Genomic DNA, 71,843 nt, shown 5'->3' with positions numbered 1-71,843 from the left:
GCCCTTCAGGGCTTCATAGGTTAGCAGCAGGACCTTGAAACCACTCGTAGACCGCACCGGGAACCCATTTAGGCTGCTAGCACAGGGGAGATATGTTCACGTGTTTTTGTTCTGTTGGAACCCTGGCCGCAGCTAAATAAACATGGATATTAACTTGTGATATGGTTGGTAGAGTAATTAACAAAAGAGTTATTTTTTTTAAAAGGTCAGGTTCTGTATTTTAAAAAGATTTAAAACCTTTTCAAACAGTTAAAACACATGGCTTACCTGGGGTATCCTTCCAAACAAAGCTGCCCCAATGCCATAGTGTTCTCAGTTTATACAAATAAAATCCAGGGTGTGTCCAGAGGGAACTCTAACTTAACCCATTTTCTGCCAAACTGGCCACATGAGTTTGAACTTTTAGTTCCCTTTTTGGATTCTTGGCTCACCTCTTATTCTCATTTGTTTCATTTCATTTTTTATAATGATCAAAAAGATGACATACCAAAATGTTAGTGTCTTATGAACACCTCCTGTGTCTGCTGGCTTTCATTCCATCTTAACTCCCAGTTAACTAGACCCTTCATTTCACGGATCATTTTTAATAGCCAGTTTAATTAACAGACCCTTTATTTCACGGATCATTTTTAATAGCCAGTTTATACTTGTTTTCATCTTTAAAGTTGGAGATTTCAAGTTAGCTATAACATTTTATCAGTCCACTAACTTCAACTCTGCAACTGTTTAGAGCTTTAAAACAATTAAAGGGTCTAATTAAGCCAATTATCAGTTCAATTGTTAATATTCAAGCTTTTCTGACCGTTGGGGATCGCTTTTGTGGCAGGATTTTAACTTTTCAACTTGTTCCCAGCAAAAATCAGAAATGTTCAGGAAGGATGAGAGCAGTTGTAAAACCCTGATTCAGACAGTATGAAGGATGTTATGCAAATTAAGCGGTACCTAATTAACATGCGCTCTCAAATGTAATTATTTACAGTTTATCTTCTCATTTGATTTTGCTGTTACTACTAACTATTGTAATTTTAACTGCTTTTATATGTAATGTGATATTTTGTAACATCTGTAAGTCGCCCTGGCTAAGGCCGTTTAAGAAATACATTAAAAAAAAAGGCTACAGTAAAATAGGAGCTCTCTAAAAAATTAACTTTTTTTCCTCTTTGTCCTGATGTACTTGATTTATTATTGTGTTCTATTAAATGTCTCCTCTCTGCATCTCCTGAAACACGCATCTGTTTTATTTTTCTCCGCCTTTATTATTATTATTATGATTTATTTCTTAGCAGACGCCCTTAAGGCACCGACGAGAGGGGAGGCATGCCTTGATTTAATCTTTTCTAATAACGAAGACAGAATAACTAAAACAGAGGTCAGAGAGCCATTGGCAAACTCAGACCACAACATGGTCTCATTTGAAATGTTTTTTAAAACCCCAAAAGTAATGACTAAAGCTAAGGTTTACAATTTTAGAAAAGCAAACTATGAAGGTATGACACAGAGACGAACAAAAGTAGATTGGAGTAAAATAGAGAAAACATCCACCGAAAAAGGATGGCTGTTTTTTAAAAATGTAGTACTAGAGGCACAAAACAATTCCATCCCAATAGTAGACAAATCTAAACCTAAAACAAAATGGTTTAATAGATCAATTAAAAAAAATATTCAGCGAAAAAAGGCACTTTTACAGAATGTTTAAAAGTGACCAAAAACAAAAGTACACAGAAAGAGTATTTGGAACTGCAAACACAAGTCAAAAAGGAAGTTATAAAGGCCAAGAGAGAGATAGAAATCAATATTGCTAAGGGGGCTAAAACCAATTCCAAAATGTTTTTCCAATATTATAACAGCATGAGAACATTCAAAGAGAAGGTTAAATGTCCAAGAGACACAAATGGCAAAATCATAGACGAAGAAAAAAAAACAAAAAAACAGCAAATATATTAAATGATTACTTTTCGCTGTTTTTTTACAAAGGAGGACACTGACAACATGCCCCACATGTCGACCTGATCCTATCCAGTTTTAAATAACTTTAGCATAACAGAGGCGGAAGTGTTAAAGGAACCAGGAGCTGGAGATGAGATCCTCCCAGTATTTCTCAAAGAAATGAAAGTAGTTATTTACAAACCGCTAACCAAGATCAAGCAACAGTCTCGTGACATGGGTTGTACCGACAGAGTGGAAAATAGCAAACGTAATACCGATCCACAACAAAGGGAGACAAAACTGAGCCAGGTAACTACAGATCAATAAGCCTGACTTCTATTATATGTAAACTTATGGAAACTATAAAATCCAAAATGGAAAATTACCTATATAGTAACAATATCCTGGGGGACAGTCAGCATGGTTTTAGGAAAAGGAGATCATGTCTAACTAACCTACCTGACTTTTTTGAGGATGCAACATACAACATGGTTTATTTAGATTTCCATAAAGCTTTTGACAAAGTCCTGCATAAAAGATTAATTCTCAAACTGAATGCAGTAGGGATTCAAAAAAATGGATACACATGGATTAGGGAGTGGCTAACATGTAGAAAACAGAAAGTACTGATTAGAGGAGAAACCTCAAAATGGAGCGAGGTAACCAGTGGTGTACCACAGGGATCAGTATTAGGTCCTCTGCTATTCCTAATCTACATCAATGATTTAGATTCTGGTATAGTAAGCAAACTTGTTAAATTTGCAGATGACACAAAATAGGAGTGGCAAGCACTGTTGCGGCAGCAAAGGTCATTCAAAATGATCTAGACAGCATTCAGAACTTGGCAGACAAATGGCAAATGAAATTTAATAGAGAAAAGTGTAAAGTATTGCATGCAGGCAATAAAAATGTGCATTATAAATATCATATGGGAGTGTCACAAAGACGGCCGGAGTGGGTGGCGTCAGACCAGATGCAGGAAATAAACAGACAGAGATGTGGTTTGGTGAAGCTGAGCGAATGCTGTCGCTCAGCATTTAATAATTAAACAGAACAGAAAATAAAAGGTTTCAACAGACAAAAACACAGGACACGGCACTTGTAGCCAAAATAAACAGACGAACAAAACGGACTAGACAGTGCACAGACAGACGAACAAAACACGGTGAGCAGATAACACTAATATTTACGTTCTTTTATATTTACTTTACTCCTCTTCTCTCTCCCGTTCTCCACTCACCAAACACCTAACCCCGACTGAGTGCTACGTGTCTCTATATATACTGTTGTGCTGGGATTCAATTACTAATTAATTATTTACTTGAATCCCAGCACGTGAATTAATTCTGTGCAACCCCGTGCTCACATATTACATTTAACCAGCACGTGAAGTGATTTGTGCCCTCCTCGTGCCTAAATACAAATCTACACTTTTTAAATCACACGTGAAACACAGACCCGTTTATATCCCGTGTACCAATCTATACACCAACATTTACACACGCAACACACAACACATAATATGCACACAGGGGCGGGGCACATTGCCACAGGGAGATAGTGAAATTGAAGAAGGGAACTATGAAAAAGACCTAGGAGTTTGTTGACTCGGAAACGTCTTCATCTTGACAATGTGGGGAAGCTATAAAAAAGGCCAACAAGATGCTTGGATATATTGTGAGAAGTGTTGAATTTAAATCAAGGGAAGTAATGTTAAAACTTTACAGTGCATTAGTAAGACCTCACATTGTGTTCAGTTCTGGAAGAGCAACCAGAATTATTCCGGATTTAAAAGGCATGTCGTATGCAGACAGGGTAAAAGAATTTAATCTATTCAGTCTTGAATAAAGAAGACTACGTAGGTGATCTGATTCAAGCATTCAAAATCCTAAAAGGTACAGACAGTGTCGACCCTGGGGACTTTTTTGACCAGAAAAAAAAACAAGGACCATGGGTCACAAATGGAGATTAGATAAAGGGGCATTCAGAACAGAAAATAGGAGGCACTTTTTTACACAGAGAATTGTGATGGTCTGTCACCAACTCCCCAGTAATGTTGTTGAAGCTGACACCCTGGGATCCTTCAAGAAGCTGCTTGATGAGATTCTGGGCTCAATAAGCTACTAACAACCAAACGAGCAAGATGGGCTGAATGGCCTCCTCTCGTTTGTAAACTTTCTTATGTTCTTATGTCAAATGCAATAGAGTATAAAACCAGTATGTTCTGATGTGCAAATATTAGAACTTTATAGGAGGTATGCTACTCAAAATTGAAAAGTATGCATTGTCACAATGCATTTCTGATAAAAATGTTGTTCTTCATTTCTGTTTAAAAACTTTCATGAACTGAATTGAAATAGAAATGTATTGCAAATGAAGTACCTGTGGCACAATAACCCTCTCTGGCCTGGGCGATTTTGAATGTATCACAGCCTGAGGCAAACAGATTATCTAGGTCCAAGGAGACGACAAAACAAAAAATAGGAGGGGAGTTCTACTCCTACCCCCACCCTCCAGGCCAGATAGGGGTTAAGATATTGCTCTGTCCCATTTTTTGGAAGAAATCTGCATAATTTGAATAGGTTTTGGAGAGGTGTTGAAGGGATTGGAGTGTGTTTGTCACTCATGTTATTGTGTGGTGTTGGTTGGCTGTGTGGGAGGGCGAAAGAGGGTGGATAAAAGTAACTGCAAAAGCTCTATTCTGTTGGATCCGGGATTTAAACTTACATTGTGAAGGAACTGAGATGGTCAAACAGAACATGCAGCAAGGCTGTTTATCTTTGTCCTTTTTGCAGATTTAAGTTAGTCATGTTGATTTTGCAGGGCTGTCCTCATCATAGGTGGAAACATGGGCAAAGCTCCTATAACTCTGGGATTTTCATGTACCTTGTGTAGAGATGAATGCAGGTTTTGATTGGAAGGGCCTGGCAAGACTCTGAAAAAAGAATAAATAATGGAGTCACAAATTTTATAAATGTATAATAACTAAAGCATTTAAAATGTGTTAGAAATGTGATTGATTACATTGTATATTGTTTCAAAGTTACCCTGAAAATATGTACCACAACAAAATGCATAGGTCACAATAAATTGTTAAAAAGGAGGAGAAAAGTCGTTGAAAACCAAAAGTCCCAATTAAAATGCATTTCCAGGGCAACGTGTGACTCGTTTGGCTTTTAACTTATTTTAATTAGCGGTTCTCAAAACAGGGGGAATGGAATGTAGGCTATGGGGGGGGGACGTGAAAAGCTTCAAAAAATAGTTACGTCAAACATATGTACTGTAACTGTATATTTGAATGGCTGTGTTTGAATGCAATCCTTACAGTTCTTATTTAAGAAGTTTAACGTAGTTTTTGGTACTTGGGGGTGGGTGTTGTGACGTAATTACCCAGACACCATAAATTGAGTCCCGCCCAAATATCCTTCCCTCTTTGCAGTCACCCTGAGGTATGACATAGGCCCGGTTTTTGGGATGGAACCGCATAACAGTCTCGCGTTTTGATTGGTCCATGTCTGTCACAGGAATATGTCGTCACATGAGCAGAAAAGCTTGCAGGCATTTTTAACATAGTAAGAGAGAGAGAGAGAGAGAGAGAGAGAGAGAGAGAGAGAGAGAGAGAGAGAGACCATTAAAATATAATGTGGTATTACGCTGTACTGATATAACAAACTATGGGCGATTACTTTATATGAATTATCATGTTAATGCACAAATGTAAGAATTGGCTTTCTGTGGTGGTGTACTTTTTTCTTTCAAGTAGCATATATCTATAATCGTTTTTGCGATATATTTTAATATAAAATGTATACACTATTGCAGTTTTGTTAGAGGATACATTAGTTTATCTCTAATGTAACCACAGTTTTACATATAGACTGCCCCTTTTTTCATTTACGTCGCAAATTCTGGGCCGCTTTGCTTTTCAGATAACATCCCAAATTTCTAGGCCGCTTTGCATTTTTGAATTCAGCCCAGTTTTGGGGACTCAGCTGACAGCCGAGTTTCGAAGTCATCCATGCAGTTTACCATAAAATGGATCGTGAATTCATTTGAGAGTAACCCTTACTACATGAATCAAAGTGAATGTATTTTTTACTCCCCAGAAATCTTTTTTTTTTCATGAAAAAACAAATAAAATGTAAATGTTAAAAAAACGTATTTCTTATTACATGAAGAAACTACATTGCACTGAAATAGATACATGATAATTAATTAAAGCAGTCGTTTTCCTTTATTAAAGACAAAGAGACCCCTGCACGCACACACCACCATGCAACCCCTACATGAATACACCCACCATGTGACCCCTGCACGCACACACCACCATGCAACCCCTGCACGCAGACACCACCATGCAACCCCTGCACGCATACACCCACCGTAGCAATTCTTTGCAAAATATATTTTCGGGTATTCAGCCCCATTCATGTCTATGGCAGTGTTAAAAAACACATTTTCAGTCATATCTCTCGAACCAGAGCACCTACAACCACCGTCCGAAGGGTTCTAGACCAGCCTGAATGTAATATGCCCAGTTTCGTAGCAATTTTTTGCAAAAAATATTTTCAGGGCGTTCAGGGTGTTCAGCCTCATTCATGTCTATGGCAGGGTTGAAAAACACATTTCAGGCATATCTCTTGAACCGAGCACGTAGAACCACCATTCAAAGTGATATAGACTCAGGGGAGCACCCCAAACCACCCCCAAAAAGGGTGTGGTGGTTCACCCAAAAACTCATGTCATGATGAAAAAATTCACTTTGCCGTCCTGGCATCTGAACCATGAAAACGGTGACTCCTTTTGCAGGGCCCCACCACAAAAAAAAAAAAAATCAAAGTTCCTAACCCCCACAGAACCCGAGATACGCCCTGTCAAAAATAACTACCGTTTTCGGGGTCATATCTCCATGACCCTGGGGCCTAGAAACAGGGTTGAACTTCCTAGGGTCATGTCTAGGGGCCCTCTTTCACAGGGAGCCATCTGTTTTCAAATGCTACATTTTCAACAAATTTACACACATTCAGCATGATGGAATGTCAAGGTTGCATTTCCAATAGCTTTTGAGCTCCAAGCTGGCAAAAAAAAGTCTAAACTGGTGTCCTTTCTAGCTGGGGACACGTTGTTTGGAGGGATCGACAGGGGACCCCCGAGGTGGACCTCCGTACCGATTTTCAAGTCTCGGGGACACCTGGAACCCGAGATATAGCACACTGAAAAATGTCTATGGGAAATCCCATTATAAAACCCCTTTGGGGCAACACCCACCATCTGGCGGTGGGGTGGCGTATGAACCCGTGGCCAATGTCTTTCTTTAGCCAAGACTCTTGTGCACACAAAGAGCGCCCTTCTGAGTTAGTTGGCCCAGGGGTCGTGGAGATACGGGTACGATAAAAGACCACCCCCTTCCCTATGGCAAATACCATTATAAAAACACCACCGGGGTAAGGCTCGGCCAATGGCGGTCATGGGTCGTACGAACTCGAAGGAACCCATTTTCTTTAGCTAAGACTGTTGTGCATCTAAAGAGGGTACTAGTGAGTTTGTTGGCCCAGTGTTTGAGGACTCATGGGGTACGACAGGAGGACCACCCCCCGACAACGATTTCCTATAGCAAAATATATACAAAAAATGTCCATTATATACAAGACCTGAAATGTGCACATTTTGTAGTGTATTTATGCAACAGAAGCACCAATTTAAGGCCATTCCAAGTGTTTTGTGATCACAGTATCAGCTTGAGTGTATCGGAGCATAGTTTTGCACCAAAAGCAAGCAGAGGCGAAAAAAAGGACTATATACCCTATTCTTTAAAATATCACTTTGCAGTGCAAATTTGAGGAATGCAACCACTTAGCAACTTGCAAATTGGTACTGCAATTTAAAGGCCTGTAGTGTCGGACTGGTAGTCCCCAACTGATTCAAGTGTTTTTGGAATGATTTCTGCAAAGACTGATTTATAAGAAAAAAAAAGAGAGATTGACAAACAGCATTTTGCTTTATATGCAGAAACGGGCAACTACAAGAGGGTGTCAAACAAGCTGTGAATATCCTAGGAGGCTACAGAGTACCTCTGGGTATGAATCCAGATGCTCGCAGTACCTGTTCTTAGATGTCCGAAACCACTGTATCGTTGTATAACTGTATACCCTATAAATATCACTTTTTATTGTGTATTTGAGGAACACAACCAATTACAAACTTCAGTTGAATTGCTGTGCTATCAGAATATCAGTGTATAACTTTGTATAATATTATTTGCATCATATTATTCTCCATTTTATTGTAACTGAGGTACCGTTCAGTTGAGCAAAAATTGTAAAGGGGCACTCGAGCTGAAACCTCCAGATAGAAGGGGTACAGTTTCAAAAAAAGGTTGAAAACCCCTGACCTACGGTAAAACTAACAGGAATAGATAAGGGAAATGTTGACTAATACAATACAATACAATAGGATTTATTTGAAGTTGTTGAAGGGCACTGGTCTCTTAAACCCAGAAGTTCTGATAAATCCCTACGCCTCACTATATATTGATGGACATTACATAAGCAAATGAGATGTCCTTTTTTTTGGTATACCATGTTCCTAAATGTTTTCTGGGGAGAGTAAAAATACATTAACTTTGATTCATGTACTAAGGGCTACTCTTAAATGAATTAACAGTCCAGTTTATGGTAAACTGTGCATGCATGACTAGAAACTTGGCTGTCAGCTAAGCAGAATATCTCAAAAACTGCCTTGAATTTGAAAATGCAGAATTCGGGACGTTATCTAAAAACCAGAGCAGCACAGAAATTGGGATGTTATCAGAGCGGCCCAGAATTTGGGACGTTACTTGCAAACCAAATCGGCCCAGAGTTTGGGGCGTTATCTAAAAACCAAAGCGGCCCAGAATTTGGGACATAAATGAAAACAGGGGCAGTCTATATGTAAAACTGTGATTACATTAGAGATAAACTAATGTATCCTCTAACAAAACTGCAATAGTGTATATCGAAAAAACGATTATATGCTACTTGAAAGAAAAAAGTACACCACCACAGAAGCCAATTCTTACATTCGTGCATTAACATGATAATTCATATAAAGTAATCGCCCACAGTTTGTTATCAGTACAGCGTAATACCACATTATATTTTAATGGTAAGGTTGTGGAAAGCGGGTCTCTCTCTCTCTTTCTGATCACAATGTTAAAAATCCCACGAAACAGGTTCGCTTTATATGGTGTCAGACACGCCTAACTTACTGTTTCATTTCATGCAGTCAGATATTATATATATATATATATATATATATATATATATATAAAAATGTATTAATATTGTTTTTGCTCACATAATCAATTACTAAATCCTGCAAACACTTGTACCTGCCTCATAGGCAGTCACCGGATGTTATCGAGTTTCGTATTAACTTGAAGGGAGGGAAGGCGGTCAGAATTCTCAGTTTGAAAATCACAACATTCTTCTCAGGCGCCGCTTGATTTTCTTGGCCCGCTAAACTCCACCTATGACGTTTTTTCGATTTTTTCATCTGCGCTTTAGGGCTTTGGCAACTTTTAGTGTCAATCTTACCTTTTCTGATTTGCGTGAACTATTCACACTTATTTAATTTAAATATATTTGATAGCAATTCTTTCGAATATACAATATTCAATTTTTGTTTTAATATAGCGGTTAAACATTAAAAGTTTCCTCAAAGCGCTGTACAGGAGAAAAATAAATACAAATAAAACAGAATCTTAATTCTAAAAGGAACACTAGAAATGAATAATACAGTGGTATAAATACATTAATAAAGAGCGGTAAAAACGTAGGCTAACAACAATAGGTAACGTTATTATTTCTACCAACAAATTAAAATATTGCTTTATATTGTAACGATCCGTGTATTGTGTTTGTGTACTGTATTCCCTCTTGTTTCTACTGTCTGTTAATGCCGCTGTATTGTGTTCCTCTCCCCCCCGTCTGTATTACCTGTAGCTGCGGGTTCGCTCTGTCTCTGGCTGTGCGAGCTGCCCCTGTCATAGGCTGTTTGTTGTGTGTGCCCATTGGTCCTGGTGTGCGGCTGGGGACCAATGGGGTAGCTGTTCGCTCTGGCACCCGATTAACATAAAGGGGCGGGGCTCAGCTATAAAACTGGTCGTTGCACGCTCATTGGGTCGGTGCTGAGCAAGTGGCTGGAGCAGTGGGCTCTTAAAGAAGTTCATAAATAAAAGCATTGAACTTGAAAACGGCGTGTTGTCTTTGTCTATCCTGCGCGCTGCGCGAAAACGCTACAATATATAAGAACATAATAAAGTTTACATATATGAAGTGTGAAGAGATTTAATTACCAACCGCTTTCCTCCAAGTCTGGAACGCCTCTGACAATTATACTGAGATTTTCTCGAGGCAGAGACGCACGAGACATGTTGAACTGCCTATTTTAAAATGGTTCTTTAAAAGAACCGTTTGACTTGAGAATGAAAACGGTTCTATATGAAACCATTGAATGCTGTAAAGAACCCTTAAAGGGTGCAAAGAACTGGACTGATGGTATTCTACCGACACAAAAAACACACACACCTGTAATTAAGCAGACTTAATTACAGTAATACAGTATTAGGGGATGGGGTAAAAGCCGGAACGAGACGGAACGGTACGGTACTTTAATGAATTCAGTTGCTTAAAAAAAACAGCATAAAACGTTAGACATATGAGGAGAATATTTTAACAAATCAGAACCGATTAATAACGCGCTGTCATTAACCCGTTCCGGGCCAGAACCCTTGTTTATCACCAAAAAGCTCCCGTAACACTCGTTTCTGAAGGTGCAAAGACGACGAAAATTACACACACAATACAACTAAGTGGAACAACATAACACTATCGAAAAAACCCACCGAACCGACCTTTAACTGCCCATTCCGTGCAATAAACAGCTGTATAGACAAAACCGTCCGGAACACGGGATTCTGAAGGAATACAGAGCATTAAAATGATACACAATACAACTAGGACATCATAACACTATTGAAAAAAAAACATCTTTCATTTCCCATTGCGTGCAATAAACAGATTGATTAATAAAGCTGCCCAGAAGACAAAAAATAAGATACACATAATACATGATCCTTCAAGAAGCTGCTTGATGAGATTCTGGGGTCAATAAGCTACTAACAACCAAATGAGGAAGATGGGCTGAATGGCCTCCTCTCATTTGTAAACTTTATGTTCTCATGTTAGTTGATTTTTACTGTCTATACAAACTACACTTTTCAGCCTTGATAGAACACCTGCAAAGAGCTACCTAGTACTTTAATATTGTACTGGATCATAACACTACATTTGCCTACAAATTCAGTGACGACAGAGAATATCATGTTATTGACCTAATCTTGTTTTTAGTAATTTAGCACTAGAAGCAAATTTCAGCTATGTGTTATACTTTCAGGAAAACAAAATGGAGCAAAAAACGGTTCTGTGTCTTAGATGTGGAACCGTTTATCTGGTGCTGTTTGAAAACATGTGTAAGATTCTGTATTTGTACTTTATAATAATCAGTTTAATAGTCCATGCAGTATGCTGAGAACTCTGTACTCATTTCTCTGCTGAATGTGCTTAGCGTTGACAACCATTCGAGCTTGTGTTGGTAAGTTTGTGGTACACTGGATGTTGTTGTAGACTGAATGATGAGAATATAGGGGTTAGAGAACATCAACTTGCTCCTGGGTTCCCATGTGCTTCTTGGTCCATGCATCACTAATGAGAGAGAATTTGTCCATATTACTAGATGTACATATTTTAAAAGAGTCATAAGAAACGTGTGTGTACTTTTAAAGATGTTGACGATGTAACCACATATAAATTGTTGATTGTTCACTTTAACAAGCTAGTGTTGTTGATGAGACTGTTTAGAGTGAGATGCAAAAGCGGCAGTAGTAAATGTGTGCTATTAAGATTGCAATGTAAACGAGTGAGATGTCGGTCGGATTGTTAAACTGGATCTCATTTTTAACGTGGTAGGCCTATGTGTTGGGCATGATGAGACTGGGGTTTCATTAGCCTTTAATGTAAGATACAACCCCTGTGGGTACGAATGAGGCAGAGCATTTAGGATTTTTTTTTTTTTTTTTTTTTTTTTTTTTTTACAACACATCTCAAGCCAGTGTTTATTAAATTAATAAGAAAACGGTAACAGGAACTCTGAGCAAATAAAAGTCTGAAGTTATTTGTAAACCCCAGCGGACACGACAAAGCCCAATAATAAACCCCCCCAGATAACCCCACAATCACACTCCACACCCTTGCTCACAATATCCAGCCATTCAGTAATTGCTCACTCCCTCCCTGTCCGAACAACCAACAATAGCCCCAAACACAACCCTGCCCAAAACACCTCCTCCTCCTGTTACATTAGTAAATGTGCTCCCTCTGTGCACAGAATATTATAGGCTACAGTGTAATTATTAGACTAACTGTTATGCACTTGGCTAAGAATGACATAAGAAAAGAGCGAGAGTCGAGAGTTAAAAATGTGAATTAGCTAGGTATTCGATGAAGCTTGGGTAAGGTCCCAGTGGTTAAAGACAAAGGCTTCATACCCAGGACCACCGAGAGCCGTCATGGGCCACGGGGAAGGATTGGTATGACCCGCTGCCCCCCCCTCCATGGTACTACATTCATCCGACTTTGTAGTATACTGTAGTCTAAACCAAACTGATACTTGCAATCTTAGCAGTGTCTGAGGAAGATCATTTCAACCGATACATTATTTTGATAATGGGTTTGAAGGAAACTGTCAACGATGCCTAGAAGTTTCAATATCTGAATTAAAATCTGCAGCAGGGTAGTTTACTTTTTCTCAAAGTAATTGTTTCAGTTATTTACAGTATTAAAACTTTTTTTTTAGGTAAGTGAATGAATATTTTTTTTGTACAAACTCCACGTGTAATAGTCACTAATCGGAAGCTTACTTAACATCAAATAACATACGTTTTTAGCATAAACTACATTTTAATGGTGTTGCTGTACACTATTTTATTTATCCCGTTCCAAAAATAAACCACTCATCTCTGCTCTTAACCAATAGCCTGGATTGGTACATTTGTATTTTAGGCAATACCGATCATTCTCTAATTGTGTTTACCACCAGCTGAAGAAAGTATTTTAGTTTACACCATACCATTTTTCTAACAAACTGCTGCATCATGTTGTTTTGAGCAAATTATAGATCTTAATAGAATAATTCATACTGTGGTAAATATTGTGCAACTTTAGGGTTCTTTTAAAGTTTTTAAAAGTTTAAAAAAACAAAACTGCTGTGCCTTATTTTCAGCTTGTTGGTGTAGTAAAATATGAAATGCGAAAGTTCAAATCATTGTGTGAAAGGAAGTGTTTGACAGCGCCTGGATACACAATCATTACACAACAGAAGCACATTGGCTCGGTGTGCAGTACGGCAGTTTTTCTTTTTAAAGAGGTGGTGGGAACAAAGAGTCTTGTGTAGGGCTATTTTTAAAATATAAATATATATATATATATATATATATATATATATATATATATATATATATATATATATATATATATATATATAAAAATAAAATCCCCCTTCATCGGGGACCCCCTTCGAGGTGTTGAGCCCCGGGGAAATTACCCTATCCTCTCGGTGGGCCTGTTCATACCAGGTGGTTCCCGGTTCAAATCCCAACTCACACTGTGTGTGACCCAGAGCAGATCACTTTGTCTCCTTGTGCTCCGTCCTTGAGATGTAAAACCGAGGTCCTATTGGAGGTGACTGTGATGCATAGTTTACCCCTCGTCTCTCTAAGTCGCTTTGGATAGAAGCGTCTGCTAAAATGACTAATTAATAATAATAATGAATTATTAAGAGGCAAAACTGCTTGATGCAGAAACTCCAGACCGCACCCAAATTCCCATTGAGAACGGGTAATAAGCATTTGTTTTGACTGCTATGGCTTAATATTGTTTGGTACTGTACTGGAAGTTAAATAAAGGTTTTGTTGATTGATGGGCTACACTTGCATCAAGTGTCTGATTTATTACTAACACCTTCCAGGAATATTCTAAAACATTTGTGAGGTTTAAAAATCTTTCAGGGGTTCCAAATAGTATACAAAGAACCTTTTTAAACAGCAGGCTAAACAACCATAAATAAACGTTGAAATCTCAAAGGATTAACAAGAAACCCTAAAACACCCAAAGAACCCACAGGGGTTCTGATCTATAGAGCCTTCTAATACTAAAAAAGCCATGCGAATTGATTAAAAATCTCAGATTGTGTGCATGGCTCCACATTTGAAAGCCATATATTCAATTAGACTTCAGCAGTAAATACCACTTTGGTGACTAAACATTCCGGTACTTACTAGCAATAAATGTCACACTGTAGCGAGGGCTAAACTGAGTTTAAAATACAATTTATGGTAGCCGCCTATGCCACTGAAGGCACTACCTTAAAATTAAGTTAAATATTTTAGGTTGTTATCCCAGGTTATTTTATTTGGGCCAGGGGATAAGGTCTTGACCAAATACAACACAAACACAATAAAAATGGCAGGGATGTAAAATAGTCAAATCTATTTAAAACACAATTTCGTTTCAATTCTCATATTGCACAAACTAGTGCCGTCTGTTAATTACAGCCAAGTACTTTAATTTGATACATTGTTTCAGGGGTTCAGTCATTCTCTCAGGCATTACACTGATACATAGTTTACTATAGCAGCAACCTGTAGTATTTTTATTTAATCATATCCTGATGTAACTATCACTATTTAATCATATCCTGATGGTACCATCACTATTATCTGCTGTGTTATTGAATTGTGTTTTGTCACACTTGTACTTTGCTTGAACAAAAGTTATTGTATTTCTTGCTCTTATTGTATTACTTGTATTGTAACACTTGAAATGTATTTACTTACGATTGTAAGTCGCCCTGGATAAGGGCACCTGCTAAGAAATAAATAATAATAATAATAATAATAATAATAATAATAATAATAATAATAACAACAACAACAACAACTCATTTAGGAGCAAGAATACATTGTTTCGTTTATCTCTCGTATTCAGACACACACAGCACTAGACAAGACAGGAGGTTCCCAAATTAGACATAAAAACGATTTATGAAAATGTCTGTTTATTTTATTTATGCATGCATATGACACACAATGTAAAAACGAATTCATTTTTTGAAGAAAATGGGAAATGCATCAAGGTTTCTGTATTTGAAGTCACCCTGCATAACATTAAAATCTAAACTGTTTTTCTTTGTTTGCTCGTTTTTTCTTACATGTTGTAAACTACATAATTGTGTGTTTGCTTGCCTTTGCACTGAAACTGTAAACTTCCATTTTCAAACCATTTTAGGTCGTTCAAAAACTAAAAAAAATATAAAATAAAAACATGCTCTGAAGCACCTAAGGAGATTCCTCGGAAGCTCTTTCAGTGTCATCTTTCTAGAAAATTTGAATCAAAGTATTCTTTTCCTTTGTTGTGAAAATAATTCTGTAAACGTGCCTGAGAAGTAACTAGGCTATTTGTATCTAGCTGTATCAATTTACTGTAATGAATTACAATTCACCTGTAAAAGAACTGCTTCATTGACACTTCAATACAAAAAGCAGGCATTCCAGGTTTCCCAGGATGCTTGGAACACATCAATGTGATCTGGCAACAAATTCAATCGGCTAAAAAGGAGAGGAAGGAGCTCAATGTGACATTCCTGGATTTGGCTAATGCATATGGTTCAGTGCCACATGAACTTCTTTGGGCAGCATTTGGTTTTTTCAGTGTACCGATGACAATAACAAATTTAGTGAAAGCCCACTTTGGAGATTTACAATTTAATTTTTCAACTTCAGAATTCAGCACTACATGGCAATGCCTAGAAGTTGGAATAATGGCAGGATGCACCATTTCTCCACTGGCTTTTACCATGGCAATGGAAGTAATCATTAGGGCATCAAATTGGGTAAAAGTGAGGCAATACCAACAGTGTCTGAGAAGCCAGTGAAGAGTCTTGGGAGATGGTACGACGGGGATCTAAAGGACACAGTTCGTGTGGGAGAAGTTAGACAACAAGCAGTGGAAGGGTTGAAGAGCATAGACAGCAGCGCTTTACCAGGCGAACTAAAACTCTGGTGCTTTCAGTTTGGTCTACTGCCGAGGTTGCTGTGGCCACTGACTGTGTACGAGGTTTCTTTGACAACAGCAGAGAAGCTGGAAGCTTTAATCAGTTCATACATCAGGAAATGGTTGGGAGTTCCACGCTGCCTCAGCAGAGTGGGACTTTATAGTAAAAGAATACTGCAGCTACCAGTCTCCGCTCTAACCGAGGAGTTTAAGTGTGCCAAGGTCCGACTGGAAATGACATTAGTAGAGTCACGTGACAAATGCATAAGGGAGGCAGCACCTGTGTTGAAAACTGGAAGAAAGTGGGCGGCAAAGGAAGCTGTGGAGGATGTAATGGCTGCCTTTCGAATTGGTGATATCATGGGGCAAGTTCAGCATGGAAGAGGGGGTCTTGGTCTCAGTTCAGCTCCTCCTACATGGAACAAGGCAGCCCCAGCTCAACGGAGGAAGCTGGTAGTCAACGAGGTGCAAAAGCAGGTGGCAAGGATGAGGTGCATAAAGGCCATTTCCCAGGCCAAGCAGGGAGAATGGATGAGATTGGAGAGTGTGGAACAACGCAAGATTGGCTGGCAAGACCTATGGTCAATGGAAGAGAGCAGGATCAGTTTCCTTATTAGGTCAACATATGATGGTTCTCCCATCACGAAGTACCTAAACCTCTGGGTAGGAGAGGATCCCTCATGTCCTTTGTGTTCATCACCTGAAACATTAAGGCACATTTTGACAGGATGTAAAGGTGGCTCTTAGCCAAGGACGGTTTACTTGGTGCCATGACCAGGTGCTGCGATGTTTGACCTTAACATTGGAAGACAAACGTAACACGACCAATAAGTTGCCACCAGATCCATCAAAATATTACACACAAAAGACAACATTCCTCCACCCAGGAGAGCAACCACTAAGAAAATGTGTTAAAACCAATCCTCACCCAGGACAACTGGAAGCTGCTAGAGACTGGAAAATGCTGGCAGATGTTGGTCAACGGCTTATTTTTCCATTACTAACCTTCGACCAGATATTGTCTTGTGGTCTGGATCGCACGCCTTGTTCACCTGGTAGAGTTAACTGTGCCATGGGAGGATGCTGTAGATGAGGCGTATGAGAGGAAGAAACTGCAGTATGCTGAACCAGCCACTGAAGCAGAACAGCAAGGATGGAGAGTCCGGGTTTACCCAGTGGAGGTGGGTTGTCGAGGATTTGTGGCATACTCTACAACCCGGTTTCTCACAGACGTCGAATTCAGTGGCCAAGAGTTGCGTTGCACAGTGAAGAACTTATCTGAAGCAGCAGAGAGGGGCAGCAACTGGCTGTGGTTGAGACAGAAAGATTCTGGCTGGGGATCTCAAGCACAATAGAAAGAAAGAAACGCTGATGTATGGGTAAGTAAGCTGGACTGAGTTGAGTGGGGGACAGAGTGGGGTGATTATTATTATTTATTTCTTTGCAGACGCCCTTATCCAGGGCGACTTACAATTGTTACAAGATATTGCATTATTTTTTTTGTTTTACATACAATTACCCATTTATACAGTTGGGTTTTTACTGGAGCAATCTAGGTAAAGTACCTTGCTCAAGGGTACAGCAGCAGTGTCCCCTACAAGGGATTGAACCCACGACCCTCCGGTCAAGAGTCCACAGCCCTAACCACTACTCCACACTGCTGCCCGTCGACGGTGATGCTGGGACACCAGAATCACCGTCGACACCTTGAGGTATCGTGGGCTAGTTGACGAAACACAGAAGGATATCTACATCATCATATGGAAGGGAGCGCAAATGGATGGAGACACAGATGGATCACATTAGTTTACTGTAAAGCTGCGTCATAGTTGGTGCTTATCTTGGCGAGAGCCGAGTTCAAATCAGCATGCAGTTTTAACATCTACTCTCGTGTAATGGAAATCATGTGTTCAAGGAACCTTTTAAAATTGACGTGTTGCAACCATTAAAAGGTAAAGTTGCTTATCTGAAAACCTGTTTTATTTCCCCCTATGTCCTCCACTATTTCAGCTGAATGTCTTAAATGTTATGATATTTACAGAAAAAAACTTAAATATGACAGTTCTTTTCCTACCGTGGCTTTTTCTTCGCTTTGAACACACCATTTTAATAATGAAAATTTCAAATCAAAACTTATTTTTGATGGCAGAGGCGCTTAACATAAAGTTAAAAATATCAATAAAACTGGATGAGCCATAAAAACAGCAGAACAGTAAGAGTCACATAAGAATATAACCAATAGATCATAAATTCATTTTCAATCTTGACAAATTGCAACGAGTGAGGCCTCCAATAGAGCCAGGGACAGCGTTCCACAGTACAAGGGCCCTACAACTGAACGCTCTACCTGTGTTTTACTTCAAAGCCCTTGGGAACGGAAGGGCCCTTCAGGGCTTCATAGGTTAGCAGCAGGACCTTGAAACCACTCGTAGACCGCACCGGGAACCCATTTAGGCTGCTAGCACAGGGGAGATATGTTCACATATTTTTGTTCTGTTGGAACCCTGGCCGCAGCTAAATAAACATGGATATTAACTTGTGATATGGTTGGTAGAGTAATTAACAAAACAGAGTTATTTTTTTAAAAAAAGGTCAGGTTCTCTATTTTATTCAACATAGCAAAATCTGATGCATTTAAATCATTTGTTTCAGATATGGGATAGTTTACAGAGTATCTCGGATTGACGTTTTTTTTAACAAGTTGTTACTACCTAGGCAACTGCCTAAACTTGTGCAAAACTACAATTGGGGTAAAGAAATGGCAATAGTGGCCAATCCGGGGGAAACAAGCAAACACAAAATCAGTATAAATATACACTATCAAAACCAAACACAAATGAAACACAGCCACATTATCAACACCAAGCAAATCAAATTATATTGTAACAGAAACCACAAGCAGCATGCTTATTATTCCTTAATCTAATTCATAGCACACAGTTTTAAAAAGATTTAAAACCTTTTCAAACAGTTAAAGCACATGGCTTACCTGAGGTATCCTTCCAAACAAAGCTGCCCCAATGCCACAGGTGTTCTCAGTTTATACAAATAAAATCCAGGGTGCGTCCACCAGAGGGAACTCTAACTTAACCCATTTTCTGCCAAACTGGCCACATGAGTTTGAACTTTTAGTTCCCTTTTTGGATTCTTGGCTCACCTCTTATTCTCATTTGTTTTCATTTCATTTTTTATAATGATCAAAAAGATGACATACCAAAATGTTAGTGTCTTATGAACACCTCCTGTGTCTGCTGGCTTTCATTCCATCTTAACTCCCAGTTAACTAGACCCTTCATTTCACGGATCATTTTTAATAGCCATTTTAACAGACCCTTCTTTTCACTGATCTTTTTAATAGCCAGTTTAACAGGCCCTTCATTTCACGGATCATTTTTAATTGCCAGTTTATACTTGTTTTCAGCTTTAAAGTTGGAGATTTCAAGTTAGCTATAACATTTTATCAGTCCACTAACTTGAACTCTGCAACTGTTTAGAGCTGAAAAACAATTAAAGGGTCTAATTAAGCCAATTATCAGTTCAATTGTTAATATTAAAGCTTGATTCAGACAGTATGAAGGATGTTAAGCAAATTAAGCGGGTACCTAATTAACATGCGCTCTCAAATGTAATTATTTACAGTTTATCTTCTCTTATCAGACCACAACATGGTCTCATTTGAAATATTTTTTAAAACCCCAAAAGTAATGACTAAAACTTTTAAAGGTTTACAATTTTAGAAAAGCAAACTATGAAAGTATGAAACAGAGACTAACAGAAGTAGATTGGAGTAAAATAGAGAAAACATCCACAGTACAAGGATGGCTGTTTTTTTAAAAATGTAGTACTAGAGGCGCAAAACAATTACATCCCAAAAGTAGACAAATCTAAATATAAAACAAAAAGGCCAAAATGGTTTAATAGATCAATTTAAAAAAAATTCAGCGAAAAAAGGCACTTTACAGAGCATGTAAAAGGGACCAACAACAAAAGTACACAGAAAGAGTACTTGAAACTGCAAACACAAGTCAAAAAGGAAGTTAGAAAGGCCAAGAGAGAGCTAGATATCAATATTGCTAAGGGGGCTAAAACCAATTCCAAAATATTTTTCCAATATTATAACAGCAAGAGAACATTCAAAGAGGAGGTTAAATGTCTAAGAGACACAAATGGCAAAATCATAGATGAAGAAAAAATAGCAAATATATTAAATGATTACTTTTCACAGGTTTTTACAAAGGAGGACACGGACAACATGCCCCACATGTCGACCTGTTCCTATCAAGTTTTAAATAACTTTAGCATAACAGAGGCAGAAGTGTTAAAGGGACTAGGAGCTCTTAAAATAAACAAATCCCCTGGGTTGGATGAGATCCTCCCAATAGTACTCAAAGAAATGAAAGAAGTTATTTACAAACTGCTAACCAAGATCATGCAACAGTCTCTTGACACAGGGGTTGTACCGACAGACTGGAAAATAGCAAACGTAATACCGATCCACAAAAAGGGAGACAAAACCGAACCAGGTAACTACAGACCAATAAGCCTGACTTCTATTATATGTAAACTTATGGAAACTATAATAAGATCCAAAATGAAAAATTACCTATATAGTAACAATATCCTGGGGGACAGTCAGCATGGTTTTAGGAAAGAGAGATCGTGTCTAACTAACGTGCTTGACTTTTTTGAGGATGCAACATTGAAAATGGATAATTGCAAAGCATACAACATGGTTTATTTAGATTTCCAGAAAGCTTTTGACAAAGTCCCGCATAAAAGATTAAGTAGGTATTCAAGGAAATGCATGCACATGGATTAGGGAGTGGTTAACATGAAAAAAAATGAAAGTACTGATTAGAGGAGAAACCTCAAAATGGAGCGAGGTAACCAGTGGTGTACCACAGGGATCAGTATTAGGTCCTCTGCTATTCCTAATCTACATTAATGATTTAGAGTCTGGTATAGTAAGCAAACTCGTTAAATTTGCAGACGACATAAAAATAGCGGCAAACACTGTTGCAGCAGCAAAGGTCATTCAAAATGATCTAGACAGCATTCAGAACTTGGCAGACACATGGCAAATGACATTTAATAGAGAAAAGTGTTGCATGCAGGCAATTAAAATGTGCATTATAAATATCATATGGGAGATACTGAAATTGAAGAAGGAAACTATGAAAAAGACCTAGGAGTTTATGTTGACTCTGAAATGTCTTCATCTTGACTGTGGGGAAGCTATAGAAAAAGCCAACAAGATGCTCTTATATATTGTGAGAAGTGTTGAATTTAAATCAAGGGAAGTAATGTTAAAACTCTACAATGCATTAGTAAGACCTCACCTAGAATATTGTGTTCAGTTCTGGTCACTTTGTTACAAAAAGGATATTGCTGCTATAGAGAGAGTGCAAAGAAGAGCAACCAGAATTATCCCATTATCCTCTACTAAACGCACCTATTTCCAGTCTATTATCCAGTCATTACATTACATTTACATTTCTTAGCAGATGCCCTTATTCATATTCTTATTATTATACATGCCAAAGCTGCCCCAGATCATCACCGATCCTCCACCACATTTCACAGTGGGTGCGAGACACTGTGGCTTGTAGGCCTCTCCAGGTCTCCGTCTAACCATTAGACGACCAGGTGTTGGGCAAAGCTGAAAATTGGACTCATCTGGGGGTGCTTCAGCAAGGCTGGAATCTGGCATATTTGTCTTTGTGAAGGACGCATGAATCAAGCCAAGTACAAGGTTGTCCTGGAAGAAAACTTGCTTCCTTCTGCTCTGACAATGTTCCCCAACTCTGAGGATTGGTTTTTCCAGCAGGACAATGCTCCATGCCACACAGCCAGGTCAATCAAGGTGTGGGTGGAGGACCACCAGATCAAGACCCTGTCATGGCCAGCTCAATCTCCAGACCTGAACCCCATTGAAAACCTGTGGAATGTGATCAAGAGGAAGATGGATGGTCACAAGCCATCAAACAAAGCCGAGCTGCTTGAATTTTTGCGCCAGGAGTGGCATAATGTCACTCAACATCAATGTGAAAGACTGGTGGAGAGCATGCCAAGACGCATGAAAGCTGTGCTTGAAAATCAGGGTTATTCCACCAAATATTGATATCTGAACTCTTCCTAAGTTAAAACATTAATATTGTGTTGTTTAAAAATGAATATGAACTTATTTTCTTTGCATTATTCGAGGTCTGACAACACTGCATCTTTTTTGTTATTTTGACCAGTTGTCATTTTCTGCAAATAAATGCTCTAAATGACAATATTTTTATTTGGAATTTGGGAGAAATGTTGTCAGTAGTTTATAGAATAAAACAAAAATGTTCATTTTACCCAAACACATACCTATAAATAGTAAAACCAGAGAAACTGATAATTTTGCAGTGGTCTCTTAATTTTTTCCAGAGTTGTATATATACTCCCGGTGCTCCAGATGGCCAGTCCGCTACTAATCATTTAATAGATTTGGTATTTTATTTTCTTCATCTATGATTTTGCCATTTGTGTCTCATAGACATTTAACCTCCTCTTTGAATGTTCTCATGCTGTTATAATATTGGAAAAACATTTTGGAATTGGTTTTAGCTCCCTTTAGCAGTATTGATTTCTATCTCTCTTGGCCTTTCTAACTTCCTTTTTGACTTGTGTACTTTGTTTTTGGTCCCTTTTAAACGCTTTGAAAAGTGCCGTTTTTCGCTGAATATTTTTTTTAATTGATCTATTAAACCATTTTGACCATTTTGTTTTAGATTTAGATTTGTCTACTTTCGGGATGTAATTGTTTTGCGCCTCTAGTACTATATTTTTAAAAAACAGCCATCCTTTTTCTTGGGATGTTTTCTCTATTTTACTCCAATCTACTTCTGTTAGTCTCTGTTTCATACCTTCATAGTTTGCTTTTCTAAAATTGTAAACCTTAGCTTTAGTTATTACATTTGGAGTTTTAAAAAATACTTCATACCATGTTGTGGTATGAATTTGCCAATGGTTCTCTGACCTCTGTTTTAGTTATTCTGTCTTCGTTATTTGAAAAGACTAAATCAAGGCATGCCTCCCCTCTAGTCGGTGCCTTGACATTGCGTTAGGAAGCAGTCATTTGTCATTTTCAACATTTCAATTTCGTCCGTCGTGCTCCCCACCGGGTTTTCCCATTTTATATGGGAGAAGTTGCAATCCCCCATTAGTATCCCTGTGACAAGCTGGCTTTAGTGGTTATGTGAGACCAGAAAGGAGTACGCAGACAGACAGTAGTAGCAGTGAATCTGAGACGCTGCGGCACTCAGCGTTTTATTAACACACAGAAAATAAAAAGGTTTAACAAAACAGAAGAGAGGACACAGCACTTTACGCCAAAATAAAGACAAACAAAACGGACTAACACTTAAACGGTGGACGGACAGACACACAAACACGGTGAGTCTAAATAAACAAGTACCGTGCTGGTCCTACCAGCACGCAATAGCAATTGTTATTTCTTACTTTTTAGTTTTTACCTCCTCTCCACACATGTTCACCACTCACGAACATACAACCCTGAGTGAGTGAAAAGTGCATCTATATATAATGTTGTGCCGGGATTCAATTACTAATTAATTATTCACTTGAACCCCAGCACGTGAATTAATTATGTGCAACCTTGTGCTCTCATCTATACACCAACATTAACACATGTAACATAGAACAAAAAACACAAAAATACACACAGGGGCGGGGCACATTGTGGCAATCTCCTTTTCTACATGCATTTCGAATGTCATTGTATAACAGATTATTTTGCTCGGGGTCTGAATTTGGCTGTCTATAGCATGCTCCTATTATTATACCCTTTGAATTTTTGCCCATTATTCTGACCCATTTTGATTCGCCATTGTTTTCTTTGTCCTGATTTAACACCTGGGCTTCAAGGCTATTTCTTATGTATAGCGCTACCCCTCCGCCTCTTCTGTCCTGCCTGTCTTTCCTGTACAGTGTGTACCCACTAATATTATATTCGTCTCCATCACTCTCAGACAACCAAGTTTCTGTAACACCTATGACATCGTAGTTACTTGTTAGTGCAGTAGCTTCAAGTTCTAACATTTCTGAGACGTCTAGTATTAAGAAATACATTTAATAGCTGTCTTACCGGAGTGATTTGAAATGTTGAAATGTTTAAGTAAGCATTACAGTCAAACCTTATTATAACAACCTTTACATGGACTAACGAAAAGTGGTCTTTATACACAGGTGGTGCTACAGGTAAAGACAGTATCCACAGGGACTGTTCGCTATAGCCAGTAGCTTCAAATATACAGGTAGCTGCTTGTAATTCAGTCTCTTATTTAGTCTGTTTGATGTGCTACTTGATCTAAAAGCAGACCCTATCAGTTTGTTTCCATTCCCCGAGGTAGTTTCAGCTGTAGGGACCCAAGCTTCCCCTTCCTCTAAACCTGCTTGCAAGACACTCTGAGTCAAATAGAATAGGAATGCTGCTCCATGGAGCAGTCGTAGTAGTAAGCTCTTTAACGCTCAACAGACATTTAAAAGTGGATTGTCTTTGTAATACTTGAATATTATTATTTTTTACAAAATGTGCTACCGATACTTAAACATTTTAAAAATTAAACAGAGGTGATATTTTCAATTGAGACTGATAAGTTCTTCACTATGCTCATTATTTTAATATTTATTATTATTTATTATTTGTTTATTTAGCAGACGCCTTTATCCAAGGCGACTTACAGAGACTAGGGTGTGTGAACTATGCATCAGCTGCAGAGTCACTTACAATTACATCTCACCCGAAAGACGGAGCACAAGGAGGTTAAGTGACTTGCTCAGGGTCACACAATGAGTCAGTGGCTGAGGTGGGATTTGAACCAGGAACCTCCTGGTTATAAGTCCTTTTCTTTAACCACTGGACCACACAGCCTCCTATTATTATTTTTTACAAAATGTGCTACCGATACTTAAACATTTTAAAAGTTAAACAGAGGTGATATTTTCAATTGAGACTGATAAGTTCTTCACTATGCTCATTATTTTAATATTTGTATTACTGACAACTTATGGGACATAAGACCTTTAATGGGAGAGGTGTGAATAACATACCCTGCTGGGTGTGACAGGATATCACTCAATGCCCCATCAGAAATGTTACTGTGTTTCTACACAGAAGCAGCTGGGAGAGACACAGACAGAAATACAACAGAGAATCCAGGAGAGACTGAAAGACGTGGATGAGCTGAAACAGGCTGTGAAGTCACTGAAAGTGGGTTTTGACAAGAGGGTGTTTATTATTATTATTATTATTATTCTGCATTTAAAAAATAAATGTAACATGTACTCTAATGTAATATTTAGTTTTTTTTTCTTTTGTGTATTCCAAAATGAAACATTCAGTTCCATTTGCACAGCTATTAAAAATGATTTCTAAACTGATAAATGGACCTGTGCAAAACTACCTAAGTTTGTATAATATTACGTGTTCTTGATTTCAGTTTTAAAAGAGGTCTCCTCTACTGTGTTCTTTCACTCAGAGATCTGCATGCATAGAAATAAAGGAAAGTGAGAAGGTCTTTACTGAGCTGATCCGATCCATTGAGAAGATCCACACTGAGGTTATTGAGCTGACTGGAGCGAACGAGAAGGCTGCAGTGAATCAGGCTGAAGGACGCATGAAGAAAGCGTAGCAGGAGATTGCTGAGCTAAGGAGGAGAAACGCTGAGCTGAAACAGCTTTCAGAGACAGAGGATCACATCCATTTTCTACAGGTAACATCACTGCTTGTTAGAAAATCTCAAGTGCATAACTGGGATGGTTTCAGACAGACCTCTCCAATTGAATTAATCCTTGCTTTTCCCCAGGAATGTTTTGGACTCCATTCTGTTTCACTAAACTATTTTTCTCCACTTTCCTGTTGTAGAATTTACAGACTCTGTGCCCCTCCTGAAGCGGGAGACTTACCCAGCGTTACTGTCAATACAGACATCTCTTTTGGGGCTGTGAGGAAAGCTGTATCTGAACTTAAAGACCATATTGAGGACTTTTGCAAGGGGGGATTAGTCAAAATAACCACATCAGGTTGGTGTGAAATAGATTCCTTCGGTAGAGATTTCTCAAATAGGCCATGGCTTGAGGAGGGACAGGACTTGCAAGACATTAATAAAGACCTCTTGCAGATTGTTGGCTATATGAATACTGCAGATGTTTTATTTCAAATGATTTCCCCAGGTCGAAACGCCCCACCTCATTTATAGAATATCTATCTGAGTAATGATAGCAGGAAGGAAGAGAGTTTCTAAAGACATTACATGAGAAAATAATACAATAGCATTCAAACAGAGACAGAGGGATTCAAATATTAAACTCATTTTATTGTTCTCTCTTTTTTTCTACCCAATGAATGAAGTTGTAGGTTACAGTCTGCAGACTCCAGAGCCAAGGAACAAAGCTGAGTTTTTTAAATGTAAGTCTTTTTTCATGGAAACTTTTGATTGAAAGATGTGTCACTCCATTGTGAGAAGAGCTAACAATTTTATGCAGCACTAGTTTTTGTTGCTGTTTGCACAGAATTCCAAGTGTGGTCTGCTAGCCTTCAGGCTTCATTATACCAGCTGAAATGGTTCATTCCTAGGCCTTTACAAAAATAAAATTGAGGGAGGGGTGGAGCTTGAGGACAACAATTAGCTATTATTTATTAGTACTGACAACCCATTAATCTACACCTCTCCAAATAGTAGTGTAGCCTTCTGTCAAAAAACACCATTACAAGAAGAACCTGCTGTAATATGTATTTTTCCATTCAAACGTAGTCCAGATTTTCTCAGTGATTTGACTTTTCTAACAGTCTCTCCCCTACCCGTCCTCTTCTCTTCATTCAGATTCCTGTCAGCTCACACTGGACCCCAATACAGCACACAGAAACCGCTGACTGTCTGAAGGGAACAGAAGGATGACATGTAGGGAAAAGACTCAGCCATATCCTGATCACATAGAGATTTGACAGATGGGCCCAAGTGCTTTGCAGAGAGTGTTTGTCTGGGACTCGCTGTTACTGGGAGATTGAGTGGAGTGGGGAAGAGGCTGTTATAGGAGTCACACATAAAGGAATCAACAGGAAAGGAGAGGATGATTCCTGTGCCCTTGGATACAATGACAAGTCCTGGAGCTTGGAGTATGATGGTTCCAGTTACTCTGCCTGGCACAATAACAAGAGAACTGCAATCATTGCCCCCCACTCCCCCAGAATAGGAGTGTATCTGGACTTTAATGCAAGCACTCTCTCATTTTATGGAGTCTCTGACACAATGACCCTCCTGCACAGATTCCAAACCACATTCACTGAGCCGCTCTATCATAGGATTTTAGTAGATGATGATTCAACTATAACGATCTGCCAGCTGTTTTTTTTTTTAAAAGAAAACCTTTGTATAGAACTTCCTGTCTGTCCTCTCCATTCCTCAGGTGAAGGGAATGTTCAATCTGATTCAGCCCATCTTGCTCGTTTGGTTGTTAGTAGCTTATTGATCCCAGAATCTCATCAAGCAGCTTCTTGAAGGATCCCAGGGTGTCAGCTTCAAAAACATTACTGGGGAGTTGGTTCCAGACCCTCACAATTCTCTGTAAAAAAAGTGCCTCCTATTTTCTGTTCTGAATGCCCCTTTATCTAATCTCCATTTGTGACCCCTGGTCCTTGTTTCTTTTTTCAGGTCAAAAAAGTCCCCTGGGTCGAAATACCTTTTAGGATTTTGAATGTTTGAATCGGATCACCGCGTAGTCTTCTTTGTTCAAGACTGAATAGATTCAATTCTTTTAGCCTGTCTGCATACGACATGCCTTTTAAACCCGGGATAATTCTGGTTGCTCTTCTTTGCACTCTTTCTAGAGCATCAATATCCTTTTTGTAACGAGGTGACCAGAACTGAACACAATATTCTAGGTGAGGTCTTACTAATGCATTGTAGAGTTTTAAAATTACTTCCCTTGATTTTAAATTCAACACTACTCACAATATATCCAAGCATCTTGTTGGCCTTTTTTATAGCTTCCCCACATTGTCTAGATGAAGACATTTCTGAGTCAACATGAACTCCTAGGTCTTTTTCATAGTTCCCTTCTTCAATTTCACTATCTCCCATATGATATTTATAATGCAGATTTTTATTTCCTGCTTGCAATACTTTACACTTTTCTCTATTAAATTTCATTTGCCATGTGTCTGCCCAGTTCTGAATGCTGTCTAGATCATGATTGCTGCTTCAACAGTGTTTGCCACTCCTCCTATTTTTGTGTCGTCTGCAAATTTAACGAGTTTGCTTACTATACCAGAATCCAAATCATTAATGTAGATTAGGAATAGCAAAGGACCTAATACTGATCCCTGGTTACCTCGCTGCATTTTGAGGTTTCTCCTCTAATCAGTACTTTGTTTTCTACGTGTTAACCACTCCCTAATCCATGTGCATGCATTTCCTTGAATCCCTACTGCGTTCAATTTGAGAATTAATCTTTTATGCGGGACTTTGTCAAAAACTTTCTGGAAATCTAAATAAACCATGTCGTATGCTTTGCAGTTATCCATTTTCAATGTTGCATCCTCAAAAAAAGTCAAGTAGGTTAGTTAGACACGATCTCCCTTTCCTAAAACCATGCTGACTGTCTCCCAGGATATTGTTACCATATAGGTAATTTTCCATTTTGGATCTTATAGTTTCCATAAGTTTACATATAATAGAAGTCAGGCTTATTGGTCTGTAGTTACCTGGTTCAGTTTTGTCTCCCTTTTTGTGGATCGGTATTACGTTTGCTATTTTCCAGTCTGTCGGTACAACCCCTGTTTCAAGAGACTGTTGCATGATCTTGGTTAGCGGTTTGTAAATTTCTCTCATTTTCTTTGTTTTATTTTAAGAGCTCCTAGTCCCTTTAACACTTCTGCCTCTGTTATGCTAAAGTTATTTAAAATTGGATAGGAACAGGTTGACATGTGGGGCATGTTGTCCGTGTCCTCCTTTGTAAAAACCTGTGAAAAGTAATCATTTAATATATTTGCTATTTTTTTTTCTTCATCTATGATTTTGCCATTTGTGTCTCTTAGACATTTAACCTCCTCTTTGAATGTTCTCTTGCTGTTATAATATTGGAAAAATATTTTGGAATTGGTTTTAGCCCCCTTAGCAATATTGATTTCTATCTCTCTCTTGGCCTTTCGAACCTCCTTTTTGACTTGTGTTTGCAGTTTCAAGTACTCTTTCTGTGTACTTTTGTTTTTGGTCCCTTTTAAACGCTCTGTAAAGTGCCTTTTTTTGCTGAATATTTTTTTAATTGATCTATTAAACCATTTTGGCCATTTTGTTTTAGATTTAGATTTGTCTACTTTTGGGATGTAATTGTTTTGCGCCTCTAGTACTACATTTTTTAAAAAATAGCCATCCTTTTTCTGTGGATGTTTTCTCTATTTTACTCCAATCTACTTCTGTTAGTCTCTGTTTCATACCTTCATAGTTTGCTTTTCTAAAATTGTAAACCTTAGCTTTAGTCATTACTTTTGGGGTTTTAAAAAATACTTCAAATGAGACCATGTTGTGGTCTGAGTTTGCCAATGGCTCTCTGACCCCTGTTTTAGTTATTCTGTCTTCATTATTTTAAAATACTAAATCAAGGCATGCCTCTCCTCTAGTTGGTGCCTTGACAAATTGCGTTAGGAAGCAGTCATTTGTCATTTCCAACATTTCAATTTCGTCCGTCGTGCCCCCAATCGGGTTTTCCCATTTTATATGGGTGAAGTTGAAATCCCCCATTAGTATGGATTCTCCTTTTCTACACTCATTTTGAATGTCATCGTAAAACAGATTATTTTGCTCAGCATCTGAATTTGGCGGTCTATAGCATGCTCCTATTATTTTGCCCTTTGAATTTGTGTCCATTATTCTGACCCATATTGATTCTGCATTGTTTTCTTTGTCCTGATTTAACACCTGGGCTTGAAGACTATTTCTTATGTATAGCGCTACCCCTCTGCCTCTTCTGTCCTGCCTGTCTTTCCTATACAGTGTGTACCCACTAATATTATATTCGTCTCCATCACTCTCAAACAACCAAACAAAGTTTCTGTAACACTGTGGCAATGCGCCCCGCCCCTGTGTGCATTTGTGTGTTATGGGTTGCGTGCGTGTGTTAATGTTGGTGTATAGTCATTGGTACACGGGATATAAACGGGTCTGTGTTTCACGTGTGATTTAAAAAGTGTAGATTTGTATTTAGGCACGAGGAGGGCACAAATCACTTCACGTGCTGGTTAAATGTAATATGTGAGCACGGGGTTGCACAGAATTAATTCACGTGCTGGGATTGAAGTGAATAATTTAATTAGTAATTGAATCCCAGCACAACAGTATATATAGATGCACGTTTCATTCAGTCAGGGTTGGGTGTTCGGTGAGTGGAGAACGGGATTGGAGACGGAGGTAATTGTGTATCGTAAAAGTGAATAGTAGTGAAATCTGCTCACCGTGTTTGGTTGTCTGTGTAGTCCGTTTTGTTTGTCTGTTTATTTTGGCCTCAAACGCCGTGTCCTGTGTTTTGTTGTTTCAAACCTTTTATTTTCTGTTCTGTTTATTAAATGCTGAGCGAAAGCATTCGCTCAGCTTCACCAAACCACATTTCTCTGTCTGTTTATTTCCTGCTTCTGGTCTGACGCCACCCACTCCGGCCGTCTTTGTGACAAACACCTATACCTTTTGGAGATGTGCTGCGACCCCACACGGGTTCGCTTCGGCCCGTGCTAGCGCTGGGGAGGTGCCATGGACCGTTTTGCGAGCTGCTGGGACCCTTCGCAGTGTCGTTGGTTCCAGTGCGTTCGCTGGGGAGTTGCCAAGGACAGTCTGACAATCCAATTGGACCATGCGCAAAGTCTCTGGGTCCCATGCGTGCGCTGGGGAGGTGCCAGGTTCCATTATGTGAGCTGCTGGGACCCCACGCTGGGTTGCTGAGCCCTGTTCGCACGTGGGTAGGTGCCAGAGACCATTTGGCTAGTCGCTGGGACCCCGCACGGGGTCGCTGGTGCCCATACGCGCTGGGGAGGTGCTAGGGACGCTTTGGCGAGCTGCTGGGACCCTACGAGAAGTCACTGGGGATGGTGTGCATGCTGGGGAGGTGCCAGGGACCATTTGTTGAGCTGCTCGGATCCTTTTGTGGCGTCGCTGGGCATAGTGCGTCCCCTGGATAGGTACCAGGGACCATTTGGCGAGCCGCTGGGCCCTATGCACTTGTGAGGTGCCAGGGACCATTTGGCGAGCTACTGGGACCCCGCGCGGGGTCGCTGGGCCCCGTGTGTCCCCTGGATAGGTACAGGGACCATTTGGCGAGCCGCTAGGTCCCCACGTGCGGTCGCTGGGCCCTATGCACTTGTGAGGTGCCAGGGACCATTAGGCTAGCTACTGGGACCCTTCGCGGGGTCGCTGGGACCCGAGCGCGCACTGGGGAGGAGCCAGGTACCATTTGGTGAGCCGTTGGTACCCCACGAGAAATCACTAGGGTCTGTGCACACGCTGGGGATGTGCCAGGGACCATTTGGCGAGCCGCAGGGACACTGCGCGATGTCACTGTGCCCAGTGCATGCGCTTGGGAGGTACCAGGGACCATTTGGAGAACCTCTGAGACCCCGCTCGGGGTTGCTGTGGCCCCATGCGCGTGCTGGTAAGGTGCCAGGGACCATTTGGCGAGCTGCTGGGTCCCCTCGCTGGGTCGCTGGGCCCCGTGCGCGCTCTGGGGATGTGCCAGGGGCCATTCGGCTAGCCGCTGGGACCCCGCGCATAGTCGCTGGGGAGGAGCCAGGTACCATTTGGTGAGCCGTTGGTACCCCACGAGAAATAACTGGGGTTCGTGCGCACACTGGGGATGTGCCAGGGACCATTTAGCGAGCCGCTGGAACCCTACGAGAAGTCGCTGGGGATGGTGCGCATGCTGGATAGGTACCAGGGACCATTTGGTGAGCCACTGGGTCCCCACGTGCGGTCGCTGGGCCCTATGCACTGGGTAGGTGCCAGGGACAATTCGGCGAGCTTCTGGGACCCTGAGCGAAGTCGCTGGGCCCACGAGAAAACGCTGGGGTCCGTGCGCATGCTGGGGATGTGCCAAGGACCATTTGGCGAACCGGTGGGACCCCGCACGCTTGGGAGGTGCCTGGGACCATTTGGCGAGCCGCAGGGACACTGCGCGATGTCACTGGTCCCAGTGCGTGCGCTTGGGAGGTACCAGGGACCATTTGGAGAACCTCTGGGACCCCGTGTGGGGTCGCTGGGCTCCGTGCGCGTGCTGGGGATGTGCCAGTGACCATTTGGCGAGATGCTGGGACCCCGCACAGGGTCACTGGTGCCAGTGCACGTGCTGGTAAGGTGCTAGGGAACAATTGGCGAGCCGGTAGGACAGAGCGCGGAGTCGCTGGGCCCCATGCACTTGCTGGGGAGGTGCCAGGGACCATTTTGCAAGCCGCTGGGACATGCGCGGTCTAGCTGGGCCCCGTGCACTTGCTGGGGAGGGTCCATGGACCATTTAGCGAGCCGTTGGGACCCCGCGCAGGGTCGCTATGACCCGTGCGCGCGTTGGGGTGGGGCCAGGACCATTTGCGAGCCGCTGGGAACCTACACGAGGTCGCTGGTGCCTGTTCGCGTGCTGGTGTGGTGCCTGGGACCATTTGAAGAGCTGCTGGGACCCCACACGGGGTCGCTAGGCCTAATGCGCACACTGGGTAGGTGCCAGGGACAATTCGGCGAGCTTCTGGGACCCTGCGCGAAGTCGCTGTGCCCAGTGTGCGGGCAGGGGAGAAACCAGGTACCATTTGGCGAGCTGCTGGGACCCTGCACGAAGTCGCTGTGGCCCGTGCGCATGCTGGGGATGTGCCAGGGACCATTTGGCTAGCCGCTGGAACTCCGCGCGGGGTCGCTGGGCTGCGTGCGTGTGCTGGGGTTGTGCCAGGGACCTTTTGGGGAGCTCTGGGTCTCTACACCTTGTACCTGGGGCCCATGCGCGCGCTGGGGAGGTGCCAGGGACCATTTGGTGAGCCGCTGGGACCCCGCGCTGGGTCGCTGGGCCCAGTGCTTGCGCTGGTGAGGTGCCAGGGACCTTTCGGCGAGCCGCTGGGACCCCGCGTGGGGTCGCTGTGCCCTATGCGTGAAATGGGGAAGAGCCAGGTACCATTTGGCGAGCTGCTGGGCCCCGGGCGCGCGCTGGGGATGTGCCAGGGACCAATTGGCAAGCCTGTGGGACCGTGCGCTGGGCCGCTGGGCCCAGTGCATGTGCTGGGGAGGTGCCAGGGACTATTTAGCGAGCCGCTGGGACCCAGCGCGGAGTCACTGGGCCCTGTGCGTGCGCTGGGGAGGTGCCAGGGACCATTTGGCGAGCCGCTGGGACCCCGCGATTGGTCGCTGGGAACCGTGCCCACACTGGGGATGAGCCAGGGACCATTCGACTAGCTGCTGGGACACCACGCAAAGTCGCTGGGGCTTGGGCGGGTGCTGGGGATGTGCCGGTTACCAATTGGCAAGACTCTGGGACCCTGTGCTGGGTGGCAGGGCCCCGTGCGTGTGCTGGGGAGGTGCCAGGGATTATTTGGCGAGCCGCTGGGACCCAGCGCGGATTCACTGGGCCCTGTGCGTGCGCTGGGGAGGTGCCAGGGACCATTTGGCGAGCTGCTGGGGCCCGTGCGCGTGCTGGGGATGTGCCAGGGACTATTTGGTGAGCCTGTGGGACCATGCGCTGGGCCGCTGGGCCCCGTGCGTGTGCTGGGGAGGTGCCAGGGACTATTTGGTGAGCCGCTGGGACCCCGCGCTGGGTCACTGGGCTAAGTGTTTACGCTGGGGATGTGCCAGGGACCATTTGGTGAGCCGCACGGTCCCCGCGCAGGGTCTCTTGGGCCAGTGTGCACGCTGGGGAGGTGCCAGGGATCATTTGGAGATCCGCTGGGACCACGTGCAAAGTCGCTAGGTCCCGTGCGCATGCTAGGGAGGAGCCAGGGACCATTTGGTGAGTCGTTGGGACCCCACGAGAGATCACTGGGCTCCGTGCGCACGCTGGGGATGTGCCAGGGACGATTTGGAGAACCGCTGGGACCCCGTGCGGGGTCACTGGGCCCCATGCGTGCGATGGGGAGGTGCCAGGATCCATTAGGCCAGCCTCTGGGACACTGCGCGAGGTCACTGGGCCCAGTGCGTGTGCTTTGGATGTACCAGGGTCCATTTGGCGAGGCGCTGGGACCACGCGCAAAGTCGCTGGGTCCCGTGCGCATGCTAGGGAGGTGCAAGCGACCTTTTCGGGAGCCGCTGGGTTTCTGCGCTTGGTAGCTGGAGCCCGTGTGCACACTGAGGAGGTGCCAGGGACCATTTGGCTAGCCGCTGGGAGCCCGCGCGCGGTCACTGGGCTCTATGCACTTGTGAGGTTCCAGGGACCATTTTGCGAGCCACTCAGACCCCGCGCGGGGTCTCTGGGCCCCGTGCACGCTCTGGGGATGTGCCAGGGACCATTCGGCTAGCCACTGGGACCCCACGCAAAGTCGCTGTGGCTGGGGCAGGTGCTGGGGATGTGCCAGGTACCATTTGGCGAGCCTCTGGGAACCGCGCGGGGTCGCTGCACCCTGTGCGCGCACTGGGGAGGGGCCAGGGACCATTTAGCGAGCTGCTGGGACACCGCGCAGGGTCGCTGGGTCCTGTGCGCGCGCTGGTGAGGTGCCAGGGACCATTTGCAAGCCGCTGGGACCCCGCGCGTTGTTGCTGGGCCCTGTGCGTGCGCTGGATTGGAGCCAGGGACCATTTGGTGAGCCGCTAGGACCCCGTGCGAGGTCGCAGTCCTGTGCGCGCACTGGGGAGGAGCCAGGTACCATTTGGTGAGCCGTTGGGACCCTGCGAGAAATCACTGTGGTCCGTGCGCACGCTGGGGATGTGCCAGAGACCATTTGTAGAACCGCTGGGACCCCGTGCGGGGTCGCTGGGCCCCATGCGCGCGATGGGGAGGTGCCAGGATCCATTAGGCCAGCCTCTGGGACACTGCACGAGGTCACTGGGCCCAGTGCGTGTGCTTGGGAGGTACCAGGGACCATTTGGCGAGCCGCTCGGTCCCCACTCAGGGTCGCTGGGCCCCATGCACACGCTGGGGAAGTGCCAGGGACCATTTGGCGAGCCGCTGAGACCCTGCGTGGGGTCGCTGGGCCCCGTGCGTGTGCTGGGGATGTGCCAGGGACCATTTGGCGAGACGCTGGGACCCTGAGCAAAGTCTCTGGGGCCCGTGCGCGCGCTGGGGCGGAGGCAGGGACCATTTGTTGAGTCGCGGGGACACGTGCGGGGTAGCTGGGCCCTGTGCGCTGGCTGGGGATGGTCTAGGGAGCATTTAGCGAGCCGCTGGGACCCCGCTCGGTGTTGCTTTGGCCCCATGCGCGTGCTGGTAAGGTGCCAGGGACCATTTGGCGAGCTGCTGGGTCCCCGCGCGGGGTCGCTGGGACCCGTGCGCGCGGTTGAGAGGTGTCAGGTACCATTTGGCGAGCCGCTGGGAACCTGCACGAGATCGCTGGGGCCCGTACACGTGCTGGGATGGTGCCAGGGACCATTTCACGAGCTGCTGGGACCCCGCTCGAAGTCGCTGGGGCCCGTCCGCGTGCTGGGGATGTACCACAGACCATTTACACGCCTCTGGGACACTGCACGAGGTCACTGGGCCCAGTGCGTGTGCTTGGGAGGTACCAGGGTCCATTTGGCGAGGCGCTGGGACCACGCGCAAAGTTGCTGGGTCCCGTGCGCATGCTAGGGAGGTGCCAGCGACCTTTTGGGGAGCCGCTGGGTTTCTGCGCTTGGTAGCTGGAGCCCGTGTGCACGCTGAGGAGGTGCCAGGGACCATTTTGCGAGCCGTTCGGACCCTGCGCAGGGTCACTGGGCGTAGTGCGTCCCCTGGATAGGTACCAGGGACCATTTGGCGAGCCGCTGGGACCCCGCGCGCGGTCGCTGGGCTCTATGCACTTGTGAGGTGCCAGGGACCATTTGGCGAGCCACTGGGACCCCGAACGGGGTCGCTGGGCCCCGTTTGCGCTCTGGGGATGTGCCAGGGACCTTTTGGCTTGCCGCTTGGACCCCACGCAAAGTCGCTGGGGCTGGGGCGAGTGCTGGGGATGTGCCAGGTACCATTTGGCAAGCCTGTGGGACCCCGCGCTGGGTCGCTGGGGCCCGTGCGCACGCTGGTGAGGTGTCAGGGACCGTTTGCGAGCCGCTGGGAAACTGCTCGTGGTTGCTGGGCCCTGTGCGTGCGCTGGATAGGAGCCAGGGACCATTTGTTGATCCGCTAGGACCCCGTGCGAGGTCACAGAGTCCCTACCGCGCACTTGGCAGGAGCCAGGTACCATTTGGTGAGCCGTTGGGACCCCACGAGAGATCACTGGACTCCGTGCGCATGCTGGGGATGTGCCAGGGATGATTTGGAGAACCGCTGGGACCCTGTACGGGGTCACTGGGCCCCATGCGCGTGATGGGAAGGTGGCAGGATCCATTAGGCCAGCCGCTGGAGTCCGTGCGGGGTCACTGGGCCCCGTGCGCGCACTGGGGAGGTGCCAGGGACCATTTGGCAAGCTTCTGGGTCCCCGCGGGTCCCCCGTCACTGGGACCCGTGTGCGTGGTTGAGAGGTGTTAGGTACCATTTGGCGAGCCGCTGGGAACCTGCACGAGATTGCTGGGCCCGTACACGTGCTTGAATGGTGCCAGGGACCATTTCACGAGCTGCTGGGACCCCGCATGGGGTCACTGGTCCCAGTGCGTGCGTTGGGGAGGTGCCAGGGACAGTTTGGCGAGCCTCTGGGACCCTGCGCGAGGTCGCTGGGGATCGTGTGATCTGGGGACGGGGTAGGTACTATTTCACGAGCCGCTGGGGCCCGTCGCTGGGGCCCGTCCGCGCGCTGGGGATGTCCCAGGGACCTTTTTGCGAGCATCTGGGTCACTGTGCGAGGTCGCTGGACATAATACTCACGCCTGAGAGGTGTCAGGTACCATTTGTCAAGCCGCTGGGAACCCTCGCCAAGTGGCTGGGGCCCGTGCCTGCACTGGGGATGTGCCAGGGACCATTTACGAGCCTCTGGGACACTGCGCGAGGTCACTGGGCCCAGTGCGTGTGCTTGGGAGTTACCAGGGACCATTTGGCGAGGCGCTGGGATCACGCGCAAAGTCGCTGGGTCCCGTGCGCATGCTAGGGAGGTGCCAGCGACTTTTTGCGGAGCCGCTGGGTTTCTGCGCATGGTAGCTGGAGCCCGTGTGCACACTGAGGAGGTGCCAGGGACCATTTTGCGAGCCGCTCGGACCCCGCGCGGGGTCACTGGGCTCCGTGCACGCTCTGGGGATGTGCCAGGGACCATTTGGCTAGCCGCTGGGACCCCGCGCGCGGTCACTGGGCTCTATGCACTTGTGAGGTGCCAGGGACCATTTGGCGAGCCACTGGGACCCCGAACAGGTTCGCTGGGCACCGTGCGCGCGCTGGGGAGGAGCCAGGGACCATTTTGCGAGCCCCTCGGACCCCGTGCTGGGTCACTGGGCTCCGTGCGTGCTCTGGGGATGTGCCAGGGACCTTTTGGCTCGCCGCTGGGACCCCGCGATTGGTCGCTGGGAACCGTGCCCGCGCCGGGGATGAGCCATGCTGGTGAGTGCCAGGGACCATTTGTCGAGCCTCTCGGTTCCCGCGTGAGTTCGCTGGGCGTAGTGCGTCCCCTGGATAGGTACCAGGGACCATTTGGCGAGCCGCTGGGCCCCCGCGCGCGGTCGCTGGGCTCTATGCACTTGTGAGTTGCCAGGGACCATTTGGCGAGCCACTGGGACCCAGAACGGGGTCGCTGGGCCCAGTTCGCACTCTGGGGATGTGCCAGGGACCTTTTGGCTTGCCGCTGGGACCCCACGCAAAGTCGCTGGGGATGGGGCGGGTGCTGGGGATGTGCCAGGTACCATTTGGTAAGCCTCTGGGACCCCACGCTGGGTCGCTGGGGCCCGTGCGCACGCTGGTGAGGTACCAGGGACCATTTGGCTAGCCGCTGGGACCCCGCGCGCGGTCACTGGGCTCTATGCACTTGTGAGGTGCCAGGGACCATTTGGCGAGCCACTGGGACCCCGAAGAGGTTCGCTGGGCACCGTGCGCGCGCTGGGGAGGAGCCAGGGACCATTTTGCGAGCCCCTCGGACCCCGTGCTGGGTCACTGGGCTCCGTGCGTGCTCTGGGGATGTGCCAGGGACCTTTTGGCTCGCCGCTGGGACCCCGCGATTGGTCGCTGGGAACCGTGCCCGCGCCGGGGATGAGCCATGCTGGTGAGTGCCAGGGACCATTTGTCGAGCCTCTCGGTTCCCGCGTGAGTTCGCTGGGCGTAGTGCGTCCCCTGGATAGGTACCAGGGACCATTTGGCGAGCCGCTGGGCCCCCGCGCGCGGTCGCTGGGCTCTATGCACTTGTGAGTTGCCAGGGACCATTTGGCGAGCCACTGGGACCCAGAACGGGGTCGCTGGGCCCAGTTCGCACTCTGGGGATGTGCCAGGGACCTTTTGGCTTGCCGCTGGGACCCCACGCAAAGTCGCTGGGGATGGGGCGGGTGCTGGGGATGTGCCAGGTACCATTTGGTAAGCCTCTGGGACCCCACGCTGGGTCGCTGGGGCCCGTGCGCACGCTGGTGAGGTACCAGGGACCATTTGCGAGCCGTTGGGAAACCGCTCGTGGTTGCTGGGCCCTGTGCGTGCGCTGGATAGGAGCCAGGGACCATTTGTTGATCCGCTAGGACCCCGCGCGAGGTCGCAGAGTCCCTACCGCGCACTGGGGAGGAGCCAGGTACCATTTGGTGAGCCGTTGGGACCCCACGAGAGATCACTGGGCTCCGTGCGCACGCTGGGGATGTGCCAGGTACCATTTGGCGAGCCTCTGGGACCCGCGCGGGGTCGCTGCACCCTGTGTGCATGCTGGGGAGGGGCCAGGGACCATTTAGCGAGCTGCTGGGACCCTGCGCAGGGTCGCAGGGGCCCGTGCGCGCACTGGGGCGGAGGCAGGGACCATTTGTTGAGTCGCAGGGATACGTGCGGGGTAGCTGGGCCCTGTGCGCTGGCTGGGGATGGTCTAGGGAGCATATAGCGAGCTGCTGGGACCCCGCTCGGTGTTGCTTTGGCCCCATGCGCGTGCTGGTAAGGTGCCAGGGACCATTTGGCGAGCTGCTGGGTCCCCGCGCGGGGTCGCTGGGACCCGTGCGCGCGGTTGAGAGGTGTCAGGTACCATTTGGCGAGCCTCTGGGACCCCGCACTGGGTCGCTGGGGCCCGTGCACGTGCTGGGATGGTGCCAGGGACCATTTCACGAGCTGCTGGGACCCCGCATGGGGTCACTGGGCCCAGTGCGTGCGTTGGGGAGGTGCCAGGGACAGTTTGGCGAGCCTCTGGGACCCTGCGCGAGGCCGCTGGGGAACCTGTGATCTGGGGAGTGTGCAGGTACCATTTCACGAGCTGCTGGGACCCCGCTCGAAGTCGCTGGGGCCCGTGCCTGCACTGGGGATGTCCCATGGACCTTTTTGCGAGCATCTGGGTCACTGCACGAGGTCGCTGGACCTAATGCTCGCGCCTGAGAGGTGTCAGGTACCATTTGGCGAGCCGCTGGGAACCCTCGCTAAGTCGCTGGGTCCTGTGCGCATGCTAGGGAGGTGCCAGCGACCTTTTGGCGAGCCGCTGGATTTCTGCGCTTGGTAGCTGGAGCCCGTGTGCACGCTGAGGAGGTGCCAGGGACCATTTGGCGAGCCGCTGGGAACCCTCGCCAAGTCGCTGGGGCCCGTGCCTGCACTGGGGATGTGACAGAGACCATTTACGAGCCTCTGGGACACTGCGCGAGGTCACTGGGCCCAGTGCGTGTGCTTGTGAGGTGCCAGGGACCATTTGGCGAGCCGCAGGAACCCTACGAGAAGTCGTTGGGGACGGTGCGCGTGCTGGGGAGTGCCAGGGACCATTTGTCGAGCCTCTCGGATCCCGCGTGGGTTCGCTGGGAACCGTGCCCGCGCCGGGGATGTGCCAGGGACCATTCGGCTTGCCGCTGGGACCCCACGCAAAGTCGCTGGGGCTGGGTCGGGTGCTGGGGATGTGCCAGGTACCATTTGGCGAGCCTCTGGGACCCTGCGCTGGGTCGCTGGGGCCCGTGCGCATGCTGGTGAGATGCCAGGGACCATTTGCCGACCTGCTGGAACCCTGCGCAGGGTCGCTGGGGCTGGGTCGGGTGCTGGGGATGTGCCAGGTACCATTTGGTGAGCATCTGGGACCCCGCGCTGGGTCGCTGGGGCCCGTGCGCATGCTGGTGAGGTGCCAGGGACCTTTTGCCGAGCTGCTGGGACCCTGCGCAGGGTCGCTGGGCCCCGTGCACACGCTGGGGAGGGGCAAGAGAACAGTTGCGAGCCTCTGGGAAACCGCTCGTGGTTGCTGGGCCCTGTGCGTGCGCTAGATAGGAGCCAGGGACCATTTGGTGATCCGCTAGGACCCCGCACAAGGTCGCAGAGTCCCTAGCGCGCACTGGGGAGGAGCCAGGTACCATTTGGTGAGCCGTTGGGACCCCACGAGAGATCATTGGGCTCCGTGCGCACGCTGGGGATGTGCCCGGAACGATTTGGAGAACCGCTGGGACCCTGTGTGGGGTCACTGGGCCCCATGCGCGCGATGGGGCGGTGCCAGGGACCATTTGGCGAGCCACTGGGACCCCAAACTCGGTCGATGGGCACCGTGCGCGCACTGGGGAGGAGCCAGGGACCATTTTGCGAGCCGCTCGGACCCCGCGCTGGGTCACTGGGCCCCGTGCGCGCTCTGGAGATTTGCCAGGGACCTTTTGGCTAGCCCCTTGGACCCCGCGATTGGTCGCTGGGAACCGTGCACGCGCTGGGGCGGAGGCAGGGACCATTTGGTGAGTCGCTGGGCCCCCGCACAGGGTCGCTGGGGCCTGTGCACGTGCTGGTAAGTTGCCAGGGTACATTTGGCGAGCCAGTAGGACAGAGCATGGAGTCGCTGGGCCCCATGCGCGTGCTGGGAAGGTGCCAGGGACCATTTTGCAAGCCGCTGGGACACGTGCGGGGTAGCTTGGCCCTGTGCGCTGGCTAGGGATGGTCCAGGAACCATTTAGCGAGCCGCTGGGACCCCGCTCGGTGCTGCTGTGGCCCTATGCGCATGCTGGTAAGGTGCAAGGGACCATTTTTCGAGCCGCTCGGACCCCGCGCGGGGTCACTGGGCCCCGTGCGCGCTCTGGGGATGTGCCAGGGACCGTTTGGCTCGCCGCTGGGACCCCGCGATTGGTCGCTGGGAACCGTGCCCACGCCGGGGATGAGCCAGGGACCATTCGGGTAGCCACTGGGACCCCACGCAAAGTCGCTGTGGCTTGGGCAGGTGCTGGGGATGTGCCAGGTACCATTTGGTGAGCCTCTTGGACCCGCGCGGGGTCGCTGCACCCTGTGCGCATGCTGGGGAGGGGCCAGGGACCATTTAGCGAGCTGCTGGGACCCTGAGCAAAGTCTCTGGGGCCCGTGCGCGCGCTGGTGAGGTGCCAGGGACCATTTGCCAAGCTGCTGGGACCCTGCGCAGGGTCGCTGGGTCCTGTGCCCGTGCTGGAGATTGGCAAGGGACCATTTGCTAGCCGCTGGGACCCCCCGCGTTGTTGCTGGGCCCTGTGCGTGTGCTAGATTGGAGCCAGGGACCATTTGGTGAGCCGTTGGGACCCCGCGAGAAATCACTGTGGTCCGTGCGCATGCTGGGGATGTGCCAGAGACCATTTGTAGAACCGCTGGGCCCCTGTGCGGGGTCGCTGGGCCCCATGCGCGCGATGGGGAGGTGCCAGGATCCATTAGGCCAGCCTCTGGGACACTGCACGAGGTCACTGGGCCCAGTGCGTGTGCTTGGGAGGTACCAGGGACCATTTGGCGAGCCGCTCGGTCTTCACTCGGGGTCGCTGGGCCCCAAGCACATGCTGGGGAGGTACCAGAGACCATTTGGCGAGCCACTGAGACCCTGCGTGGGGTCGCTGGGCCCCGTGCGCGCGCTGGGGATGTGCCAGGGACCATTTGGCGAGACGCTGGGACCCTGAGCAAAGTCTCTGGGGCCCGTGCGCGCGCTGGGGCGGAGGCAGGGACCATTTGTTGAGTCGCGGGGACACGTGCGGGGTAGCTGGGCCTTGTGCGCTGGCTGGGGATGGTCTAGGGAGCATTTAGCGAGCCGCTGGGACCCCGCTCGGTGTTGCTTTGGCCCCATGCGCGTGCTGGTAAGGTGCCAGGGACCATTTGGCGAGCTGCTGGGTCCCCGCGCGGGGTCGCTGGGACCCGTGCGCGCGGTTGAGAGGTGTCAGGTACCATTTGGCGAGCCGCTGGGAACCTGCACGAGATCGCTGGGGCCCGTACACGTGCTGGGATGGTGCCAGGGACCATTTCACGAGCTGCTGGGACCCCGCATGGGGTCACTGGGCCCAGTGCGTGCGTTGGGGAGGTGCCAGGGACAGTTTGGCGAGCCTCTGGGACCCTGCACGAGGTCGCTGGGGAACGTGTAATCTGGGGAGGGGGCAGATACCATTTCACGAGCCGCTGGGACCCCGCTCGAAGTCGCTGGGGCCCGTCCGCGCGCTGGGGATGTACCAGAGACCATTTTGGGAGCATCTGGGTCACTGCGCGAGGTCGCTGGACCTAATGCTCGCGCCTGAGAGGTGTCAGGTACCATTTGGCGAGCCGCTGGGAACCCTCGCCAAGTCGCTGGGGCCCGTGCCTGCACTGGGGATGTGCCAGAGACCATTTACGAGCCTCTGGGACACTGCGCGAGGTCACTGGGCCCAGTGCGTGTGCTTGGGTGGTACCAGGGACCATTTGGCGAGGCGCTGGGACCACGCGCAAAGTCGTTGGGGACGGTGCGCGTGCTGGGGAGTGCCAGGGACCATTTGTCGAGCCGCTCGGATCCCGCGTGGGTTCGCTGGGAACCGTGCCCGCGCCGGGGATGTGCCAGGGACCATTCGGCTTGCCGCTGGGACCCCACGCAAAGTCGCTGGGGCTGGGTCGGGTGCTGGGGATGTGCCAGGTACCATTTGGCGAGCATCTGGGACCCCGCGCTGGGTGGCTGGGGTCCGTGCGCATGCTGGTGAGGTGCCAGGGACCATTTGCCGAGCTGCTGGGACCCTGCGCAGGGTCGCTGGGCCCCGTGCACATGCTGGGGAGGGGCAAGGAAGCAGTTGCGAGGCTCTGGGAAACCGCTCGTGGTTGCTGGGCCCTGTGCGTGCGCTAGATAGGAGCCAGGGACCATTTGGTGATCCGCTGGATTTCTGCGCTTGGTAGCTGGAGCCCGTGTGCACACTGAGGAGGTGCCAGGGACCATTTGGCGAGCCGCTGGGAACCCTCGCCAAGTCGCTGGGGCCCGTGCCTCCACTGGGGATGTGACAGAGACCATTTACGAGCCTCTGGGACACTGCGCGAGGTCACTGGGCCCAGTGCGTCTCCTTGTGAGGTGCCAGGGACCATTTGGCGAGCCGCAGGAACCCTACGAGAAGTCGTTGGGGCCCGTGCGCATGCTGGTGAGGTGCCAGGGACCATTTGCCGAGCTGCTGGGACCCTGCGCAGGGTCGCTGGGCCCCATGCACACGCTGGGGAGGGGCAAGGGAGCAGTTGCGAGCCTCTGGGAAACCGCTCGTGGTTGCTGGGCCCTGTGCGTGCGCTAGATAGGAGCCAGGGACCATTTGGTGATCCGCTAGGACCCCGCACAAGGTCGCAGAGTCCCTAGCGCGCACTGGGGAGGAGCCAGGTACCATTTGGTGAGCCGTTGGGATCCCACGAGAGATCACTGGGCTCCGTGCGCACGCTGGGGATGTGCCAGGAACGATTTGGAGAACCGCTGGGACCCTGTGCGGGGTCACTGGGCCCCATGCGCGCGATGGGGAGGTGCCAGGGACCATTTGGCGAGCCACTGGGACCCCGAACTCGGTCGATGGGCATCGTGCGCGCACTGGGGAGGAGCCAGGGACCATTTTGCGAGCCGCTCGGACCCCGCGATTGGTCGCTGGGAACCGTGCCCGCGCCGGGGATGAGCCAGGGACCATTCGGCTTGCAGCTGGGACCCCACGCAAAGTCGCTGGGGCTGGGGCGGGTGCTGGGGATGTGCCAGGTACCATTTGGCGATCCTCTAGGACCCCGCGCTGGGTCGCTGGGGCCTGTGCGCATGCTGGTGAAGTGCCAGGGACCATTTGCCGAGCTGCTGGGACCCTGCGCAGGGTCGCTGGGCCCCGTGCACACGCTGTGGAGGGGCAAGGGACCATTTGCGAGCCGCTGGGAAACCGCTCATGGTTGCTGGGCCCTGTGCGTGCGCTGGATAGGAGCCAGGGACCATTTGGTGAGTCGTCGGGACCCCACAAGAGATCATTGGGCTCCGTCCGTACGCTGGGGATGTGCCAGGGACGATTTGGAGAACCGCTGGGACCCCGTGCGGGGTCACTGGGCCCCATGCGTGCGATGGGGAGGTGCCAGGATCCATTAGGCCAGCCGCTGGAGTCCGCGCGGGGTCACTGGGCCCTGTGCGCGCGCTGGGGAGGGGCCAGGGACCATTTTGCGAGCCGCTGGGACACTGCGCGAGCACACTGGGCCCAGTGCGTGTGCTTGGGAGGTACCACACTGGGTCGCTGGGCCCCATGCACACACTGGGGCGGAGGCAGGGACCATTTGGCGAGTCGCTGGGCCCCCGCACAGGGTCGCTGGGGCCTGTGCACGTGCTGGTAAGTTGCCAGTGTACATTTGGCGAGCCGGTAGGACAGAGCATGAAGTCGCTGGGCCCCATGCGCGTGCTGGGAAGGTGCCAGGGACCATTTTGCAAGCCGCTGGGACACGTGCGGGGTAGCTTGGCCCTGTTTGCTGGCTAGGGATGGTCCAGGAACCATTTAGCGAGCCACTGGGACCCCGCTCGGTGTTACTGTGGCCCCATGCGCGTGCTGGTAAGGTGCCAGGGACCATTTGGCGAGCTGCTGGGTCCCCGCGGGTCCTGGGGAGGTGCCAGGATCCATTAGGCCAGCCTCTGGGACACTGCGCGAGGTCACTGGGCCCAGGGCGTGTGCTTGGGATGTACCAGGGTCCATTTGGCGAAGCGCTGGGACCACGCGCAAAGTCGCTGGGTCCCGTGCGCATGCTAGGGAGGTGCCAGCGACCTTTTGGGGAGCCACTAGGTTTCTACGCTTGGTAGTTGAAGCCCGTGTGCACGCTGAGGAGGTGCCAGGGACCATTTTGCGAGCCGCTCGGACCCCGCGCGGGGTCACTGGGCCCCATGCGCGCGATGGGGAGGTGCCAGGATTCATTAGGCCAGCCTCTGGGACACTGCACGAGGTCACTGGGCCCAGTGCGTGTGCTTGGGAGGTACCAGGGACCATTTGGCGAGCCGCTCGGTCCCCACTCGGGGTCGCTGGGCCCCATGCACACGCTGGGGAGGTGCCAGGGACCATTTGGCGAGCCGCTGAGACCCTGCGTGGGGTCGCTGGGCCCCGTGCGCGCGCTGGGGATGTGCCAGGGACCATTTGGCGAGACGCTGGGACCCTGAGCAAAGTCTCTGGGGCCCGTGCGCGCGCTGGGGCAGAGGCAGGGACCATTTGTTGAGTCGCGGGGACACGTGCGGGGTAGCTGGGCCCTGTGCGCTGGCTGGGGACGATCTAGGGTGCATTTAGCGAGCCGCTGGGACCCCGCTCGGTGTTGCTTTGGCCCCATGCGCGTGCTGGTAAGGTGCCAGGGACCATTTTGGGAGCATCTGGGTCACTGCGCGAGGTCGCTGGACCTAATGCTCGCGCCTGAGAGGTGTCAGGTACCATTTGGCGAGCCGCTGGGAACCCTCGCCAAGTCGCTGGGGCCCGTGCCTGCACTGGGGATGTGCCAGAGACCATTTACGAGCCTCTGGGACACTGCGCGAGGTCACTGGGCCCAGTGCGTGTGCTTGGGTGGTACCAGGGACCATTTGGCGAGGCGCTGGGACCACGCGCAAAGTCGTTGGGGACGGTGCGCGTGCTGGGGAGTGCCAGGGACCATTTGTCGAGCCGCTCGGATCCCGCGTGGGTTCGCTGGGAACCGTGCCCGCGCCGGGGATGTGCCAGGGACCATTCGGCTTGCCGCTGGGACCCCACGCAAAGTCGCTGGGGCTGGGTCGGGTGCTGGGGATGTGCCAGGTACCATTTGGCGAGCATCTGGGACCCCGCGCTGGGTGGCTGGGGTCCGTGCGCATGCTGGTGAGGTGCCAGGGACCATTTGCCGAGCTGCTGGGACCCTGCGCAGGGTCGCTGGGCCCCGTGCACATGCTGGGGAGGGGCAAGGAAGCAGTTGCGAGGCTCTGGGAAACCGCTCGTGGTTGCTGGGCCCTGTGCGTGCGCTAGATAGGAGCCAGGGACCATTTGGTGATCCGCTGGATTTCTGCGCTTGGTAGCTGGAGCCCGTGTGCACACTGAGGAGGTGCCAGGGACCATTTGGCGAGCCGCTGGGAACCCTCGCCAAGTCGCTGGGGCCCGTGCCTCCACTGGGGATGTGACAGAGACCATTTACGAGCCTCTGGGACACTGCGCGAGGTCACTGGGCCCAGTGCGTCTCCTTGTGAGGTGCCAGGGACCATTTGGCGAGCCGCAGGAACCCTACGAGAAGTCGTTGGGGCCCGTGCGCATGCTGGTGAGGTGCCAGGGACCATTTGCCGAGCTGCTGGGACCCTGCGCAGGGTCGCTGGGCCCCATGCACACGCTGGGGAGGGGCAAGGGAGCAGTTGCGAGCCTCTGGGAAACCGCTCGTGGTTGCTGGGCCCTGTGCGTGCGCTAGATAGGAGCCAGGGACCATTTGGTGATCCGCTAGGACCCCGCACAAGGTCGCAGAGTCCCTAGCGCGCACTGGGGAGGAGCCAGGTACCATTTGGTGAGCCGTTGGGATCCCACGAGAGATCACTGGGCTCCGTGCGCACGCTGGGGATGTGCCAGGAACGATTTGGAGAACCGCTGGGACCCTGTGCGGGGTCACTGGGCCCCATGCGCGCGATGGGGAGGTGCCAGGGACCATTTGGCGAGCCACTGGGACCCCGAACTCGGTCGATGGGCATCGTGCGCGCACTGGGGAGGAGCCAGGGACCATTTTGCGAGCCGCTCGGACCCCGCGATTGGTCGCTGGGAACCGTGCCCGCGCCGGGGATGAGCCAGGGACCATTCGGCTTGCAGCTGGGACCCCACGCAAAGTCGCTGGGGCTGGGGCGGGTGCTGGGGATGTGCCAGGTACCATTTGGCGATCCTCTAGGACCCCGCGCTGGGTCGCTGGGGCCTGTGCGCATGCTGGTGAAGTGCCAGGGACCATTTGCCGAGCTGCTGGGACCCTGCGCAGGGTCGCTGGGCCCCGTGCACACGCTGTGGAGGGGCAAGGGACCATTTGCGAGCCGCTGGGAAACCGCTCATGGTTGCTGGGCCCTGTGCGTGCGCTGGATAGGAGCCAGGGACCATTTGGTGAGTCGTCGGGACCCCACAAGAGATCATTGGGCTCCGTCCGTACGCTGGGGATGTGCCAGGGACGATTTGGAGAACCGCTGGGACCCCGTGCGGGGTCACTGGGCCCCATGCGTGCGATGGGGAGGTGCCAGGATCCATTAGGCCAGCCGCTGGAGTCCGCGCGGGGTCACTGGGCCCTGTGCGCGCGCTGGGGAGGGGCCAGGGACCATTTTGCGAGCCGCTGGGACACTGCGCGAGCACACTGGGCCCAGTGCGTGTGCTTGGGAGGTACCACACTGGGTCGCTGGGCCCCATGCACACACTGGGGCGGAGGCAGGGACCATTTGGCGAGTCGCTGGGCCCCCGCACAGGGTCGCTGGGGCCTGTGCACGTGCTGGTAAGTTGCCAGTGTACATTTGGCGAGCCGGTAGGACAGAGCATGAAGTCGCTGGGCCCCATGCGCGTGCTGGGAAGGTGCCAGGGACCATTTTGCAAGCCGCTGGGACACGTGCGGGGTAGCTTGGCCCTGTTTGCTGGCTAGGGATGGTCCAGGAACCATTTAGCGAGCCACTGGGACCCCGCTCGGTGTTACTGTGGCCCCATGCGCGTGCTGGTAAGGTGCCAGGGACCATTTGGCGAGCTGCTGGGTCCCCGCGGGTCCTGGGGAGGTGCCAGGATCCATTAGGCCAGCCTCTGGGACACTGCGCGAGGTCACTGGGCCCAGGGCGTGTGCTTGGGATGTACCAGGGTCCATTTGGCGAAGCGCTGGGACCACGCGCAAAGTCGCTGGGTCCCGTGCGCATGCTAGGGAGGTGCCAGCGACCTTTTGGGGAGCCACTAGGTTTCTACGCTTGGTAGTTGAAGCCCGTGTGCACGCTGAGGAGGTGCCAGGGACCATTTTGCGAGCCGCTCGGACCCCGCGCGGGGTCACTGGGCCCCATGCGCGCGATGGGGAGGTGCCAGGATTCATTAGGCCAGCCTCTGGGACACTGCACGAGGTCACTGGGCCCAGTGCGTGTGCTTGGGAGGTACCAGGGACCATTTGGCGAGCCGCTCGGTCCCCACTCGGGGTCGCTGGGCCCCATGCACACGCTGGGGAGGTGCCAGGGACCATTTGGCGAGCCGCTGAGACCCTGCGTGGGGTCGCTGGGCCCCGTGCGCGCGCTGGGGATGTGCCAGGGACCATTTGGCGAGACGCTGGGACCCTGAGCAAAGTCTCTGGGGCCCGTGCGCGCGCTGGGGCAGAGGCAGGGACCATTTGTTGAGTCGCGGGGACACGTGCGGGGTAGCTGGGCCCTGTGCGCTGGCTGGGGACGATCTAGGGTGCATTTAGCGAGCCGCTGGGACCCCGCTCGGTGTTGCTTTGGCCCCATGCGAGTCCTGGTAAGGTGCCAGGGACCATTTGGCGAGCTGCTGGGTCCCCGCGCGGGGTCGCTGGGACCCGTGCGCGCCGTTGAGAGGTGTCAGGTACCATTTGGCGAGCCGCTGGGAACCTGCACGAGATCGCTGGGGCCCGTGCGCATGCTAGGGAGGTGCCAGCGACCTTTTGGGGAGCCGCTGGGTTTCTGCGCTTGATAGCTGGAGCCCGCGTGCACGCTGAGGAGGTGCCAGGGACCATTTTGCGAGCCGCTGGGACCCCGCACGGGGTCGCTTGGTCTCATGCGCCCTTGGCAGGTGCCAGGGACCATTTGGCGAGCCGCAGGAACCCTACGAGAAGTCGTTGGGGACGGTGCGCGTGCTGGGGTGTTGCAGGGACCATTTGTCGAGCCGTTCGGATCCCGCGATTGGTCGCTGGGAATCGTGCCCGCGCCGGGGATGAGCCAGGGACCATTCGGCTTGCCTCTGGGACCCCACGCAAAGTCGCTGGGGCTGGGTCGGGTGCTGGGGATGTGCCATGTACCATTTGGCGAGCCTCTGGGACCCCGCGCTGGGTCGCTGGGGCCCGTGCGCATGCTGGTGATGTGCCAGGGACCATTTGTCGAGCTGCTGGGACCCTGCGCAGGGTCGCTGGGCCCCGTGCACACGCTGGGGAGGGGCAAGGGACCATTTGCGAGCCGCTTAGAAAACCGCTCGTTGTTGCTGGGCCCTGTGCGTGCGCTAGATAGGAGCCAGGGACCATTTGGTGATCCGCTAGCACCCCGCGCAAGGTCGCTGGGTCCCTAGCGCGCACTGGGGAGGAGCCAGGTACCATTTGGTGAGCCGTTGGGACCCCACGAGAGATCACTGGGCTCCGTGCGCTCGCTGGGGATGTGCCAGGGACGATTTGGAGAACCGCTGGGACCCCGCGCGTGGTCACTGGGCCCCGTGCGCGCGCTGGGGCGGAGGCAGGGACCATTTGGTGAGTCGCTGGGCCCCCGCACAGGGTCGCTGGGGCCTGTGCACGTGTTGGTAAGTTGACAGGGTACATTTGGCGAGCCAGTAGGACAGAGCATGGAGTAGCTGGGCCCCATGCGCGTGCTGGGAAGGTGCCAGGGACCATTTTGCAAGCCGCTGGGACACGTGCGGGGTAGCTTGGCCCTGTGCGCTGGCTAGGGATGGTCCAGGAACCATTTAGCGAGCCGCTGGGACCCCGCTCGGTGCTGCTGTGGCCCCATGCGCATGCTGGTAAGGTGCAAGGGACCATTTTTCGAGCCGCTCGGACCCCGCGCGGGGTCACTGGGCCCCGTGCGCGCTCTGGGGATGTGCCAGGGACCTTTTGGCTCGCCGCTGGGACCCCGCGATTGGTCGCTGGGAACCGTGCCCACGCCGGGGATGAGCCAGGGACCATTCGGGTAGCCACTGGGACCCCACGCAAAGTCGCTGTGGCTTGGGCAGGTGCTGGGGATGTGCCAGGTACCATTTGGTGAGCCTCTTGGACCCGCGCGGGGTCGCTGCACCCTGTGCGCATGCTGGGGAGGGGCCAGGGACCATTTAGCGAGCTGCTGGGACCCTGAGCAAAGTCTCTGGGGCCCGTGCGCGCGCTGGTGAGGTGCCAGGGACCATTTGCCAAGCTGCTGGGACCCTGCGCAGGGTCGCTGGGTCCTGTGCCCGTGCTGGAGATTGGCAAGGGACCATTTGCTAGCCGCTGGGACCCCCCGCGTTGTTGCTGGGCCCTGTGCGTGTGCTAGATTGGAGCCAGGGACCATTTGGTGAGCCGTTGGGACCCCGCGAGAAATCACTGTGGTCCGTGCGCATGCTGGGGATGTGCCAGAGACCATTTGTAGAACCGCTGGGCCCCTGTGCGGGGTCGCTGGGCCCCATGCGCGCGATGGGGAGGTGCCAGGATCCATTAGGCCAGCCTCTGGGACACTGCACGAGGTCACTGGGCCCAGTGCGTGTGCTTGGGAGGTACCAGGGACCATTTGGCGAGCCGCTCGGTCTTCACTCGGGGTCGCTGGGCCCCAAGCACACGCTGGGGAGGTACCAGAGACCATTTGGCGAGCCGCTGAGACCCTGCGTGGGGTCGCTGGGCCCCGTGCGCGCGCTGGGGATGTGCCAGGGACCATTTGGCGAGACGCTGGGACCCTGAGCAAAGTCTCTGGGGCCCGTGCGCGCGCTGGGGCGGAGGCAGGGACCATTTGTTGAGTCGCGGGGACACGTGCGGGGTAGCTGGGCCTTGTGCGCTGGCTGGGGATGGTATAGGGAGCATTTAGCGAGCCGCTGGGACCCCGCTCGGTGTTGCTTTGGCCCCATGCGCGTGCTGGTAAGGTGCCAGGGACCATTTGGCGAGCTGCTGGGTCTCCGCGCGGGGTCGCTGGGACCCGTGCGCACGGTTGAGAGGTGTCAGGTACCATTTGGCGAGCCGCTGGGAACCTGCACGAGATCGCTGGGTCCCGTACACGTGCTGGGATGGTGCCAGGGACCATTTCACGAGCTGCTGGGACTCCGCATGGGGTCACTGGGCCCAGTGCGTGCGTTGGGGAGGTGCCATGGACAGTTTGGCGAGCCTCTGGGACCCTGCACGAGGTCGCTGGGTAACGTGTGATCTGTGGAGGGGGCAGGTACCATTTCACGAGCCGCTGGGACCCCGCTCGAAGTCGCTGGGGCCCGTCTGCGCGTTGGGGATGTGCCAGGGACCATTTTGGGAGCATCTGGGTCACTGCGCGAGGTTGGTGGACCTAATGCTCGCGCCTGAGAGGTGTCAGGTACCATTTGGTGAGCCGCTTGGAACCGTCGCCAAAGTCGCTGGGGCCCGTGCCTGCACTAGGGATGTGCCAGAGACCATTTACGAGCCTCTGGGACACTCCGCGAGGTCACTGGGCCCAGTGCGTGTGCTTGGGAGGTACCAGGGACCATTTGGCGAGGCGCTGGGACCACGCGCAAAGTCGCTGGGTCCCGTGCGCATGCTAGGGAGGTGCCAGCGACCTTTTGGGGAGCCGCTGGATTTCTGCGCTTGGTAGCTGGAGCCCGTGCGCGCGCTGGTGAGGTGCCAGGGACCATTTTGTGAGCCGCTGGGACCCCGCGCGGGGTCGCTTGGTCTCATGCGCCCTTGGGATGTGCCAGGGACCATTTGGCGAGCCGCAGGAACCCTACGAGAAGTCGTTGGGGACGGTGCGTGTGCTGGAGAGTGCCAGGGACCATTCGGCTTGACGCTGGGACCCCACGCAAAGTCGCTGGGGCTTGGTCGGGTGCTGGGGATGTGCCAGGTACCATTTGGCGAGCCTCTGGGACCCCGCGCTGGGTCGCTGGGGCCCGTGCGCATGCTGGTGAGGTGCCAGGGACCATTTACCGAGCTGCTGGGACCTTGCGCAGGGTCGCTGGGCCCCGTGCACACGCTGGGGAGGTGCCAGGGACCATTTGGCGAGACGCTGTGACCCTGAGCAAAGTCTCTGGGGCACGTGCGCGCGCTGGGGCGGAGGCAGGGACCATTTGTTGAGTCGCGGGGACACGTGCGGGGTAGCTGGGCCCTGTGCGCTGGTTGGGGATGGTCTAGGGAGCATTTAGCGAGCCGCTGGGACTCCGCTCGGTGTTGCTTTGGCCCCATGCGCGTGCTGGTAAGGTGCCAGGGACCATTTGGCGAGCTGCTGGGTCCCCGCGCGGGGTCGCTGGGACCCGTGCGCGCGGTTGAGAGGTGTCAGGTACCATTTGGCGAGCCGCTGGGAACCTGCACGAGATCGCTGGGCCCCAGCCCGTACACGTGCTGGGATGGTGCCAGGGACCATTTCACAAGCTGCTGGGACCCCGCACGGGGTCGCTTGGTCTCATGCGCCCTTGGCAGGTGCCAGGGACCATTTGGCGAGCCGCAGGAACCCTACGAGAAGTCGTTGGGGACGGTGCGCGAGCTGGGGAGTGCCAGGGACCATTTGTCGAGCCGCTCGGATCCGGCGTGGGTTCGCTGGGAACCGTGCCCGCGCCGGGGATGTGCCAGGGACCATTCGGCTTGCCGCTGGGACCCCACGCAAAGTCGCTGGGGCTGGGTCGGGTGCTGGGGATGTGCCAGGTACCATTTGGCGAGCCTCTGGGACCCCGCGCTGGGGCCCGTGCGTGCGTTGGGGAGGTGCCAGGGACAGTTTGGCGAGCTGCTGGGACCCTGCACGAGGTCGCTGGGGAACGTGTAATCTGGGGAGGGGGCAGATACCATTTCACGAGCCGCTGGGACCCCGCTCGAAGTCGCCGGGGCCCGTCCGCGCGCTGGGGATGTACCAGAGACCATTTTGGGAGCATCTGGGTCACTGCGCGAGGTTGCTGGACCTAATGCTCGCGCCTGAGAGGTGTCAGGTACCATTTGGCGAGCCGCTGGGAACCCTCGCCAAGTCGCTGGGGCCCGTGCCTGCACTGGGGATGTGCCTGGGACCATTTACGAGCCTCTGGGACACTGTGCGAGGTCACTGGGCCCAGTGTGTGTGCTTGGGAGGTACCAGGGACCATTTGGCGAGGCGCTGGGACCACGCGCAAAGTCGCTGGGTCCTGTGCGCATGCTAGGGAGGTGCCAGCGACCTTTTGGCGAGCCGCTGGGTTTCTGCGCTTGGTAGCTGGAGCCCACGTGCACGCTGAGGAGGTGCCAGGGACCATTTGGCGAGCCGCAGGAACCCTACGAGAAGTCGTTGGGGACGGTGCGTGTGCTGGAGAGTGCCAGGGACCATTCGGCTTGCCGCTGGGACCCCACGCAAAGTCGCTGGGGCTGGGTCGGGTGCTGGGGATGTGCCAGGTACCATTTCGCGAGCCTCTGGGACCCCGCGCTGGGTCGCTGGGTCCTGTGCGCATGCTAGGGAGGTGCCAGCGACCTTTTGGCGAGCCGCTGGGACCCCGCGCAGGGTTGCTTGGTCTCATGCGCCCTTGGGAGGTGCCAGGGACCATTTGGCGAGCCGCAGGAACCCTACGAGAAGTCGTTGGGGACGGTGCGCGTGCTGGGGAGTGCCAGGGACCATTTGTCGAGCCGCTCGGATCCCGCGATTGGTCGCTGGGAACCGTGCCCGTGCCGGGGATGAGCCAGGGACCATTCGGCTTGCCGTTGGGACCCCACGCAAAGTCGCTGGGGCTGGGTCGGGTGCTGGGGATGTGCCAGGTACCATTTGGCGAGCATCTGGGACCCCGTGCTGGGTCGCTGGGGCCCGTGTGCATGCTGGTGAGGTGCCAAGGACCATTTGCCGAGCTGCTGGTACCCTGCGCAGGGTCGCTGTGCCCCGTGCACACGCTGGGGAGGGGCAAGGGACCATTTGCGAGCCGCTGGGAAACCGCTCGTGGTTGCTGGGCCCTGTGCGTGCGCTGGATAGGAGCCAGGGACCATTTGGTGATCCGCTAGCACCCCGCGGAAGGTCGCAGAGTCCCTAGCGCGCACTGGGGAGGAGCCAGGTACCATTTGGTGAGCCGTTGGGACCCCACGAGAGATCACTGGGCTCCGTGCGCACGCTGGGGATGTGCCAGGGACGATTTGGAGAACCGCTGGGACCCCGCGCGCTGTCACTGGGCCCCGTGCGCGCACTGCGGAGGGGCCAGGGACCATTTTGCGAGCCGCTCGGACCCCGCGTGAGCACACTGGGCCCAGTGCGTGTGTTTGGGAGGTACCAGGGACCATTTGGCGAGCCGCTGTGTCCCCAGTCGGGGTCGCTGGGCCCCATGCACGCGCTGGGGCGGAGGCAGGGACCATTTGGCTAGTCGCTGGGCCCCCACACAGGGTCGCTGGGGCCTGTGCACGTGCTGGTAAGTTGCCAGGGTACATTTGGCGAGCCAGTAGGACAGAGCATGGAGTCGCTGGGCCCCATGCGCGTGCTGGGAAGGTGCCAGGGACCATTTTGCAAGCCGTTTGGGGAGCCGCTGGGTTTCTGCGCTTGGTAGCTGGAGCCCGTGTGCACGCTGAGGAGGTGCCAGGTACCATTTGGCGAGCCTCTTGGACCCGTGCGGGGTCGCTGCGCCCTGTGCGCGCAATGTGGAGCGGCCAGGGACCATTTAGCGAGCTCCTGGGACCCCGCGCAGGGTCGCAGGGGCCCGTGCGCGCGCTGGTGAGGTGCCAGGGACCATTTGCCGAGCTGCTGGGACCCTGCGCAGGGTCGCTGGGTCCTGTGCGCGTGCTAGGGAGGTGCAAGGGACCATTTGCGAACCGCTGGGACCCCCCGCGTTGTTGCTGGGCCCTGTGCGCACGCTGGGGTTGTGCCAGACACCATTTGTAGAACCGCTGGGCCCACGTGCAGGGTCGCTGGGCCCCATGCACGCGATGGGGAGGTGCCAGGATCCATTAGGCCAGCCTCTGGGACACTGCACGAGGTCACTGGGCCCAGTGCGTGTGCTTGGGAGGTACCAGGGACCATTTGGCGAGCCGCTCGGTCCTCACTCGGGGTCGCTGGGCCCCATGCACACGCTGGGGAGGTGCCAGGTACCATTTGGCGAGCCTCTGGGACCCCGCACTGGGTCGCTGGGGCCCGTGCACGTGCTGGGATGGTGCCAGGGACCATTTCACGAGCTGCTGAGACCCCGCATGGGGTCACTGGGCCCAATGCGTGCGTTGGGGAGGTGCCAGGGACAGTTTGGCGAGCCTCTGGTACCCTGCACGAGGTCGCTGGGGAACCTGTGATCTGGGGAGGGGGCAGGTACCATTTCACGAGCTGCTGGGACCCCGCTCGAAGTCGCTGGGGCCCGTCCGCGCACTGGGGATGTCCCATGGACCTTTTTGCGAGTATCTGGGTCACTGCGCGAGGTCGCTGGACCTAATGCTCGCGCCTGAGAGGTGTCAGGTACAATTTGGCGAGCCGCTGGGAACCCTCGCCAAGTCGCTGGGGCCCGTGCCTGCACTGGGGATGTGCCAGGGACCATTTACGAGCCTCTGGGACACTGCGCGAGGTCACTGGGCCCAGTGCGCTGGGACCACGCGCAAAGTCGCTGGGTCCCGTGCGCATGCTTGGGAGGTGCCAGCGACCTTTTGGGGAGCCGCTGGGTTTCTGCGCTTGGTAGCTGGAGCCTGTGTGCACGCTGAGGAGGTGCCAGGGACCATTTTGCGAGCCGCTGTGACCCCGCGCGGGGTCACTGGGGCCTGTGCACGTGCTGGTAAGTTGCCAGGGTACATTTGGCGAGCCAGTAGGACAGAGCATGGAGTCGCTGGGCCCCATGCGCGTGCTGGGAAGGTGCCAGGGACCATTTTGCAAGCCGTTTGGGGAGCCGCTGGGTTTCTGCGCTTGGTAGCTGGAGCCCGTGTGCACGCTGAGGAGGTGCCAGGTACCATTTGGCGAGCCTCTTGGACCCGTGCGGGGTCGCTGCGCCCTGTGCGCGCAATGGGGAGCGGCCAGGGACCATTTAGCGAGCTCCTGGGACCCCGCGCAGGGTCGCAGGGGCCCGTGCGCGCGCTGGTGAGGTGCCAGGGACCATTTGCCGAGCTGCTGGGACCCTGCGCAGGGTCGCTGGGTCCTGTGCGCGTGCTAGGGAGGTGCAAGGGACCATTTGCGAACCGCTGGGACCCCCCGCGTTGTTGCTGGGCCCTGTGCGCACGCTGGGGATGTGCCAGACACCATTTGTAGAACCGCTGGGCCCACGTGCAGGGTCGCTGGGCCCCATGCACGCGATGGGGAGGTGCCAGGATCCATTAGGCCAGCCTCTGGGACACTGCACGAGGTCACTGGGCCCAGTGCGTGTGCTTGGGAGGTACCAGGGACCATTTGGCGAGCCGCTCGGTCCTCACTCGGGGTCGCTGGGCCCCATGCACACGCTGGGGAGGTGCCAGGTACCATTTGGCGAGCCTCTGGGACCCCGCACTGGGTCGCTGGGGCCCGTGCACGTGCTGGGATGGTGCCAGGGACCATTTCACGAGCTGCTGAGACCCCGCATGGGGTCACTGGGCCCAATGCGTGCGTTGGGGAGGTGCCAGGGACAGTTTGGCGAGCCTCTGGTACCCTGCACGAGGTCTCTGGGGAACCTGTGATCTGGGGAGGGGGCAGGTACCATTTCACGAGCTGCTGGGACCCCGCTCGAAGTCGCTGGGGCCCGTCCGCGCACTGGGGATGTCCCATGGACCTTTTTGCGAGTATCTGGGTCACTGCGCGAGGTCGCTGGACCTAATGCTCGCGCCTGAGAGGTGTCAGGTACCATTTGGCGAGCCGCTGGGAACCCTCGCCAAGTCGCTGGGGCCCGTGCCTGCACTGGGGATGTGCCAGGGACCATTTACGAGCCTCTGGGACACTGCGCGAGGTCACTGGGCCCAGTGCGCTGGGACCACGCGCAAAGTCGCTGGGTCCCGTGCGCATGCTTGGGAGGTGCCAGCGACCTTTTGGGGAGCCGCTGGGTTTCTGCGCTTGGTAGCTGGAGCCTGTGTGCACGCTGAGGAGGTGCCAGGGACCATTTTGCGAGCCGCTGTGACCCCGCGCGGGGTCACTGGGGCCTGTGCACGTGCTGGTAAGTTGCCAGGGTACATTTGGCGAGCCAGTAGGACAGAGCATGGAGTCGCTGGGCCCCATGCGCGTGCTGGGAAGGTGCCAGGGACCATTTTGCAAGCCGTTTGGGGAGCCGCTGGGTTTCTGCGCTTGGTAGCTGGAGCCCGTGTGCACGCTGAGGAGGTGCCAGGTACCATTTGGCGAGCCTCTTGGACCCGTGCGGGGTCGCTGCGCCCTGTGCGCGCAATGGGGAGCGGCCAGGGACCATTTAGCGAGCTCCTGGGACCCCGCGCAGGGTCGCAGGGGCCCGTGCGCGCGCTGGTGAGGTGCCAGGGACCATTTGCCGAGCTGCTGGGACCCTGCACGAGGTCTCTGGGGAACCTGTGATCTGGGGAGGGGGCAGGTACCTTTTGGCTCGTCGCTGGGACCCCGCGATTGGTCGCTGGGAACCGTGCCGACGCCGGGGATGAGCCAGGGACCATTCGGGTAGCCACTGGGACCCCACGCAAAGTCGCTGTGGCTGGGGCAGGTGCTGGGGATGTGCCAGGTACCATTTGGCGAGCCTCTTGGACCCGTGCGGGGTCGCTGCACCCTGTGCGCGCGCTGGGGAGGGGCCAGGGACCATTTAGCGAGCTGCTGAGACCCCGCGCAGGGTCGCAGGGGCCCGTGCGCGCGCTGGTGAGGTGCCAGGGACCATTTGCCGAGCTGCTGGGACCCTGCGCAGGGTCGCTGGGTCCTGTGTGCGTGCTGGGGAGGGGCAAGGGACCATTTGCGAGCCGCTGGGACCCCGCGCATTGTTGCTGGGCCCTGTGCGTGCGCTGGATTGGAGCCAGGGACCATTTGGTGATTGCTAGGACCCCGTGCGAGGTCGCAGTCCTGTGCGAGCGCTGGGGAGGAGCCAGGTACCATTTGGTGAGCCGTAGGGACCCCGCGAGAAATCACTGTGGTCCGTGCGCACGCTGGGGATGTGCCAGAGACCATTTGTAGAACAGCTGGGACCCCGTGCGGGGTCGCTAGGCCCCATGCGCGCGATGGGGAGGTGCCAGGATCCATTAGGCCAGCCGCTGGAGTCCGCGCGGGGTCACTGGGCCCCGTGCGCGTGCTGGGGAGGGGCCAGGGACCATTTGGTGAGACGCTGGGACCCTGAGCAAAGTCTCTGGGGCCCGTGCGCGCGCTGGGGCAGAGGCAGGGACCATTTGTTGAGTCGCGGGGACACGTGCGGGGTAGCTGGGCCCTGTGCGCTGGCTGGGGATGGTCTAGGGAGCATTTAGCTAGCCGCTGGGAACCTGCACGAGATCGCTTGGGCCCGTACACGTGCTGGTAAGGTGCCAGGGAAAATTTGGCGAGCTGCTGGGACTCCGCATGGGGTCACTGGGCCCAGTGCGTGCGTAGGAGAGGTGCCAGGGACAGTTTGGCGAGCCTCTGGGACCCTGCACGAGGTCGCTGGGGAACGTGTGATCTGTGGATGGGGAAGGTACCATTTCACGAGCCGCTGGGACCCCGCTCGAAGTCGCTGGGGCCCGTCCGCCCGCTGAGGATGTACCAGAGACCATTTTGGGAGCATCTGGGTCACTGCGCGAGGTCGCTGGACCTAATGCTCGCGCCTGAGAGGTGTCAGGTACCATTTGGCGAGCCGCTGGGAACCCTTGCCAAGTCGCTGGGGCCCGAGCCTGCACTGGGGATGTGCCAGAGACCACTTACGAGCCTCTGGGACACTGCACGAGGTCACTGGGCCCAGTGCGTGTGCTTGGGAGGTACCAGGGACAATTTGGCGAGGTGCTGGGACCACGCGCAAAGTCGCTGGGTCCCGTGCGCATGCTAGGGAGGTGCCAGAGACCTTTTGGCGAGCTGCTGGATTTCTGCGCTTGGTAGCTGGAGCCCGTGTGCACGCTGAGGAGGTGCCAGGGACCATTTTGCGAGCCGCTGGGACCCCGCGCGGGGTTGCTTGGTCTCATGCGCCCTTGGGAGTTGCCAGGGACCATTTGGCGAGCCGCAGGAACCCTACGAGAAGTCGTTGGGGACGGTGCGCGTGCTCTGGAGTGCCAGGGACCATTTGTCGAGCCGCTCGGATCCCGCGATTGGTCGCTGGGAACCGTGCCCGCGCCGGGGATGAGCCAGGGACCATTCGGCTTGCCGCTGGGACCCCACGCAAAGTCGCTGGGGCTGGGTCGGGTGCTGGGGATGTGCCTGGTACCATTTGCCGAGCTGCTGGGACCCTGCGCAGGGTCGCTGGGCCCTGTGCACACGCTGTGGAGGGGCAAGGGACCATTTGCGAGCCGCTGGGAAACCGCTCGTGGTTGCTGGGCCCTGTGCGTGCGCTGGATAGGAGCCAGGGACCATTTGGTGATCCGCTAGCAGCCCGCGGGAGGTCGCAGAGTCCCTAGCGCACACTGGGGAGGAGCCAGGTACAATTTGGTGAGCCGTTGGGACCTCACGAGAGATCACTGGGCTCCGTGCGCACGCTGGGGATGTGCCAGGGACGATTTGGAGAACCGCTGGGACCCCGCGCGCGGTCACTGGGCCCCGTGCGCGCACTGCGGAGGGGCCAGGGACCATTTTGCGAGCCGCTCGGACCCCGCGTGAGCACACTGGGCCCAGTGCGTGTGTTTGGGAGGTACCAGGGACCATTTGGAGAGCCGCTGTGTCCCCAGTCGGGGTCGCTGGGCCCCATGCACGCGCTGGGGCGGAGGCAGAGACCATTTGGCTAGTCGCTGGGCCCCCACACAGGGTCGCTGGGGCCTGTGCACGTGCTGGTAAGTTGCCAGGGTACATTTGGCGAGCCAGTAGGACAGAGAATGGAGTCGCTGGGCCCCATGCGCGTGCTGGGAAGGTGCCAGGGACCATTTTGCAAGCCGTTTGGGGAGCCGCTGGGTTTCTGCGCTTGGTAGCTGGAGCCCGTGTGCACGCTGAGGAGGTGCCAGGTACCATTTGGCGAGCCTCTTGGACCCGTGCGGGGTCGCTGCGCCCTGTGCGCGCAATGGGGAGCGGCCAGGGACCATTTAGCGAGCTGCTGGGACCCCGCGCAGGGTCGCAGGGGCCCGTGCGCGCGCTGGTGAGGTGCCAGGGACCATTAGGCCAGCCTCTGGGACAGTGCACGAGGTCACTGGGCCCAGTGCGTGTGCTTGGGAGGTACCAGGGACAATTTGGCGAGCCGCTCGGTCCTCACTCGGAGTCGCTGGGCCCCATGCACACGCTGGGGAGGTGCCAGGTACCATTTGGCGAGACTCTGGGACCCCGTACTGGGTCGCTGGGGCCCGTGCACGTGCTGGGATGGTGCCAGGGACCATTTCACGAGCTGCTGAGACCCCGCATGGGGTCACTGGGCCCAGTGCGTGCGTTGGGGAGGTGCCAGGGACAGTTTGGCGAGCCTCTGGGACCCTGCATGAGGTCGCTGGGGAACGTGTGATCTGTGGATGGGGCAGGTACCATTTCACGAGCCGCTGGGACCCCGCTCGAAGTCGCTGGGGCCCGTCCGCCCGCTGAGGATGTACCAGAGACCATTTTGGGAGCATCTGGGTCACTGCGCGAGGTCGCTGGACCTAATGCTCGCGCCTGAGAGGTGTCAGGTACCATTTGGCGAGCCGCTGGGAACCCTCGCCAAGTCGCAGGGGCCCGAGCCTGCACTGGGGATGTGCCAGAGACCATTTACGAGCCTCTGGGACACTGCGCGAGGTCACTGGGCCCAGTGCGTGTGCTTGGGAGGTACCAGGGACCATTTGGCGAGACGCTGGGACCACGCGCAATGTCGCTGGGTCCCGTGCGCATGCTATTGAGGTGCCAGCGACCTTTTGGCGAGCCACTGGATTTCTGCGCTTGGTAGCTGGAGCCCGTGTGCACGCTGAGGAGGTGCCAGGGACCATTTGGCGAGCCGCTGGGAACCCTCGCCAAGTCGCTGGGGCCCGTGCCTGCACTGGGGATGTGACAGAGACCATTTACGAGCCTCTGGGACACTGCGCGAGGTCACTGGGCCCAGTGCGTATGCTTGTGAGGTGCCAGGGACCATTTGGCGAGCCGCAGGAACCCTACGAGAAGTCGTTGGGGACGGTGCGCGTGCTGGGGAGTGCCAGGGACCATTTCTCGAGCCGCTCGGATCCCGCGTGGGTTCGCTGGGAACCGTGCCCGCGCCGGGGATGTGCCAGGGACCATTTGGCGAGCCTCTGGGACCCCACGCTTGGTCGCTGGGGCCCGTGCGCATGCTGGTGAGGTGCCAAGGACCAGTTGCCGACCTGCTGGGACCCTGCGCAGGGTCGCTGGGGCTGGGTCGGGTGCTGGGGATGTGCCAGGTACCATTTGGTGAGCATCTGGGACCCCGCGCTGGGTCGCTGGGGCCCGTGCGCATGCTGGTGAGGTGCCAGGGGCCATTTACCGAGCTGCTGGGACCCTGCGCAGGGTCGCTGGGCCCCGTGCACACGCTGGGGAGGGGCAAGGGAGCAGTTGCGAGCCTCTGGGAAACCGCTCGTGGTTGCTGGGCCCTGTGCGTGCGCTAGATAGGAGCCAGGGACCATTTGTTGATCCGCTAGGACCCCGCGCGAGGTCGCAGAGTCCCTACCGCGCACTGGGGAGGAGCCAGGTACCATTTGGTGAGCCGTTGGGACCCCACGAGAGATCACTGGGCTCCATGCGCACGCTGGGGATGTGCCCGGAACGATTTGGAGAACCGCTGGGACCCTGTGCGGGGTCACTGGGCCCCATGCGCGCGATGGGGCGGTGCCAGGGACCATTTGGCGAGCCACTGGGACCCCGAACTCGGTCGATGGGCACCGTGCACGCACTGGGGAGGAGCCAGGGACCATTTGGCGAGCCATTCGGACCCCGCGCGGGGTCACTGGGCCCCGTGCACGCTCTGGAGATTTGCCAGGGACCTTTTGGCTAGCCGCTTGGACCCCGTCATTGGTCGCTGGGAACCGTGCCCGCGCCTGGGATGAGCCAGGGACCATTCGGCTTGCAGCTGGGACCCCACGCAAAGTCGCTGGGGCTGGGGCGGGTGCTGTGGATGTGCCAGGTACCATTTGGCGATCCTCTGGGACCCCGCGCTGGTTCGCTGGGGCCCGTGCGCATGCTGGTGAAGTTCCAGGGACCATTTGCCGAGCTGCTGGGACCCTGCGCAGGGTCGCTGGGCCCCGTGCACACGCTGGGGAGGGGCAAGGGACCATTTGCGAGCCGCTGGGAAACCGCTCATGGTTGCTGGGCCCTGTGCGTGCGCTGGATAGGAGCCAGGGACCATTTGGTGAGTCGTTGGGACCCCACGAGAGATCATTGGGCTCCGTGCGTACGCTGGGGATGTGCCAGGGACGATTTGGAGAACCGCTGGGACCCCGTGCGGGGTCACTAGGCCCCATGCGTGCGATGGGGAGGTGCCAGGATCCATTAGGCCAGCCGCTGGAGTCCGCGCGGGGTCACTGGGCCCCGTGCGCGCGCTGGGGAGGGGCCAGGGACCATTTTGCGAGCCGCTGGGTCCCCACTCGGGGTCGCTGGGCCCCATGCACACGCTGGGGCGGAGGCAGGGACCATTTGGCGAGTCGCTGGGCCCCCGCACAGGGTCGCTGGGGCCTTTGCACGTGCTGGTAAGTTGCCAGGGTACATTTGGCGATCCGGTAGGACAGAGCATGAAGTCGCTGGGCCCCATGCGCGTGCTGGGAAGGTGCCAGGGACCATTTGGCGAGCTGCTGGGTCCCCGCGGGTCCAGGGGAGGTGCCAGGATCCATTAGGCCAGCCTCTGGGACACTGCGCGAGGTCACTGGGCCCAGTGCGTGTGCTTGGGATGTACCAGGGTCCATTTGGCGAGGCGCTGGGACCACGCGCAAAGTCGCTGGGTCCCGTGCGCATGCTAGGGAGGTGCCAGTGACCTTTTGAGTAGCCGCTAGGTTTCTGCGCTTGGTAGTTGGAGCCCTTGTGCACGCTGAGGAGGTGCCAGGGACCATTTTGAGAGCCGCTTGGTCCCCGCGCGGGGTCACTGGGCCCCATGCGCGCTCTGGGGATGTGCCAGGGACCAATTGGCGAGCCGCTGGAACCCCGCGCGCGGTCGCTGGGAACCGTGCCCGCGTCGGGGATGAGCCAGGGACCATTCGGCTAGCCACTGGGACCCCACGCAAAGTCGCTGTGGCTGGGGCAGGTGCTGGGGATGTGTCAGGTACCATTTGGCGAGCCTCTGGGACCCGCGCGGGGTCGCTGCACCTTGTGCGCGCGCTGGGGAGGGGCCAGGGACCATTTAGCGAGCTGCTGGGACCCCGCGCTGGGTCGCGGGGTCCTGTGCGCGCGCTGGTGAGGTGCCAGGGACGATTTGCAAGCCGCTGGGTCCCCGCGCGTTGTTGCTGGGCTTTGTGCGTGCGCTGGATTGGAGCCAGGGACCATTTGGTGAGCCGCTAGGATCCCGTGCAAGGTCGCAGTCTTGTGTGCGCACTGGGGATGAGCCAGGTACCATTTGGTGAGCCGTTGTTTTTCTGCAAGAAATCACTGTGGTCCGTGCGCACGCTGGGGATGTGCCAGAGACCATTTGTAGAACCACTGGGACCCCGTGCGGGGTCGCTGTGCCCCATGCGCACGATGGAGAGGTGCCAGGATCCATTTGGCGAGCCGCTGAGACCCTGCATGTGGTCTCTGGGGATGTGCCAGGGACCATTTGGCGAGACGCTGGGACCTGAGCAAAGTCTCTGGGTCCCGTGCGCGCGCTGGGGCGGAGGCAGGGACCATTTGTTGAGTCGCGGGGACACGTGCGGGGTAGCTGGGCCCTGTGCGCTGGCTGGGGATGGTCTAGGGAGCATTTAGCGAGCCGCTGGGACCCCGCTCGGTGTTGCTTTGGCCCCATGCGCGTGCTGGTAAGGTGCCAGGGACCATTTGGCGAGCTGCTGGGTCCCCGCGCGGGGTCGCTGGGACCCGTGCGCGTGGTTGAGAGGTGTCAGGTACCATTTGGCGAGCCGCTGGGAACCTGCACGAGATCGCTGGGGCCCGTACACGTGCTGGGATGGTGCCAGGGACGATTTCACTGGGCCCAGTGCGTGCGTTGGGGAGGTGCCAGGGACAGTTTGGCGAGCCTCTGGGACCCTGCGCGAGGTCGCTGGGGAACGTGTGATCTGGGGAGGGGGCAGGTACCATTTCACGAGCCGCTGGGACCCCGCTCGAAGTCGCTGGGGCCCGTCCGCGCGCTGGGGATGTACCAGAGACCATTTTGGGAGCATCTGGGTCACTGCGCGAGGTTGCTGGACCTAATGCTCGTGCCTGAGAGGTGTCAGGTACCATTTGGCGAGCCGCTGGGAACCCTCGCCAAGTCGCTGGGGCCCGTGCCTGCACTGGGGATGTGCCAGGGACCATTTACGAGCCTCTGGGACACTGCGCGAGGTCACTGGGCCCAGTGCGTGTGCTTGGGAGGTACCAGGGACCATTTGGCGAGGCGCTGGGACCACGCACAAAGTCGCTGGGTCCTGTGCGCATGCTAGGGAGGTGCCAGCGACCTTTTGGGAAGCCGCTGGGTTTCTGCGCTTGGTAGCTGGAGGCTGTGTGCACGCTGAGGAGGTGCCAGGGACCATTTTGCGAGCCGCTCGGACCCCGCGCAGGGTCACTGGGCCCGGTGCGCGCTCTGGGGATGTGCCAGGGACCTTTAGGCTCGCCGCTGGAACCCCGCGATTGGTCGCTGGGAACCGTGCCCGCGCCGGGGATGAGCCATGCTGGTGAGTGCCAGGGACCATTTGTCGAGCCTCTCGGATCCCGCGTGAGTTCGCTGGGCGTAGTGCGTCCCCTGGATAGGTACCAGGGACCATTTGGCGAGCCGCTGGGCCCCCGCGCGCGGTCGCTGGGCTCTATGCACTTGTGAGGTGCCAGGGACCATTTGGCGAGCCACTGGGACCCAGAACGGGGTCGCTGGGCCCAGTTCGCACTCTGGGGATGTGCCAGGGACCTTTTGGCTTGCCGCTGGGACCCCACGCAAAGTCGCTGGGGATGGGGCGGGTGCTGGGGATGTGCCAGGTACCATTTGGCAAGCCTCTGGGACCCCACGCTGGGTCGCTGGGGCCCGTGCGCACGCTGGTGAGGTGCCAGGGACCATTTGCGAGCCGTTGGGAAACCGCTCGTGGTCGCAGAGTCCCTTCCGCGCACTGGGGAGGAGCCAGGTACCATTTGGTGATCCGTTGGGACCCCACGAGAGATCACTGGGCTCCGTGCGCACGCTGGGGATGTGCCAGGTACCATTTGGCGAGCCTCTGGGACCCGCGCGGGGACACTGCACCCTGTGTGCATGCTGGAGAGGGGCCAGGGACTATTTAGCGAGCTGCTGGGACCCTGCGCAGGGTCGCAGGGGCCCGTGCGCGTGCTGGTGAGGTGCCAGGGACCATTTGCCAAGCTGCTGGGACCCTGCGCAGGGTCGCTGGGTCCTGTGCGCGTGCTGGGGAGGGATCAAGTGACCATTTGCGTGCCGCTGGGACCCCGCGCGTTGTTGCTGGGCCCTGTGCGTGCGCTGGATTGGAGCCAGGGACCATTTGGTGAGCCGCTAGGACCCCGTGCGAGGTCACAGTCCTGTGCGAGCACTGGGGAGTAGCCCGGTACCATTTGGTGAGCCGTTGGGACCCCGCGAGAAATCACTGTGGTCCGTGCGCACGCTGGGGATGTGCCAAAGACCATTTGTAGAACCGCTGGGACCCCGTGCGGGGCCGCTGGGCCACATGCGCGCGATGGGGAGGTGCAAGGACCCATTAGGCCAGCCTCTGGGACACTGCACGAGGTCACTGGGCCCAGTGCGTGTGCTTGGGAGGTACCATTGACCATTTGGCGAGCCGCTCGGTCCTCACTCGGGGTCGCTGGGCCCCATGCACACGCTGAGGAGGTGCCAGGGACCATTTGGCGAGCCGCTGAGACCCTGCGTGGGGTCGCTGGGCCCCGTGCGCGCGCTGGGGATGTGCCAGGGACCATTTGGCGAGACGCTGGGACCCTGAGCAAAGTCTCTGGGGCCCGTGCGCGCACTGGGGCGGAGGCAGGGACCATTTATTGAGTCTCAGGGATACGTGCGGGGTAGCTGGGCCCTGTGCGCTGGCTGGGGATGGTCTAGGGAGTATTTAGCGAGCCGCTGGGACCCCGCTCGGTGTTGCTTTGGGCCCATGCGCGTGCTGGTAAGGTGCCAGGGACCATTTGGCGAGCTGCTGGGTCCCCGCGCGGGGTCGCTGGGACCCGTGCGCGCGGTTGAGAGGTGTCAGGTACCATTTGGCGAGCCGCTGGGAACTTGCACGATTGGTCGCTGGTAACCGTGCCCGCGCCGGGGATGAGCCAGGGACCATTCGGCTTGCAGCTGGGACCCCACGCAAAGTCGCTGGGGCTGGGGCGGGTGCTTGGGATGTGCCAGGTACCATTTGGCGATCCTCTGGGACCCCGCGCTGGTTCGCTGGGGCCCGTGCGCATGCTGGTGAAGTTCCAGGGACCATTTGCCGAGCTGCTGGGACCCTGCGCAGGGTCGCTGGGCCCCGTGCACACGCTGGGGAGGGGCAAGGGACCATTTGCGAGCCGCTGGGAAACCGCTCATGGTTGCTGGGCCCTCTGCGTGCGCTGGATAGGAGCCAGGAACCATTTGGTGAGTCGTTGGGACCCCACGAGAGATCATTGGGCTCCGTGCGTACGCTGGGGATGTGCCAGGGACGATTTGGAGAACCGCTGGGACCCCGCGCGGGGTCACTGGGCCCCGTGCGCGCGCTGGGGAGGGGCCAGGGACCATTTTGCGAGCCGCTGGGACACTGCGAGAGCACACTAGGCCCAGTGCGTGTGCTTGGGAGGTACCAGGGACCATTTGGCGAGCCGCTGGGACCCCGAACAGGTTCGATGGGCACCGTGCGCGCGCTGGGGAGGAGCCAGGGACCATTTTGCGAGCCGCTCGGACCCCGCGCAGGGTCACTGGGCCCCGTGCGCGCTCTGGGGATGTGCCAGGGACCTTTTGGCAAGCCTCTGGGACCCCACGTGAGTTCGCTGGGCGTAGTGCGTCCCCTGGATAGGTACCAGGGACCATTTGGCGAGCCGCTGGGCCCCCGCGCGCGGTCGCTGGGCTCTATGCACTTGTGAGGTGCCAGGGACCATTTGGCGAGCCACTGGGACCCAGAACGGGGTCGCTGGGCCCAGTTCGCACTCTGGGGATGTGCCAGGGACCTTTTGGCTTGCCGCTGGGACCCCACGCAAAGTCGCTGGGGATGGGGCGGGTGCTGGGGATGTGCCAGGTACCATTTGGCAAGCCTCTGGGACCCCACGCTGGGTTGCTGGGGCCCGTGCGCACGCTGGTGAGGTGCCAGGGACCATTTGCGAGCCGTTGGGAAACCGCTCGTGGTTGCTAGGCCCTGTGCGTGCGCTGGATAGGAGCCAGGGACCATTTGTTGATCCGCTAGGAACCCGCGCGAGGTCGCAGAGTCTCTACCGCGCACTGGGGAGGAGCCAGGTACCATTTGGCGAGCCGTTGGGACCCCACGAGAGATCACTGGGCTCCGTGCGCACGCTGGGGATGTGCCAGGTACCATTTGGCGAGCCTATGGGACCCTGTGCGGGGACACTGCACCCTGTGTGCATGCTGGGGAGGGGCCAGGGACTATTTAGCGAGCTGCTGGGACCCTGCGCAGGGTCGCAGGGGCCCGTGCGCGTGCTGGTGAGGTGCCAGGGACCATTTGCCAAGCTGCTGGGACCCTGCGCAGGGTCGCTGGGTCCTGTGCGCGTGCTGGGGAGGGATCAAGTGACCATTTGCGTGCCGCTGGGACCCCGCGCGTTGTTGCTGGGCCCGGTGCGTGCGCTGGATTGGAGCCAGGGACCATTTGGTGAGCCGCTAGGACCCCGTGCGAGGTCACAGTCCTGTGCGAGCACTGGGGAGTAGCAAGGTACCATTTGGTGAGCCGTTGGGACTCCGCGAGAAATCACTGTGGTCCGTGCGCACGCTGGGGATGTGCCAAAGACCATTTGTAGAACCGCTGGGACCCCGTGCGGGGCCGCTGGGCCATATGCGCGCGATGGGGAGGTGCCAGGACCCATTAGGCCAGCCTCTGGGACACTGCACGAGGTCACTGGGCCCAGTGCGTGTGCTTGGGAGGTACCATTGACCATTTGGCGAGCCGCTCGGTCCTCACTCGGGGTCGCTGGGCCCCATGCACACGCTGAGGAGGTGCCAGGGACCATTTGGCGAGCCGCTGAGACCCTGCGTGGGGTCGCTGGGCCCCGTGCGCGCGCTGGGGATGTGCCAGGGACCATTTGGCGAGACGCTGGGACCCTGAGCAAAGTCTCTGGGGCCCGTGCGCGCACTGGGGCGGAGGCAGGGACCATTTATTGAGTCTCAGGGATACGTGCGGGGTAGCTGGGCCCTGTGCGCTGGCTGGGGATGGTCTAGGGAGCATTTAGCGAGCCGCTGGGACCCCGCTCGGTGTTGCTTTGGCCCCATGCGCGTGCTGGTAAGGTGCCAGGGACCATTTGGCGAGCTGCTGGGTCCCCGCGCGGGGTCGCTGGGACCCGCGCGCGGTTGAGAGGTGTCAGGTACCATTTGGCGAGCCGCTGGGAACCTGCACGAGATCGCTGGGGCCCGTACACGTGCTGGGATGGTGCCAGGGACCATTTCACGAGCTGCTGGGACCCCGCAAGGGGTCACTGGGCCCAGTGCGTGCGTTGGGGAGGTGCCAGGGACAGTTTGGCGAGCCTCTGGGTCCCTGCGCGAGGTCGCTGGGTAACGTGTGATCTGGGGAGGGGGCAGGTACCATTTCAAGTGCCGCTGGGACCCCGCTCGAAGTCGCTGGGGCCCGTCCGCGCGCTGTGGATGTACCAGAGACCATTTTGGGAGCATCTGGGTCACTGCGCGAGGTCGCTGGACCTAATGCTCGCGCCTGAGAGGTGTCAGGTACCATTTGGCGAGCCGCTGGGAACCCTCGCCAAGTGGCTGGGGCCCGTGCCTGCACTGGGGATGTGCCAGGGACCATTTATGAGCCTCTGGGACACTGCGCGAGGTCACTGGGCCCAGTGCGTGTGCTTGGGAGTTACCAGGGACCATTTGGCGAGGCGCTGGGATCACGCGCAAAGTCGCTGGGTCCCGTGCGCATGCTAGGGAGGTTCCAGCGACTTTTTGCGGAGCCGCTGGGTTTCTGCGCTTGGTAGCTGGAGCCCGTGTGCACGCTGAGGAGGTGCCAGGGACCATTTTGCGAGCCGCTCGGACCCCGCGCGGGGTCACTGGGCTCTATGCACTTGTGAGGTGCCAGGGACCATTTGGCGAGCCACTGGGACCCCGAACAGGTTCGCTGGGCACCGTGCGCACGCTGGGGAGGAGCCAGGGACCATTTTCCGAGCCGCTCGGACACCGCGCGGGGTCACTGGGCCCCGTGCGCGCTCTGGGGATGTGCCAGGGACCTTTTGCCTAGCCGCTGGAACCCCGCGATTGGACGCTATGAACCGTGCCCGCGCCGGGGATGAGCCAGGGACCATACGGCTAGCCACTGGGACCCCACGCAAAGTTGCTACACCCTGTGCGCGTGCTGGGGAGGGGCCAGGGAGCATTTGCCGAGCTGCTGGGACCCTGCGCAGGGTCGCTGGGTCCTGTGTGCGTGCTGGGGAGGGGCAAGGGACCATTTGCGAGCCGCTGGGACCCCGCGCGTTGTTGCTGGGCCCTGTGCGTGCGCTGGATTGGAGCCAGGGACCATTTGGTGAGCCGCTAGGACCCCGTGCGAGGTCGCAGTCCTGTGCGAGCACTGGGGAGGAGCCAGGTACCATTTGGTGAGCCGTTGGGACCCCGCGAGAAATCACTGTGGTGCGTGCGCATGCTGGAGATGTGCCAGAGACCATTTGTAGAACCGCTGGGACCCCGTGCGGGGTCGCTGGGCCACATGCGCGCGATGGGGAGGTGCCAGGATCCATTAGGCCAGCCTCTGGGACCCTGCGTGGGGTCGCTGGGCCCCGTGCGCGCGCTGGGGATGTGCCAGGAACCATTTGTTGAGTCGCGGGGACACGTGCGGGGTAGCTGGGCCCTGTGCGCTGGCTGGGGATGGTCTAGGGAGCATTTAGCGAGTCGCTGGGACCCCGCTCGGTGTTGCTTTGGCCCCATGCGTGCGCTGGATAGGAGCCAGGGACCATTTGGTGATCCGCTAGCACCCCGCGGAAGGTCGCAAAGTCCCTAGCGCGCACTGGGGAGGAGCCAGGTACCATTTGGTGAGACGTTGGGACCCCACGAGAGATCACTGGGCTCCGTGCGCATGGTGGGGATGTGCCAGGGACGATTTGGAGAACCGCTGGGACCCCGCGCACGGTCACTGGGCCCCGTGCGTGCACTGGGGAGGGGCCAGGGACCATTTTGCGAGCCGCTCGGACCCCGCGTGAGCACACTGGGCCCAGTGCGTGTGTTTGGGAGGTACCAGGGACCATTTGGCGAGCCGCTGTGTCCCCAGTCGGGGTCGCTGGGCCCCATGCACGCGCTGGGGCGGAGGCAGGGACCATTTGGCAAGTCGCTGGGCCCCCACACAGGGTCGCTGGGGCCTGTGCACGTGCTGGTAAGTTGCCAGGGTACATTTGGCGAGCCAGTAGGACAGAGCATGGAGTCGCTGGGCCCAATGCGCGTGCTGGGAAGGTGCCAGGGACCATTTTGCAAGCCGCTGGGACACGTGCGGGGTAGCTTGGCCCTGTGCGCTGGCTAGGGATGGTCCAGGAACCATTTAGCGAGCCGCTGGGACCCCGCTCGCTGTTGCTGTCTCCCCATGCGCATGCTGGTAAGGTGCCAGGGACCATTTGGCGACCTGCTGGGTCCCCGCGGGTCCCCCGTCGCTGGGACCCGTGTGCGTGGTTGAGAGGTGTCAGGTACCATTTGGCGAGCCGCTGGGATCCTGCACGAGATTGCTGGGTCCCGTGCGCATGCTAGGGAGGTGCCAGCGACCTTTTGGGGAGCCGCTGGGTTTCTGCGCTTGGTAGCTGGAGCCCGTGTGCACGCTGAGGAGGTGCCAGGGACCATTTTGCGAGCCGCTCAGACCCCGCGCGGGTTCGCTTGGTCCCATGCGCCCTTGAGAGGTGCCAGGGACCATTTGGCGAGCCGCAGGAACCCTACGAGAAGTCGTTGGGGACGGTGCGCGTGCTGGGGAGTGCCAGGGACCATTTGTCGAGCCGCTTGGATCCCGCGATTGGTCGCTGGGAACCGTGCCCGCGCCGGGGATGAGCCAGGGACCATTCGGCTTGCCGCTGAGACCCCACGCAAAGTCGCTGGGGCTGGGGCGGGTGCTGGGGATGTGCCAGGTACCATTTGGCGAGCCTCTGGGACCCCGCAATGGGTCGCTGGGGCCCGTGCACGTGCTGGGATGGTGCAAGGGACCATTTCACGAGCTGCTGGGACCCTGCATGGGGTCACTGGGCCCAGTGCGTGCGTTGGGGAGGTGCCAGGGACAGTTTGGCGAGCCTCTGGGACCCTGCGCGAGGCCGCTGGGGAACCTGTGATCTGGGGAGGGGGCAGGTACCATTTCACGAGCCGCTGGGACCCCGCTCGAAGTCGCTGGGGCCCGTCCGCGCACTGGGGATGTCCCAGGGACCTTTTTGCGAGCATCTGGGTCACTGCGCGAGGTCGCTGGACCTAATGCTCGCGCCTG

This window comes from Acipenser ruthenus, chromosome 42 (genome assembly GCF_902713425.1).
Source record: "Acipenser ruthenus chromosome 42, fAciRut3.2 maternal haplotype, whole genome shotgun sequence".
In the NCBI taxonomy this organism is placed as follows: Eukaryota; Metazoa; Chordata; class Actinopteri; order Acipenseriformes; family Acipenseridae; genus Acipenser; species Acipenser ruthenus.
The sequence above is the reverse complement of the archived record's forward strand: the minus strand, read 5'-3'. Positions refer to the sequence as shown.